Source organism: Anopheles moucheti, chromosome 2 (genome assembly GCF_943734755.1).
Source record: "Anopheles moucheti chromosome 2, idAnoMoucSN_F20_07, whole genome shotgun sequence".
NCBI classification, from domain to species: domain Eukaryota; kingdom Metazoa; phylum Arthropoda; class Insecta; order Diptera; family Culicidae; genus Anopheles; species Anopheles moucheti.
This window is the reverse complement of record NC_069140.1, coordinates 75,545,747-75,617,835: the sequence shown is the minus strand read 5'-3', so window position 1 is coordinate 75,617,835 and position 72,089 is coordinate 75,545,747. Positions and strand designations below refer to the sequence as shown.

At 40.7% G+C, this 72,089-nt stretch overlaps 1 non-coding gene across 1 annotated transcript; it reads left to right on the top strand.

Moving 5' to 3' along the window:
- The first annotated feature begins 50,677 nt into the window (after positions 1-50,677).
- Positions 50,678-50,750, top strand: Trnar-ucg (transfer RNA arginine (anticodon UCG)). Its single transcript has one exon. It is a non-coding gene; the product is annotated as a tRNA-Arg (tRNA).
- The last annotated feature ends 21,339 nt before the right edge of the window (positions 50,751-72,089 follow it).

Here is a 72,089-nt window from a genome sequence, read left to right as displayed (position 1 = left end):
GCGTCCGCTGGTAGGAGATTTCCAATCAGTGCGGTTCAGAACGATGTGTTTTTACGGCAAACTTTTACCATGCGATCGGAATTTTTGGGTGCTGCTGACTGCCTTTTTTTACATTCTTTTTATGGGGCCTTTAGGGGGCCATGCGGTGTGTTCCGCATACCTGGGCCCCGTGGGCCTGTTTGATGTTTCTTCGGCGCCAGCAGCAGTGCTACGAAATTTTAGGACACCAGTTTTACGCTGGACGCTTCTTCAGTCAGTGGCTTTGGAAAAAGAAACGGAAAAACCGAAAAAGCACTCATGCTTGCAGAAACTAAAATCAACAATACCTTTTTTCGGGGGGGGCATAAAACTGCAACACCATCGAGCACATAATATGCTCATCGACGAAAGTATTCAAAGGCAAAGAAAAAAAAGCACCACCCACCAAACACAACGCGTTACTGTTACCCGTACACGTTGCGCAGTAGTTTGGCCGGGATGAAATAATAAAATCAGACCCAAGTGGCTTTTATGCGTTTTATGGCGCATTATCGGGGTGCCACGCTGCTTGGGTGAAAGTATCGACATGCGCCACCCACACCCACACCATCCCCAAATCGAACGCATCCTCGACGCCGGAACCGAGAGATAGAACACTCAAACTTTCCCGCTGGGTTAAAATATCCTTTTCTTCTTTTTTTGGTTAGGGAGAGACGGGGAAGTAAAACAAACGATGAGCCGAAATTGTGCCATGAAACGTCAATGCAGTAAGTTCAACGGTAAAAAGCGCTATTCTATGATCCATTATGGTGCCCATTCGGTTTGGCGGGATAAGGCAGTCACAGGGAGTGAAAGAAGCATGACTTTGATTTACGGCCAGTTGTGAGGTGAAAAATGGGCTACAGTCAGCTGCAGGGCTGTCAGCAACGCTGAGGAACTGTTTCGAATCGATAATGTGCTCACTGCATGCTAAGATTCGTGCAAACTCACCTGTGCCGTAACGTACTTTTCGCAGTCAAGTGGAGTGGATGACGTGCCAGCTGGAAAAAGAAATAAGAAACAGAATATTGGTTAGCTGCAGCGAACTTTCTAATTATGTTGTTTTCTTAAACTAAGTATGTCAAATTTATTTAAACTGATGTGTTCAATGTCTTCGAAGATTGAAGAGGCTTTAGGTATATCCTTGTTAGAGATCTGTTAGGGATAATATTTTCAAGTTCTCGGAGCTCACTCACTATCTAAGAAAAGGCATCATGGAAAGAGCATTTACCCAAAAAAAAAGGTATCTTCATCATCGTTAGATCTATCTATAAGATAAGCTGCGACCTCATTAAAGTCTTGTCTGATCCATTCAAGAAAGATATCCTGATTGCTGTCAAATCTGTATGCTCTGGATACATCTGAATCTATAGAATAATAAAATGGCTACGTCCAAAGTGTTCTCAGGCTCACGTTGCGAGAAGATCGAGATCTCCAAGGATTCCATGTTGGATACATAGATAGTTGATCTTAAGTTGGATCGATCCACCTTGGACTACGCCGCCATTGTCTGGTCTCCCTCAGGCTCAACAGCAATGATCGGAATGGAGAGTGTTTCTCACTGCCCGAAAGGTTCACCCGAGAAGCTGTCCATTGTTTTATTACGGGTATCAACTGGCTCCCTCTTCCTATCCCGCTCGCTGTCGACTTCTTGCATTAGACTCCATTGAAGCTCGCCATTCCCATATTAGAGCGTTATCGGACTTCAACAGCTCATTACACCTGTTCGACTACAATGTTCCTAGTGTTGTCCTTTCGTTCAGGTAGACGCAGAAACCAAGTCCTTTCATCCTCATTAGCGTTCTGTTTCTTCACCACATCCTTTAGTTAATAAGTCATATTTGTAAAACCCTTGCGGCAAACAAATTAAATTGAAATAAATAAATACTTCAACTGCATACTTCAATATTTGACTTATGGGGAAATAGCGTCCAAAAGTACTTCCCAAAAAAAAAAGGAAATTCCCAACATTGTGTAAAGTAATGGTTGAAGTCCATTTAACAATATTAACAATTAATATTGAAGAGATGAATGATGTTATTCTTAATATGGCGTATCTCAAATTTATCTCAGTCAACGCTATTATGGGCTTTCCTATTCAAGAAAACTGGAAGATATCCTGACATCTTAATACTTCTAGATTTACAGCCTACTAATCTGACTACATAGAGAGGGTAAAGATCTTCGGGAGATCTTCGGGGATGGATCTCGTTCCATCTTGTTAGGTGCTCGAAATCTCCAAAACTTCCTCCTTGAAAACAGAGATACTGATTAGAAATCAACTGAGTGCTTCAATGTCCAACATATTGAGCCAAAATTCCTGGAACTTCTATGATATTCGCGTTCGTTTTCGACCTCTTGTCTAGTGGAAGTATAAATTCTATCACTCCTGTTCAACTTGACTGTCCTCTTGACTGTCCTGGATGACCTAATAAGACTTTAAGCCAACCAACTTGCACGATAGTAAGGTAATTCAACAAATCCTCATCAAAACTCGTTATTGTATTGATCACGTAAATATTTCTATCAAAATGTTTCAAAAATTAGTGCAAAACATATTAATGATAATGTTCCTGATATTATGAAAGTTATGTTTTGCTTTACTGGCGCGTTGATCTGTTTTGTGTCTCGCAGCAGTAGTGCTTTACCCATTAGGTGTACTTTACAACACGGCACTAATAATTCCTTCGCAATAGTTGGCCTCAGCGGACCCTGCACACAAAAAGCTCGTTAGGTCTAATGTCGGACCTTTGGACAATATCCCCGATTGGGCTTATTTACGAGACATTACACCACGATCGGATAACACTTTCCATCTAAGACCACCGAAACCATGGCAGGACCATAAAAGAGTGTTACGTTTTGCGGTACGCGTGCAGAGGAAGCAGAATAAAGAAACACACACCTACGAAGAAGCTCCGATACGGCCGAACGACCGCTGGTTCTACCGGTTATGCCGGCCGGCTACTTCACGAATCTGGGCCATAAAATTCATTGCAACACTCCACCGACTGCGTTTCCCCGTTGGCGCTCTGGGGGCCGATCCCCATCTCAGCGGATCGACGATTGGGTTGAATAATAAAAAAAACACAGCCACCAGATGACCGTTGAATATCTTCAACGTGATAACATTGCCGTTCGTTGGTGTGTGGGTTGGCGTTGCTGGATGGTTTAGTCATCCGCAGGCCACGCGGAATGCCCAGTGAGGCTTAACTTTAATCAGCATTACGTTCGCGTCTAATTGGAGGTCGTTTTATTTTGCGGTTAGGCTCAAGTGTTGCTGAGCTCGGGCAATAATCGCGGCAATAGCGACGTACGCAAACCAAACAACAGCCCGGCGCATCGTCGTTTACCAATTCGTACAAGCCAAAACAGGGGTTTGTGTGCGAATACGATCGAAAAGCTTCATTTCGCGAAGCGACGAAAGCTCCCAAAACGTCCCGTACCTCGTAGTACAGTATTCCGATGAGCGGGATGCCGATGGCTTCCGGGGGTTTTCCGTTCGAAACACACACGAAAAAAGCGAACGAACATCCTCGCCACAAATCAACAACACTTGCCAGCAACAGAAACAATCATCCGCGCGGAAAGTGTTAATTAAAAAGCCATGTGAACACGTATGTTTTTCGCGGCTGGCTCTAACTGGTTGAGTTTTCATAAAGTTTTACACAACCTCCACCCCACCTAGGGAGGGGGGGTCCAACACACGGTCGGAACGCCATCCCGGAGGCCGGTGTGGGAAATTGGCACATGTTTAGTTTTGTTAGCAATGAGTTTATTTTTGTTTTTTTCCACGAGTTTACTCGCACCACGCAATGCGCCGGGGCAGAGAGAAACTTATATCGTTTTATTGAAAATGCGAACCTATCATTCGCTTTCCAACCAAACACATCGGTTAGCACCAAACCACCGTTTCGTATATGTGTTGCTACAGTAGTGCCACGACATCGCCACTGCCCGAAAACGTGTGCACCCCAAATGGTGCCGGTGGAATTAATCCGTATAACTGATCATAAATTAATTTTCAAGCTTCCACCATAACAACCTCTCATTGTTAACGGACCACTGATTTTCCGGCGGGTGGTAGGTAAGTTTTCCTAAAACCAGAATGACCATAGCAGTTGTTTTTTTTTCTTCTCTTGTTTCGATATTTTGTTTTTCTGTGCGCTGCGAAGCGCAAGTCGTCCGTGACGTTTCGGTGGGCTTTATGGAAGTCCGCAACGCGAACCAAACCGCGTCCGTCCCCTCCCAGAATCAAATGAGCAACATTTTTGGGCGCGCACTCCTTCGGTTCAGGTGCCACCTCGGTGTGTTTGGGAGTGTGTGGCTAAGTTTTGTTTTATTCCATCTATTTTCCAATTCCGATCCGGGCCAGTCAATGATCGTCAAATTGGTTGTTGAACTTAATTGGCTCACATTTCGAACGCATTTTACGACCCTCGACAACCGGTCGCTAGTTTTGCTAAGCACCGCAGAAAGAGGGTGGAATGAGTTTATGGTATTATTTTTGGGTTTTTTTTTGGCATTATTTTTTCACTAAAAATTGCTAGAAGAACAGAACCTTTACATTGGGAGAGACTCTGCAACGGCTTTTAATCCAACCTAATAACTTTTTGGGAAATCTTCTGTAAAGTAGATCAGAATGTTCACTGCCCTGTAGATTTAATATTATTAACATGGTGGTCTCTGATACTGGATAAGTTACTTCATTGTCTAAAGTTAAACCTGATAGAAAGTAATAATTAGAACAGTCTCAATAACTGACAATTTTTCTAAGTGTCGCACCCACGATCACGTGCAATATTAAAGGGTTCTTACAAACAGATTCCTTACGACGCTAAAAAAATATATTCAATGTGATACAGCTGCACAGTCCAATTTCATTATGAGGACCTTTTCATATTTATTATATTACCTAATTAACATTTTCTATCTTACCCATATTTTGCTTAAGTCAAAACATTTAAGGGGGAGGGATTTATGAATTGGAATTTGAAAACTATTAATTTGAGAAATTTCGAAGGACATCGAAGAATTTGTGGAATTCCAGGATGGTGATGTTAAGGTAGTGGTTCTACGACTGAGTTGTTGTTTTCATGTAGATCGAGCTTAAGATACATCATGGAGTACTAGCGACTAAGCAAATTATAAACTTAGTGACGATGGACGATCATTAAAAGATCGATCTCGTGTTAAAATCTGTCTAAGGAAATCGAACAATTTGTGGAGTTCCAGGTTGATGATATCAAGGAACAGATGTCGACAGCAAAGGATACATTGGAATCTTTATCAATCATGATTACACTCTCTATATTCCATGATGATGATCAAGATGGGACCCAGCATTGCAAGTCAAGGAATCTCAGACATAATAGGCTAGGACTTCAGGCAACTTTTAGTGCCTATATGACAACTAATTTGTCAGCTTTTTCCTACACTTTAATATGTTGCCATCGAGAGACACGAACCACTAAGAGAAAGGAATGTAATCATTTAAGTTATACGACAGTTCTGAACTATGTGAACAAGGACCTCATGGTACCAAAGATCACAACTCCCAAATGAACCCAACTATATTTTGAAACTGACGGTTATAAGTTCAAACCAGTTTTTTATAATACAAGTTCTTATAATATCAGTTAACTTTTAATACAATTTTTTAATACTAATAAGTAAATTATTATTTCATACTACATAAAACTACATTAAACTGAACTTTCAATCCCCAAACAAAACATTCTGCATTAAATGATATTTTTATATTGTTTTGAGCAAACTGTAATGTTTTAATACAAAATGAAAATAATCACACGGATTTTTATCATACAAATTTGAATTTGTTTTATAAAAAAAACCATAAAAGAACACATTGTGGCTAGAATGTATTTACTCTCTCGCTTGATCTACTGCGACCATACCATGTTTCACATGTGCATGACTTTTCAGATTTCTCACGCTCAGCAAACACACAGGAACGTTTTGAGGGAAAGCTCACCATCATACTGTTATCATTGGGGAAGAAAAACACATAACAAAAAAATAAAATAACAACCCGTCCCCACCTAATGTGGCCGTGCTGCCACAGATAAATATTTTCTCTCCGGCTTTTAAGCGAATCCCCGCCGGCAGCCCATTCCCATTAGCGTACATGATTATTGCTCCTTTGCCGCACGGAAAATTCGTCATTTTGACATCAAAACCGTCCCCCCCACGCGCGGGCCGGAACCGATGCAGAAGGCTCATTCGTCGCCTATCATCACTCAATCAAATGGCATATTTTCCATTGCCCTCGAGACTGCAAACAATTTCCTTCCCACGGTTGCCGCGCTCCTTCGCTTTCGCTCCCACCTTTCCAATACGACAAATGGCGTTCGGTGTGGGTGTTCCTGCTGCTCGCCGCGAACGCTATCGCGTAGTCATTCACATCATCATCATCATCATCAGTCATACACGTTATTTGGCCGCTGGTTTTCTCGTCCCGCGTACGGTTAACGCAACCAGTTCCAATTCGCTCCTTGAGGGTGTTTCGTATATTTGGTAGATCCTTTTTATGTTTCGTAACATATTGCCATCCTCGCCCACAACTCGATTGTGTGGTTCTGTAGCGTTGAGGAAAATAGGACGACAAAACGAAGCACGCTTTCCTCTTGCTTTGACTTAATCCGGTACGTGCATCTGTGTACAAAAAATATATGAATACATTTATGACACACGTTCAAAGCAATCCACGCAGTATGAACATAAACAACAAATTGTACAATATTTTAGGTTGCGGCATCATTTTAAAAAGCCTTTTCTGCAGAAATTCGGGAACAGATAAACAGCTTTCATTAGGTACGTGGCGCAACATTTTGAATTTTCCAATGAAAAATATTTTAACTCCTAATTAACGTGTTGATACTAGAGTTGGGTAATTCAGATTCAGATTAATGAATCTGAATGAATCTTTGAACTAAATGAATTAATCTGAATCTCTATTCCAAAGATTCATGAAACCTCAGATATTCATGAATCCTAAGAGATTCACGAATCCTAAGAGATTCACGAATCCTCAGAGATTCATAAATCTCTTCGGAAACATAGTTTTGGTTGGGTTTTCTAAAATTCATCTAAAATAAGGCAAGAATAATCTAAATCTAAAATCTAAAATAAGATTTCCGCATCTAAAATAAGAAGTTTTATACAGATAAAGTTTTTATAAGCTACTGCTAGCATTCTTAAATCTAGATTGCCTGAATTGGACTGAATTTTATTTTAGTAATCGCAAATTTACGTTGCTCTTAGAGTAATCTCAAGGTGTTTTTTTAGAAACTATAAATATTTGGATAAATTAAAGTGTTGGGTTTGTGATCTCGAGGATTCATGAATCTTTTCAGAATCGACTCATGATTTGAATGCCTCCTCTTTAAAGATTCATATGAATGACTCTTCGGAAAAGATTCATTAAGCACAATACTAGTTGTGCTAGTACTGTGTCACTTTTCAAAATTAAATTATACTGTTTCTGCTTCAAATCTAACTCCAATTGATATTTTTAAAAGCATAAAATAGAATTGCACTATTATGCATGAGCACCAACTTCAAAATAGCTCCTCAAACTATGCCCCGAGCTACACGTGAAGTTACAAAGTTTATTCAATCATTTGCAGAATAATTTTCGCGTGCAACACCAGTATCGGGAATTGATTTACAGTTTGTAAATTCCCCATTCCTGTTGGAACCCATAACCCATAATGAAGTACTTGGCATTCGTGCTTTATCATTTAACACCCAAACGAGCTCCGACTGTGGGAAACAGGGAAAAACATTCAATTTCCCACCTCTGCCATCGATTTGCAACTAAAGCCGACGGAAGCATAACAAAAATAATACATCGCCCAGTGCAGAAATAAAACAACATTAATGCACCAATCCAACCCGGCACGGTTCGGGGCTTTTTTAAATAGCTACATTATTGCAGCAGAGATACACGCTGCAGCAAATGGTGGCAAATTCTGTGCCGGGGTAGCAGCAGTTGGTAAATGGTTTTCCAACTATTTCCAGCCAGGATTTTGCGTGTAAGAGAGTGGAGGGCCGCCTTTCGGGATGTTTCCATTGCTTCTGACATTACACGAAACGAAGCCAACGGCAGCAGCAGTAAGACATTCGCGTGTAACGAAGAATTTGATTACTTCCCAGGTGATGGGTACCGATTCCACTGGAAAAAAATAAACTTCCACACCTCACACAGCCCCCTCGGCGACCAATTGAAATCCATTGGCGTAGAAAATAGAGATATCCTAAGCAATACCTGCCCCCGATCGCTCCCCGGAAACCCAACAAAACAAAAGCTCGACACGCCATGACAGACGGGTGAGTTTTAAAGTTTGTAAAGCCGTATTACCGCACCGTTTGTTCGGGGTGCGTTATTTTTTCCTTTCCTTTCCTTCTTTTGTTTTCCCCAAAACCACAAAAGTTGTCCTAAACTTTCCTTCCACTCGGTTCCGTTCGTGAGCGACGTGAAGTTACGGCACCGGACAAGGTCGGAGATGCTTTGGCTGTGGCGTTTTATCGGCCGGTGGTAGCGGTTCGCGGCGGTATGGCGAATAGTATGGCTAATAATTTTCCAAAACTTTCCACCGAAACTGCAGCACACATTCCGTAAAGTAATTTTGAAAATGTCCACCCTGCCAAACCTTCCGCCTTCCGTACCTACAGCGACCAAACCAGGCGGGAAAGTTCTTACGATTGGCGTATATTTATATATATACTTTCCTGTACAGCGTTGGCTTCCCCTTCCCAGCTATGACATTAACTGCCATCCTCCACCTTCATTTCACCAGCGAACAAGGGTACAAAAGTTCATGTTCGTGCACGCCATCGTACAAAGGCACCTATTATAAACCTAAGAACCTGTAACCAAATATAGGAACAGGAACGTACCGAGCCTCGGAGCAAAATAATACGAAAAAAAAATACCGCGCCACTGCATCATGATTATGATGTTCATGTTCAGGCAAACTAACAAAAATGGCACTTTTACCGTTTATGGGTCCGGTCCTGAACGTCCGGGGGCCGTCTAAAACTATTATTTGTTTCTTCGCCTCTCTTCTCTCGGCTGTGGAAACTTTAGTTTTCTCGCCGGGGTTTTTGTCCACATCCACCGGGCCCACAACGGTGACTTAACAGTTCGCCCCCAACCCCCCTCCCACACACACACACAAAACAGAGCAGGTGCTGGTGAGAGTTTGTCTTCTAACGATTGGGTCGTTCACACAAGGTAATCGCACGTGGATAAAATCAACAGTAGGCAAAACGGAACCGTTCCGCGGAACCGTTGCGCAAAACACACAAACGCATAAAGCCCACATACACACACACACACGCAAAACAAAAGCCATTTTTAAATAACATGGCGGACCCGTGTTCCGAAAACGTCGAAGGTACTTTCCGATGGTTCGAGCATGCAAAACAACCCAAGAGAGACTCCTGTTTCAAGTTTTTGCTCACCGTTTTTGCTCACCGTACCGTGGCGAAATTACAAGGCGCAAGGCGGAAAAGGGCAGGCATGGGTGGGCTAAATTAATATTGTTATGCAGCCATACTGCCATACCGGAGGATTGTCCACCCACCTGCACGAGGTGCACGTTGAGAGTAGAATAAAAATATGTGTTGTTACGCCCAACGCCAAAAAAAAACAAGTTAAAGTTCCGACTGAGAAGCCAACTTGCTTACCATGAAGTGCTGGCAGTCGATGAAGATTGTGTGCTTTTCATTAAAGCACGTCAAAATGGAGGCCAGATAACGAGGAACGACAGACTACTAAGAGAGCGACGAGCAAAAAAACACAACTCTCGAGTGAAAGTATGATAGCGAAGCAGCAGAACCATGGCCGTAGTTCGGCGACTCTGTTATGAAGCTTTCAGTTTCATTTTCAAGCTCAACAACTCCCGGGAACGGGCGGCTCGTCTGCTTTTCACTGCCATCGTTCCATTACGATTATCATCGACATAAGCAGAACGAGCGTCCAGGGCCCAGGAAAGAGCCCGGGAAACGGCGTAAGTAAGTAAGAAGTTGCCGTAGAACGACGAGGCAATCTTGTAACATTTTCGCCCCTACCGTCCAAACCAAATCCACCACTCCTGCACGCGTCGACGATAGTCATCATCATCGTCGTGCCTTGCGATCTTCGTCAAGCCGCGATGAAGTTTTGTGCCTTCATCGTGTGTCATAATCGAGCGCAATCGTTAGATTTAATTTGTACGACTTTTTCTGCCCGTGTCTGGTGAGGTTTGCCATGGCCCGTCCATGCAACATGCAGAGCAGTTCCCCGTAGTTCCCTGTAGTCGAATAAAAAACTTTCTCCCTCTCGAGGGAAAAAAAACTTCTAACACATTGGGCCACCGGGCGAAAAAAAAAAACGGGCAGCATTCAAGGTTTTCAAAATTACTCTTTCCTTGAAATTTTAATAAGCGTTCTCAAGCATAGCGTTGGGTGGGTTCGTGTGTTAGCTTACATACGCAACGCATACCGTAATCATCAATGAGAGCCACTCCTGCCTTAACATTTCTCACCGTTATATTAGGAACACATTCAAATGAGATACCAACAGATCATCTTACGAAAGATGATGAACTTTCCGTTCATAATCTCCAGTGGAAGAAGGTGCCAAAAATAGACGAAAACACGCTACAGCTGAATGCCAATTTTCATCTCCATCCGGATATCAAAGCCAGCTTAATTTGGGTTTAGGGCGAAAGGTTTGTTGAAAGACACCCAGATTACGTGTGTCGTTGAGTTGCGATGCGATAAAGTAGCATGAATAAGTTTCGTATGAATTTATTTGCTTTTGATATCGCTTGCCGGATTTTCTAGGTCTGAGCAAATTGAGAGTTTATTTCACCTTGATTTCACCTTGATCTGTTAAATTTGATTCGTTCCAGTCAGTGTGTCAACGCGCGTCGGTGAGTGATGCTGGTAAGCACATTCAATATTCAAACTTTAAATATTCAGATAGTTAACATTCAAGATGTCTTTCGAATATATTGGAATTGAAATAACAAAGGGCTGGAGGATGTTCTTCGGGGAAGTGCATAAGCTGCTTTTTAGCTACTTAAACGTATGTTGTTTTGGTCATTGATCCTTGCTTGATTGATTAAAGAATTAATAATCTCGATTAGATAAACGATGTTTTTTTTGTCGTCTAACGGTTTAGATACGCCAGGACTCGATGGTCTGGACATGTTCCAACAGAATGGCACCGAACGATTCAACTCGCCGTGACCGTCGAGTGTAAGTAAAGAAAAGAATACTCAAATGCTATCGAATAAGTCACCAGTGCAAGGGAACAAATATAGGCCGAATTTAATAATATCTCTCACTTATTGTAACCGGATCTGGATATAACAAAACTAGGAGTATCCTTGTTGATCATCATTATGTTGTTGGTTGAATGTTAGTCAACAATTTAGTCAAGAATTGCTCGATTGAAGAGCAGTGCAAAATGTTGATAACCAGAAAATTTGCCTACTGGGTTTGGTTAAGGATTTGCATAATGGGTTACTTATTATAGATCTTCCTTAAAAAATATGTTTTTGCATATCTATACATATTATAAAAGGTGGGCTGATAATTGTTTGGTGTAAGACAATAAAACACTTTTTTTGCAAAATTATTTTTTTTATTCAACATACATCCCTTCAAGGGTGTTCACCTAACACCAATTATAGTCGGTTTTCAATTTTGGGTTAACATTTTTGTAGAATTTGTCATTTACCTCTAAAAAGGCCTTTATTTCGGCGATCACCTCTTCATCCGAGGATTTTTTTTCTCAGAGTACATCCTTTTGAGATCTGAGAAAAGGAATTAGTCACTGGGAGCCAGATCTACGACATACGGTGGGTGGTAAAGCAATTCATAGCCTAATTCATGCATTTTTGGCATTATTTCCACTGATTTGTAGCACGGTTGAAACAATTTTTTTTTCTTCAAATGTGGCCGTTTTTAGGCAATTTTGTCCTCCAAACGCTCCAATAACTTGATATAGTAGTCGCAATTAATGGTCTTTCCTTTCTCAAGATAATCGATGAAGATTATTCCTTGCAAATCCCAAAAAACTGACGCCATAACCTTGCCAGCTGATTGTTGCGTTTTCCCCGTTTTGGAGCAGGTTCATTGCGTCCTGTCCACTCGGATAACTGTCTATTGGACTTTGGAGTGAAGTGGAGAAGTCAAGACTCATCCATTCTACATACTGACGCAAAAACTCGGAATTATTTCGCTCAAACAGCTCCAAACACTGCTCCGAATCATCAAATCCTTATTGTTTTTGGTCAAATGTGAGCTCGTGCGGCAGCCATTTTGCACAGAGCTTTCAAATACTCGTGAACGATATGTCCAACACGTTCCTTAGACATCTTTAGGGTGTCAGCTATTTCGATCAACTTCACATTATGGTTGCTTTTGAAAATTTTGTGGATTTTTTAAATGTTTTTGTCTGTAACCACCTCTTCTGGGCTTCCACTGTGTTAACCGTCCTCAGGGCTCATTTTACCACATTTAAATTTAGCATACCAATATTTTATGGTTGATTTTAGTGGAACAGTGTCCAAAGACTCTTCATCAAGCCAATTTTTGGCTTTAACTATATGTTTCCCCTTCAAAAACTAATATTTTATCATCACGCGAAATTCCTTCTTTTCCATGATTACTCAAAACACAAAAGTTGTGTCACACAAAATGCTCTAGCTCATTAGGTTATGGCCCGAGTGCTGTGAAATTTGGAGAGAAAGATTGGAACAAACGAAATATGATATGGATATAATTCTTCTAGCGCAATATATGTGTTAGGCCGAACAATTATCAGCCGACCTGTTATATTAAATATATACTTATTATTTCCTCTATACAACATTAATATTTTCATCATTTCTACCACTAATCAGCAATATACTAAGCGTATGTAGACATAATTTGAAGCATATTCTAAGGTGACACAAAGTTCATTACCAAAAACCCTGTAAACCTCCAACATCTGCGAGAAATTCGCAAACACATGATCGTTGCGACACGATCGCTGATGGAGACGACACCACGCATACCCAGCGCGTGCGGGGTTCGTCGCTGCGGTGGGAGTTGGTGGCGGCGGGTGGCACGCGAAATTTAAACATACGCGCACCAGCGGCGGCAACACCAGCAGCCACCACTTATTCTTAAAACATGCGCAATATCTAGGCAAAGAACACGGAAAATAAGACACACGCAATATTAGCCATGACCAACCCACCATAATTTTTTTCCTCCCCCCTCTGTGGGGTGTGTGCGCGGTAAAGCTACATTGATGGAAGCTGAGAGTGGAAGGCATCCGTGGTATAGCAACAACACTCGAGCACCGAACGCCAGACCCCAATCTAACCCTTGAGATACTACCGGTTCCCAACTGAGGGGCTTGCAAGGTGCCGGGAGGGAAGAGCCAGGGACAGAGTGCTGCTGGGAAGAAGACGGGGAAAAAAAGTTAAATACGCGAGAGATAGTGAGTGGCGAAAAAAAAATTTGCCAAATTTCGTGTATGCGTATGTGTGCGCGTTCTGTTTCGTTTCTTCAATCGTTTTTTTTGCTGTTGGTTGCTGTGCCTTTTTTAAAGAGCACAATTCGCAAATGGAAGCTTCGTACGTATGTGTGTGTGTGTGTGCTTAGGGTAACAACCGTCCACCCAGAAGATGTTAAAGGAGGTGGTGCAACACGCAGACCCGGCAAAGAACTAGAAACTTCCTTCGTGCCAAGGTCACATTCGCTAAACTTTGCGCGAACTGGCCCCCGTCGAGCGTGCGCGCGCGCGCGCACTCGTTGCTCTCACTCGCTCATTCTTCCCCGTTGCGCGGCACCGCCAGTTCCAAGCTTCATCTGCTCCACCGTTCAATGAATGCGTAAAATTCGCATAAATACATACGCAAACCGCGAACCGGTGCGCGTATGTGTTTAGACCCTCCATTTTGCACCCGGCCACCCTGCCCAGGCCCACCCCCACGGTAACTAGAAGCAGCGTTTGGAGAGCGTGGAGCCGTGTGCGGAGGGCGACCACAACAATTCGGCTCTTTGTGGCCCGACGGGATGGAGGGCGCGCCCGGCTGGCTTTGTATGGGCGGTGGAGGCACGAAGGGCAACCTTTTGGTTTTGCCTTTTTCGCGATGCTCGTGTCCATGCGACCGGGGGCCTTAGATTAGGCGATATGCGTCGGAGCATACGCGAAATGACATCAGCCAGTTGTGCCAGTGGTTTTTTGGATGGTGAGTCTTTGTAAAAAAATTTTCTGTGTTGGCTGGCGAACAATTTACGCTGTTTGTCTTTCGATTTCTTTGATTGTTTGACAGCAAAGGAAACCTCTTTAAAGGTAAATAGTTTAAAGATTTTATTTAAACGTCTTTATAGAAAACTATAAAGCTTTAGTTTCAGAATTCAGAAGTTTCAGAATAAAAAAACAGCAAGAAAAAGCGATTAATAAAATTTAAAGATAATCAAATTAAAATTAAATTAAATTAAATAAATTAAAGAAAAATCCTCAAGAAATTCAAAGTGGAAACTTCAAGAAGACAAAAGTGGACAAAGTGGAAACTTCAAGAATCTAAGCAATATAAACCTCAATTTCAATTAATGAAGGAATTTAAATTCAATGTTTGTAAGTTTTTAATTACAAGATGTCTAATTTCGAATATATAACAAACCCGTACCTTCAAGAAATTAAATCGATGAGATGAGATGTTCCAATTCCATTTTTATAAGACACTTTTCTTCCATTTCGGCATGTACTCTGCGACAAGTTGTTGCAGTTGGAGGTTTGTTGGAGATCTCGTGAAGACTGCCTGCCACGCATGATCGATTTGATTATTCCAATTGCTTCACGAGGCCACCCAACACCACCACCCAGAACCATTTCGTACCCATATACACCAACAGTCGATCTCGAGTTTTCCCTTTTTGCCATTTTGGCACTGTGTGTGTGTGTGAGCGGATTTTCTTTTCCTCTGCGCTTTGGTAAGTCTAACACAAGTGCGATTTGCAACTGGAAACACACGAAAAGCAGCAACAAAAAAAAACACACACAAGAAGATGATGTATCAGCGGACACGGAACGGAAATACGAACCGGAAACAAACGGCACCCCGGCTGCGGAAGACCGAACCCCTTTAGCAAATGGGGTGGCACCGGTTAGACGATCACCAGGGGAACAGGAGCAATGTGGTTGAGCAGCGCAAATGTTTGCTCTCTTCCAATGCTGCGTTTTACCGAAACATCGCCGGTGGTCGGAGGATGGTGCCCACTTCCGGTAGGGCGTGCATATGTGTGTGTGAAGTGCGCGCAGCGCTATCTGTGAGGCTTGTGATTAACAGCTTCAAAATGCTAGCGTGAGTCGTTTGGTTTGGTTGTCCATTTAAGGAAACAAAAACTTTCTTCAGCAATAAAGTTCTAGTTCAATTAAATCATAATAAATAATAATGTAAAATACTTTATATAAGAAAAAAGGTTCTGATTTACTTCAATACATGCAATGCTATCAAAAGTTACTCACTGGTGTGAGTAATTTTTTTGTGGTTGGGATTTCAATAAAATGAAGTCATTCTTTGTACCGGGTGTCTTCTTCCAAGCTCAAACAAAATAATACATTTGAAGGATGTCTGCTTTGATCGGCATATCAAACATTGCGCACGTCCGATTGCTGTCAAAGGTATTGACATCACACTTATCTCTACTTGTTCAGAGAATTCCTCACGAATGTTGGAAATGATTCATTTTTGCAAATGATTTTTTTCTTCCTATTTTTGAGTTCTAATTTTGGCATAAGACTTGCTTTTCTAAGGGACTATTGTTAAAGTTATAAAAACAGATATTTTGTAGAACCTTATGAAGGAATTAAAAAATATGTATTTACATTATTTATTTTATGTATTTTTTTATATTTTCGCAAATGACGACTTTTGTCGTATTATCCAGGAATTAAAATTTTTTAGTGGACCAATAATTAAAATCTACCTACATGAAGTGGACGACAGACTTCAGTCAAGATTTGAACCCTAACCCGAGAGTGGTGTGTTGTTTTATTAAGCTTTACTTATTTAACGATTTGACCACTATTTTAAATGGTATTTTTGAAATTGGTAAAAAATTCGCAAAGTGTTTAAAAGTTATTAAAAACTTACCATTTTAGCCACAATAACTCTCTTCCGATGGTCCGCTTCAACATAATTTGAACAAAAAATATCATTGCTGGTGAGTTGACTGGCACGGGTTTCGATGAGCGCAGAAGATTAAAAACAAAAGCATCAAAGTTGACATGATGAAGTGTCATTTCACACAATCACAAGACAAGATTTTTTTCTACCGACATTTAGCAAACCATAGCAAAACGAACACAAATTGGCACAAAATAATGGAACTGGAGGAAAAAGAAAACCTTGGAACCTTAAAATGCACACCAATCGAAAAAGCACCAATTTTTGCACTGCAGAGTTTCCAGGAACAAAACAAAAACCGTTTCGCTAAATCACTCTTAAATCTTCTTTGCACAGCATTTAGTTCGCACAATGAAACAATAAAAAAACCAAAGTGATTGAAAAAAAAACCGTTTCGTAAAGCATCACACATCACACTTGAAAACGCGTAACTGCTGCTTCGGTTGCTACGAAAGGACATTGCACCGTCTCCAGTGTCCGACGAAGGACTCGCGAGGCTGGCAGCTTTGGAGCGCTGAACACCAGCTCGTTGAAGGGACGGAAACGCCTGGGCAGTGCTTTTTACCACGGCAAAGGCGACGGAAACATCCGGCGTACAGGATCCGATAACCCAACCACGGGAGGCTGTACCGATCCGAACGCTGCTTAAATTCAAACTTAAATAAAACGCCATCCGATTCGACCGAACTCTGCATCCCCCAAAATGCGCGGCTTGTCGTTCTCACGCTTACGCTTCACACTCTCGGAATTTTCGCGCTCGCGCGCTCTCTCTCTCTCTCGCGTTGGCGCTCGCTCTCACGATCTTTCCTCCTCGCTGGACTTGGACGTCGCATCGCATCGTGCGGGCATGGAAGGTTTTTCTTCTCCGCACCACTTTTTTGGCGTGTACTTCCGGGTTTTTTTTTCCTTTCATTCCTAAGAGCGGAGGGAGGGGGGGAGGGTAGTAAGTTGCCGCATCTCTTTCTCCCAGCTGCAAAGGTATCGGGGAGCTTCTCTCTTCCGTCGTGGTTTTATTTCGTTTAGATTCGACTGAATAAAAACGCACTCGCACGAATTTCTTCGCTCGCTCTCCCAAGCCACACACACACTCACACACATACACACGCACCGTTCGTGAGCGAATCCCACACGCACTCGTGAATTCACTAATTCCCCTTTGAAACGGGGAGTTTTGTTGTTTCTTTTTTTCTTTCTTCGGCCGCAGCAGATGAAACACACGCAAAGACCTCGCAGAAATTGCGTAGGGGAGCGCACCAACACAGTGTTTTGGGAGGGTAAAAGTGGGGACACTCTCGCCCAAAAGTTGGGGAGCGCGTTCATTTTGCGCTCCAGTTCGTTGTTGTTTGTGCGAATTTCTTCATTTTTGTTGCGGTGAAGTTTTTGCTTTGCCTAGCAAGGCGGCCCGAAGTGGCGAAGACGTTCATCGCGGACGCTCGTTTCCCGTTCCGCTTCCGATGAAATTCTGCAGAAGAAAGCAACAAACAAATGAAAAGAAAAGGGGTAAGAAAAAAGATCGTTAGATCGGGCGCGGAAATGAAACAGACAAATAAAAAAAGGCAACAACCGGCCCCGTCTTCCACTGCTGTGTGCAAGTTGCGAATCAATCCTGAAATGCGAATGTCTCGCATGTTTACGCAACCCCTCGTTTTGGAAAAAAAGGACGGCTCAACAAAGCGAACCGGCCCGCGGCCGGTTCGTGTAGCAAGTAAATTTAATTTTCAAATTTAATGCTCGCACACACGCACATGGCACAAGGAACAAACGAAACGGAGCAACGACAGCAAAAAGAAAGACAACACAAACCCGTACGAAGGGCACGCATTCGGGACAGGATTAAACGTGTTCCTAATGCGAGGCACGCGCGCCAGACAGGGTGACAAAACGGCAATGAAGAGAAAAATACGCAGAACCGGTGGATGTAAATTCTGATGCCAGGAGACGACGAAGAACCGTACCGTAGTATAATCGAACTATTACTAACCTTTTTAGTCTGGCTGCAAATTACATTCTGAGGATGGAGAGATGCTGTCACAACACTCGATCAAACCCCAAAATTTTAGGGCAAATGACAGCTGATAGTTTTCCTTTCCAAAACGTGACAAGATCGTAGCAACCATTGGACAAAAAAGGATTTACACACTGAAGGCCACCACTCGCTACACTGCAGAAAAGGGATATTTTCGATCACTTAATCCGGGCTCGCAACTTAGAACTCGAACCACTGGCCACCTTTGGGAAAACTGGGTTGGAAAACTGTGCAGAAAACAGTCCGTTACCCATCCGAGACGCCTGTTCGGGAACCTGCGCGAGCGTGCGACTTTACCGTTTCACCGATGGAATGCGATTGTGAAAGATATCGCCATTGTCGTCCGTTGGTAGAGAAGCGGCAATCCCGTAGGCTCGGCCCAACAACACGTGGCGCGACTGCGTGTGTTTAGCGGGCTGGCGAATGATTTTTGTTGCAGCGTGCCGGAAAAGAACAGCGCTACTGTGTGTGAAAGAGCGCGAGCCGAACGTCCGAAGAGCAAGAGAGTGAAATCAAACGCAGGCGAGAAACGCGCTACCGGAAAGCCATAAATCAAGCCGATAAATAAGTCGCTCACCCTGTGTGTGTGTGTGTATCCTTGCCTAGCGGTGCGTTTCGTCGGACTGCCCGAGGAACAAAAAAGGTGCCAGGACGACGACGTTCAAGCATTTCAAAAACGTGCATTTATGTACAGCACACCGGACCGTCCGGCCAGACGGTACAGACGAAAACGGGTGAAAAAAATGTTCGATCGGCAAAACGGCTTCTGGGTTTTTTTTTTTTGGTTTGCAAAACACGAACCTCCAACGAAAGGGATCCTGTCTGAGCGATTCTTAGCGGTGAGAGCAGGATTCTTTAGCACACGGGAATCGTGTTTTTGGAGGGGAACATTTTTAGACAGGGGAAAAGCAACATAATTCCCCTTCTATTTGGGCTGTAAAGCGAACAGCGTTGGGTTGATCCAAAAGACGTGAGTATTTTGGGCTATTCATTAATTTATCTTATTTCATTCTTTGGTTTTCATTTCTTTATCTCTTCTTTTGTTATGTATGTTGAGTTTTTATTCGTTTTTCCTAGATTACAAAATGTTTCTTTGTATCTAAGGGATGCGCTTTACTTTAAAACAAGTTTTCGATTATTATCCTTTCAATTCAATAGTTTAATCTGACTGTTTCAATACCATCTCTCAATTTCTCCCCTTTTGGTCAATCGATTGCATTATCACCGTACCGCAACTGACGTTGACGTTTGTTGAAGGAAATGTTCCAGATAGAAGTTGCTGTGTTTAATGTTATCTCTGTTGCAGAAAATAGCTGTATGGGCGATTAGATAACAACTGTAAACGACCTTGACCGATATTAGGGGATGTTTTCAGCAAGTTGAAGGTGTAACTACATACCATGATAACAAGATAACAAGCAGCGAGATGTTTAATGGCGAAATTGTACGATTTTTTATCCAAAGTAGCAATATTAATTTTCTCTCTAAACATTCTCGAAACTCTACATTTTTTATAGCTGTTATAAGTTTTTTTCTTTTCATTAGAAGTTATATTCTTAATTGGTAGAATTTTGCGTCTAAAATTATTCGTTGTATTTTGTTCAATTCAGTATGTTTAAAAAATTTGTAACACGACCTGGCCGTTCCAATTATATTAAAAAAGCAGAAAAATGTTAAAAATTAAAAGTATAACTTTATAATGTAATATATTACGTTATTTCATGTTATAATATAACGGTTTTCATAAAATGTAAAAAAAACAAAATTTAAGCAATTGAACAACAAAGCACAAATGTTATTAGTTTTTATGAATGAAATAAGTTTATTAAAGCCATGAAGTAAGTAAACAGTAAGTAAGCATAGTAAACAACTAAGTTGTAAATTTTTCAAATTAATTAGAAATAATACAAGTATAGAACAAAATATATAGAATTACAACTTGAAACAAAATTACTAAAAAATCGAACAAACCAAAACAGTTACTCCTCAAGGTGGTAAAAACTTTACAAAATGAAAAGCTTTTATCTTTTGGTTAGTTTATCATGTGGAAATTAAATTCACTCACAATTTTCCCCTCATTTGAGTATCCCTGGATGAACCGACTGAATTCGCCAGTGAATCGCCAGGAATGTGCGAACATGTTTTCGTTGACTTCGGTGTCTGAGACTGGACAGCCCGCCGTATCATAAATATTGTGTGTGTGTGTGTCCAAAAACGGAACCCAAATCGGACCCGGTCGGTGGGCACGGCCCCGTTGAGGCCCACACATTGGCGATTTGCGTGTGTTGCGAGTTCCAAAGCTCCAAACACGAGGGATGCAGCGGAGGGTAAAACGGAAGGTAACCAAAAACTGGAATCGAAAGGATAGAACACGAGAGGGATGAAATCATGCTAACGGGATTTTTGGCCTCCCTTCATCTCCGCCCGGTGGAATGTGACATTCACGAGGCAGCCCGGTTCGGTCTCGCTCGCTCCTGCATTGTTCGCTGATGCTGCGTGGATGGACTTCTTCTAGCCATGCTCGCCTTGACCGGGGGAAAATCAAAGCTGGACATTCGAGAAGCTTTGAAGCTTCGACACCTCGATCCTCATCTCCTGGAGCTGTTGTCAATGCTCTTTCCCATCCGACAAGATCTCTCTTTTTCTCGTTCTCTTGCTGCGACTTTATCAATGAACGATCACTTTGAAAGTTTCGTGCGGAATTTCAAGAATTCGCTCAACTTTCTTTCATTTCGTGCACACAATCCTTTCTTTTTGCTACCGAACGCAAATATGGAACGAGTTTTCGGTGGTTGGATTTGCCAATCGGTCAGTGATCGGTGTGAAATGATTTCCATTTTCGTACTCCCTTCTGTGTGGTTGAAATGATTTGCTTTAGTTTTATCTTTCATTTTGAAGATAATGCGTTTGCAAGCTTATTAACGTAATGAATTTGATGTTACATCAATAATTTTGTGAGAATTATTCCAACGTTTACCTATATGGAGGGATACACTTAGAATCTGGGGTTGCGGTATTCAAAAACTTTTGAAATTCTAATTGAAATAAAAAAGTTTAAAATATTTTTAAGTATTTTACTACACGTTCCTTGTAACATCACCAATATATGGGCAATGTGAAAAGTTCCCGAGGTTCCGCGTCACCCAAAAAATGGGTGACACATGTGTGCACTTGTTTTTACGAGATTAAAAGAACTGGCTCCTATGTGTAAGTTAGAAATAAGCAACAAAACAATTTTAAACAGGTATTGCATTACATAAAAAAAATGCTTAACAATTATTATAACTTCATTTTTTTTTTCATTTCATTTAGGTTTATTTTTTTAGGTTTTTGATGCACTATGTTAAAATTATTTATAAATAAGTCTATTTGTAAATAATAAAAAAAAATTATTGAAATGAAATATAAATTATAAATAAATAACAATAAATACATTTATATGTAACTATACTTATCATTTATATCAGAATTTATTAAAATAGTATTGTCTAAAAAAATGCTTTGTTATTTAAATTATATTTTTTGGTAATTAAAGCTAATCTCGAAAGCAATGCGATAGATAAACAATTTTTCGTTAAAAAAAATCGTTATATTTTCATGAAACCTTAAAATTTGCAAAGAATTAAAAAACAGGCTGACTATATCGCCGCGAATGAATAAAGATTGTGAATTTAGAAATGAAACGTTCAATATTATAGCTAGAGGGTTAAATTATGTAAACAAACAATCATATATAATATTTAAAGTATGAATTGTTTAGAATGTTTACTCATTATTTGCAATTTAATCATGTAAAATTTAATTCTAACATTAAAAACAGTTCAATGTTTCATCTCATGTAATGCTGTTCGTTTCAACACTTCATGCTACACGCCCGATATCGATCTGTTCGCACTTTAAAGCTAGCAAACTAAGTTAGTTACATTACATTTCATCAAATGCACGTAACAATATGATGTCCTGCTTTCAGAAACGTTTTTCTTCCCATTTTTGCAGCACTCGCAAACACCTGCCCCTGTGCGCGCTGGGTGAGTCACGAACAAAACGCAAACGAATGATAAATGATAATTAATGTTGCAATAGTTTATGTTTCTTATACCCAATACCCATGCTGAATGGGCCAGTGTTGCACTTCTTTTCTGTTTGACCTCTTTCTGCTTGCTTCTTATAGTTGCTGTTTTTATGTTGGTGAATGGCTCCTGGAATGATTGGCGTGAGCATGCCAATGATAAACTCACCCAATGGGTCATATTTTGTAGTGGCTAGATATAATTTAACATTGCCCCTTTCATTGCCACGCCAAATACTGCACATTTTATTCGAAAAGGTAGATGTAATTTGTGACGAGCAAAAACAAGTGCTCAAATTTAGAGCATTTATTTCGATTTGTTGTGCTGTAAATGAAAAACACGTAATTAGCACTGCACCTTTGCCTTCCAAACGCTTAATCTGATCGAGAAACTCCACTTCTCCGCCGATGTAAAGTAAAACAGATCGATACGAAACATTCCGCGCTAATTGAACAAATTTAAACCAGCGAATAAATTCCATACATAATCACCCTAAACATAAGCGAAATTTACTGCATATTGCTTTGGAACTGCATTAAGCAGCTTTAGCTTCCTTTCGTTATTTAAGCAAAAAACTTCAATTTTAATGAACTCAGTTGCACGTTTATGTTCGGTTGTGTGTTACTTTTTTTTAAATAAAGTACCCGTCCTGCCGTTCCTACCTCTGGTTTGGTTGTACGTTCGGGTTCGTTGTTTCAGTGAAGAGTGTTTTTTGTTTTGTTCATAACTCACAACACAAAAAACTGCACTGAAATCGCGTGCATCCCGGTGCATGATGCAGCTTATTGTGTTGCTCTTGTTGTTGTTTTTTTGTTTACTTTCTTCCACTCCCCAATCAAACCATCAGGAAAAGCGGGAAAGAAATCATAACGTTCATTTATGTCGCCCCATCGTCCCACCGAACGCTGCACATTCACAATGCGAAAACGTGTCTAAACGTCCAAACACAAATTAATGAACCATGAAACGTCAAACAGGTCCGTCCGTCCGGCCACCCGCTTCTGTTCCGACACGGTGCATCGGGATGCACTTCCCAAAGAAATAAATGGAGCTCCGCACTCGGAAGCAGGAATGACTCGCGCCCTGAGTCATCCAGACACCCAGAAAAGACAGTTTCCTTACCTATCATATGGCAGTTCGAAATGCTTTATTTGCATCTGTTTTTTTACTCTCCTTTTCTCCAACCCACTATCCACAATCGTTTACCTTCCCATTGTGCAATGGGCGCGCGGTCTGGAACCACGCGACGCGAATAGAATCGTCGCTGTGCGGTGCAGTGCGACCGCAACTTTGTGTGTTAAAGTTAGACTTTTATGAATGATTTATGCTGCGGTATGCGATAAAGTTTTTTTTCTCCCTCTTTTTCACTGCTCGCCACCTCGCGTCCCATCCGCACGCGGTGGAAATTATCTCCTTTTACTGCTCCGCCAGGCTAATCAACGGTGGACGGAAGCTCCCTGATGCAAAAACGGCTTCACAGCATAATGGAGCAGTGTCAGCATGTCAGGCGTGCTTTCCGTGTTTGGGCGATGACAAGCGGTATCGGGGTTGACCGACCCGGGCTACCTATTCGTGCTGGAGTGAAACATCTTCCCGCTTGCCCTCCGCATCGCAACACCTGTTCCATCTGTGTCACGGATCGTTTATCTTTCTACGTTTTTTTTTGCACGACCCAAAACTTGTTGACAGAAAAGTGACAGCTTTCGTTGTGATGATGTGCGAGAGTTTTGATAAGACCGCGGGAACGATGCAGATCGAATGCAGATAATTAGCTGAATGGAAGACGGCATGGATGGGTATGGCCGGGAGCTGTGCGCAAAACGAACCAACCACGCCCGTGCGAAATGCAATTCGAACCAGCCAACGAGTAATTTGGTTAACAATTAGCGCAATGAGTCACGTTTCGGTTGCTGAAGTTTGGTTAGTGCTTTCGGAGCTTTCGTTGAATATTTGGAGGCATTAGTGGGTAAAATGACGTTATTTGATATTACAAGGTGCCATGAAACTACTGTTAATGGAGTTCTACAGATTTAGACCAAATAAGTTTTTAACGTTCTCCAAGTTAAGGCCACCAAACGATTGTTATATCTCATAAGTTGTCGGGTAAAATAGTATTTAAGTAAAGTTAGACATCTGAGAGGACTAAGCATCATAACTATCGGTTCAAAAAACGTAAGATGTTTTTGTTAAATATAACCTATTTTGATCTAACGGCTGCATCGACTTAGTCGTCCGAAGATATTCTAAAGTCAAAATTGCGTTAAGCTCTCTAGGCAATCGCATGGCCTCGTTGTTTGGTCTAGGTCGCTAAATACCACAGATCGAAGAGACCTAGAACTGTTGTCTATGACTGAACTGACTCAAAAAATTAATTTTATTACCAATTAATCAAGAGCTTAGTAGTTCATTTCTTAAGACTTGCCCTGAAACGTGTTCGACTCGTACTGAGTGTTGAACTTCAAACGTTTTTTTTTCTTTTAATAACTGGTTTAAACAACCGTAGGGAGTGATGACCACTTGGTAAGTTATTTTCTTAGTTAGTTCAATTTTATTAACAATAAATCAGGAGCTTAGTAGCTCATATTTTAAAACTTTTGCTAACTTATCTTCGATTCGTACTAATTGTTGAACTTCAAACGTTTTTTTTTACTTTGAATAACTGCTACAACGCTAGGGACTGATGACCTCTTGGTAATTTATTTTCTTTTGACTTCAGGCATGGGAGACCTTCGTAAGGTTTAAAATTATGGTTATTTAACACATTTTCTTGATGAACGAATACATGCACTTTGTCTAAAACTGATGAAACCCTCTTAGCACTTCTGGAGAGGAAGATGTCCAGAAGGATTTATACTAACTGCACGATAAATTCACTGTCGTACTATCGACGAAGCGACGTGACACTTTCCCATATCCATATATCCCATAAAAATTCCACAGAATATATTCATAGATATTACAACAAATTCTGATGATTGATAAGAGCAAGCATATTTTCTAATAATGCTTGAAGATCGCCTTTTTTATATTTCACCTAAAATTCCAGAGACTAGCAAAATTTTACCCACTTCTCACATTCTACTTCCCATTATTTATTTTAAAAAGGTTTTTTTTCATCAACAATAGAAAATGCATAGAAAATTATCAGCAATTTTATTGAGGTCATTTCCCGAAACATTCTTCAACAAATAGAGCAAAAACAACAATGTAAAAGCGAGTATAAATAAAGATGGCTCAGTTTAGACGAGACAGAACCTTCTGGACTGTTTGAGCTAACACTCAACCAAACCTTACGTCTTCCCATTACAAGAGCTTTGAGTGTTCCCCTACTCTAGGTAAGGCCTCAAAGTATCCTACGAGTATGAAGAATCTCCTCGAGGTTCTTATGATCGCCTGGACGATGTGAAATAGAAGTGGTACGTAAATGTAGAAGATGTCCGCGAAGCATTATTGCATGACGACCGAGATTATTACAACGTCATGAGAATGATACCGGACGACCCAGTCCGTAAAGTACTTTTAGGTCGTCCGCATGAGGTCCTTTTAGGTTGTCGGTAGAGGAAGCGTAATAGATCCAATTTGAGATGATGATGATGATGATGATGATGATGAAGAAATGATTCCATCAGACAGACAAAAACCTGACAAATAAGTAAGTCGGACTGAGGCTAGAGTTCTGTAAATGCATCTTCTCCTGATATCAAGCATTCGAAGGAATATATCATTTTCCATAAAAAATAGATCCAGTTCAAAATAAAATATCCACAAGAACGTTGGAATATACTACATTTCCTACACAACAACTTCCAATATAATTCTTGCCTGATTTGAATGGGAATACTAGCGGAGTTGAGTGGGATACCAGCATAATCTTGCTTTTAAAACAAATGTTCTTTTACGGAGTTTTATCATGACAAAATCTGACCACGCATTGGTAGTGACAGCATACATTTTCTGTACTTGAGCACATTAATGCGAGTTCAAGCAACTGTTCCATTATTTCATCAATCCAACAATTTTATATCAAATTACAGCTCAACAAACCAAAGATAAAGTTTCCCTGCCGGTGGGAAGCATCGCATCCACCCGGAGGAGTTAATTACAAGCAAAGAACCGTGTGGGTTTGGTGCCGTGCCCGGCATTAACTGGGTCACTGCACGCTACAGCCTTGAACCGGGAAATTCGTACCACCTGTTGAAAATGATTACATTTCTCCCACGTGGCCAGGGAAGCTACTAGTGGCAGATTAGATCAGCAAGCAAGTTAGCCAAAAGTTTGACCGAACTACCCGCATCTACCCGCACCTCAGTACCCCTCGTAGGGGGTTGGGAAAATAGGAAGAATTTGCCCATTTTTCGTAGCCAGGCTTTCCCTCCCCCCCCCCTCCCTCAACGCAATAAACGATTAAATTACAACCTTCGTAAGGCACGTCGTTACCTTTACCGCTCCAGTTGCTGCGGAGTTGGGAAAGCTCTCGCACCGGATCTCGACTCGACCGGATCGAAATTGTTCGTTTTACGCGTATTGCGAATTTGTGCAAAGGTGGCGCATAATGTGGGGCGTAATCGACAAACATCGTCATCATGCTCGTGGGTTAACCGTTTTTATATGTTTCTACTTTTCTCATCAACCTCTGATGCTAATGCTGCGTTGGGTTTTCCCAAGAAACAAAATTACGAAAATAAATTATTTTCAATTTTAAAGGAAAAAACGTAATACGTGGTAATATTTTAACCAAATTTCTGATACACTGCTGAAAAACAAAGCGACTAAAAATATGAATCTTTCAAATAATCTAGCTTCAGATACAACAAGGCACAAGGAAACGATCCGCAGTGAAACCAAACGCAATTGTCACCGTGTTATTTTTCTGTCGAAAACTTTTCTCCCAAATCGCACCAGTTCCCTCCCATCCGTTGCCTTTCTCTGTACCGTCAAACCCTAATCATGCTCTCCATATATCAATTCGATCGCGAAATTTGCAACCCGACACGCCCGCTGTCCATCTTACCATCTCCATACCCGTACCCATTTGCGATCGAACCCGTGGCAACCGGGCTAGGGGTGGATTCTGCGACTGCGGGTTTCGCGAAATTGGACGCTCCTAAACATCAAATCACCACCAAGAGCAACGACAACAAACGGCACAACAGAAAAAGGGAAATAAAAACATGAACGATTTGCGAAATCTTTCCATTTCGGCGCCCCACAAATTGAGGCCATCTGGTTTTTGTGGCATTGTGGCAGAAGCGAAACCCCGTTTGTCTCCCGTGTTGATCTCGTTCGTTTCCACTAGCCTGACACGTTCGCAATGCTGCGCGGTCCTAAATCACCGTTTTTACTTTTGCCCGTAGTCCCGGGAATGGGCTGTTGCCGCTGTTCCGCTAGGCTGGCGGCACGAACGAACCACGGAGGGTTGGATTGCAGATTTGGTTCTTTTTTTTTGTTGCGGTCGGTCGCCAGTTTACCTTGCAACCTGGCTGTCTAGAAACAAATCATCGGAAAGATTTCTAGCTGCGTAAAGAGAGAGTGCCAGTGAGAGAAGCAGCAGTATGTAAAGCAATATGAGTAGTAGATCGGCCTAGCGAAAGAGTAAAGAATAGAAAGGTGAAATTGATTTCAGTTTTGGAATTTATATACTTATTAAACTTTGTTGATTATGTTTTACACATTACATCAATTTTGGTGACAGTTGACACAATTTAAAAGATTATTTTAAAATATGTCATAATTTTCAACATATGTCAACATAAAATCTATTACATTGCAGTTCAAAGTATTTGGTTTAATTATAGTAAATTATAGTAAAACCACCCATTGCTACAACCCAATAACTTATTTATAGCTTTTTGAGCATTTAAAAACCCCAACACTAATTTAACACAATTTGGTTAAAAACTCCACATCGATTACGAAATCATCGTCTTGATTAACATGGTGGACAAGAGATCGTTTTAAACTGTTATGAGCATAGATTTTTCAAGAGATTTGCTGTTAATAAAAAAAATAATGGTATTCCCGTTTAGACAATATATAAATTTAAACAATTTTCTAAACAACATTTTGAACATACTTCAGCAAAACTTCAACATGAAACGAATCCCAGGGCGGAAACTTTTCGTGCTGCCACCGGTCGAACATATGCATCACTCGCCCAGAGGCAATGTCAACTAAAGACAATCAAAACATGAAATTCAATCAATCGTAGCGAATCGGACCGAGCGCGACCTGCACCGGCCCAGTCAGGCTGGCGAAGCTAGAAGAAGGTGAATCCTGACCTTGCGCCCGTCCTGCGCTGGAGCTGGAACTTGAAGTGGGTAAGTGAATTCCGGTGCGAGTAGATTTGTTTTGCATTTCCAATCGGATTCGAGACACCAGGGCGCAAAAAAAAGAAACTAGTGCAGACCCAGTAGTAGCTGGGATAATCAAATGGCGAGCGGTACGGTGCACAATCCGCACGTACGGACGGATACCTGTGGCGGGTTTCGGTTCCCAGCTTGATGTTGATTTCTCCCTTGACCATTGTCAACATCAAGGGCAACGGTGATTTGATTGAACTTCAAAGCGCGTCCGAGCTTCCGCAAACGACGGAGAGCACTCATTAATTGTCGGGTGTAAGCCGTGAATGGGCACTGCATAAGTGAGGAGACAAACGGGGGTTTGGAAATAAAATTCCTAAGGTACTGGTATAATTTTTAAACTATGACAAAAATACAGCTAGTTGGGAAATGTTTTCGATTTTTATTTGCGACTAGGATCCCTCCCAGTACATCTCAGATACATTGCGTTGCAAATTGAAAATTGGAAGCTAAAGTTCGACGACAGCTAGTGGAAAATTAATTTACCACCGAAAGCTACAACATCAAAAACAAATAATACGTAACGGGCATTGTGAGCCAAACATAAAAACCCCCCGAAAATGTACATCAACCGAAAGCCAACAGACCAAAAACAACAATCAGTACCAAGGAAAGAAACAGAACTCATATCTCCAAACTTGAACAACAGCAAAGGAAAGCCAAGAATGCCAAGAAACAAGAACTACTACCAGAAAAAGGCAAAGCCCCAGAAACCACGCGCTCAACCTCAGTTCTGGTTCGCCAGCTACGTACCGACACCGGGTTACCGGTCACGACCCGCAGTGCCAAAAAGGGCCACGTCCCCCGGGGCAATTCCCGGTGCACGCTCTGCGCCACTGTAAGATGGATGGAGCGGAATGGTTAGGCAGTTGGCGCTCGTTCAAACGCTATGAATGTACCTGGGGTATACTTCCTGGGAGGATAAGATTTACATCGCACCGTGGAGGATGGTAGAATACTGATAGAGTTCTCGCTGGTGTGGTGGACAAAATTGTAACTTCATGGAAGATATTCTCAGAATTGCAGGGTAATATGTGGTAATCTTAGAATTATTACAACTAAAACTACGAGAATTACTTCTGGATTGATCTTAAGAAGCGATCCTTTCCCCAAACCAACAAGTAGATACTTAAAGATCCATAAATATTCTTAGAATGCTCAAGAATGTCTTGTCCCACAATGCGCTATAGACACCGCTTTTCCAAACCCCTCAGATAAGCTCCTGACTTGCAAGCGATCCAACCGTGCGCACCCGGTCTCACTTTAAGTCTTAATTCTTTTCTAACCTGATTTGGTTCTTGTCCGCCGTTGACGTGTAGGAAAAAGAAAACCAGATCCCAAAAAAAAACGGCATCGCTCCACTATGCGCGAGTGCACAACCGTTCTTAAACGCACCCAACGAATGTTTCGAAGGTCCTCCCGGGGATCACGTGTCGCGGGATGGGGAGCAGCAGTTGGATGGAACTGCGCCTCCACCAAACTGGGTGGGGGGGGGGGGATTGGAGCATTGAGAAAGCTGCTACAAAAAGCACCCATAAATCATGCTTCTTTTGGCCATTCGACCACTCTCCTTTGGGGCGTTTGGTTGTTTTGTAGGTTTTGTGCGCCTTTCGGCTCATGAACGTTTAATGGCTTTCTGCTTCGTTTGGTGGGTCGTTCGAAGTTTTCTGGCTCTGGCCACGCTCACGTTCCCCAAACCACCACTGGATCGAAGTTGAAAAGTCGTGAAGGCGAGCTCTGCTGCCGAGTTCTTGCGGCAAAACACGCACGGAGGACACTAGCGGTAGTCACCGTGTGACAACTGATAGCACGAGATGACGCTGCTTTCACATGGTTCGGTTCATTAATTGTTACCATTTCACCCGGTAAAGATTGAATGCGTCGGTAGAGCTTCCAGTTGAGGTGCTTTTATTTTTTGGTTATTGTGCCATCCTACCTTGACAGGTGCTGCATTCAGTATGTCGATTGTCACGTTTGTCAATCGCACCTCGACCGAGAAAAACAATTCCATCAAAAAGTGGTTTATCATCGGACTAGATTCACCTGTCTAAAATTGTATTGTTTGTATCTTGTTTTCCACTGAATATCGGTCGTGTTGGTTGTTATGTTTATGGTTTATGAAAAGAAACTAGAACAATCTAAGAGAAGTCCATGTAATGTCTAAGTGTCCTCATAACAGTAACGAAAAATCTCGATTAAATCTGAGATTTTGAAGAATTCCGAAATTTCAGATCAACCCCTGATAAGATATTCGCGATCCCGTGAATTCCGTACCTTCATTTGATGTTAAATTCGCATCCAGAGAGTTAGCACGAGTTCTACAACTCTGAGTGATCTCTTGGTGAACCAATTTCACATGCCAGGAAAGGATTCATGAATAGCTCTTCAAAACTTTTGCTTACTTTGGTTTATGTTCGCTTCAAAGTTACCAGAGTTCTACGCCAGTAGTGCAGAATGAAGGATGAAGAAACGAGGAATCATCTTGTATTGCAAGTCGATCAACATCCTGACAAAATTTCAGACTTTAAAAACTATATATTACAGGCTATACCCATTATTAATAGCGTCAGTATTCTGAGTATTCTATCACCCATGTACGTATGGACATGTTTGCAAGGTGGATCTCATACACGAAGAATAATGTATAAAGAATGACAAGTCTAAAAGAGTCCTTGAAGTTAAGTCTCGTCGTTAGAATAACTTCAGCCAACCAGTGAAGTCTTTATAGGCGTTCCATATGGGCATATGAGATGGAGTTATGTCATGAATCACTATTCGTGGTAGTAAATTAATTCTTAACTAACAGAACTAGGTCTTACTAACGAAATAACTGAAAAAAGACTTTTATTGCCGGACACGGTTATTACGTATTCCAAAAAAAAATTGGTCTTTATTCTTCACTTGTCGTTTAAAAAAGAGGTCGCAGGTGCCTCCTGCGATCAGTTTTATCCTTATTTTCTTCCTCTTGTACGTCGCTTTTCATTTTCCTAGCTCTATCTGACAGGTTGAACAAGAACATTGAAGGATTGTGCTGCATTGAAGAACTACGAATACTTTTATTTTTGTAATTTAAGGAACAACAACTTGACAACCCTCCTCTGGTCCTTTTTCTAGACATCGTGAATCGTGCAAAGTTGGATTAGTGTCGTTGAGGTTTGATGGACACCAAACAAGTGTCGATTGAATTTTTACGAGAATATTACTCTCAAGTACTGCAGGTTCGATTACCGCAGGGGTTTAAAAAAAACAACCACACAACCTTAATTTCAGTTGCAAAAGATACCACAACGGGTGACTGAAATCGCGAACGACCGAACCGATCGTGAAACTAATTTGGCCTTGAATGGCAATGCTTTTTAAATTTCCTCCCATCTACTCGCACGTACCGCCACGGTTGGACGATGTGGGTGCTTCTGGCACATCTAGCTTAGGATAGGTCTAGGATAGGTGAGGAAGCAAAGCCGCCGCCTGAAGCTAGGAAGCAGCAGTCCGATCGAAATGATTATAAGGGTACCGTTGTGCTGTGGTGTTGGTGGCACCGGTCGCTCTAGTCGTCGCCGCTAGGAAGCAGGCGTTCGTGGTGCGGGACGGTTTCTTAATTTGCAAAGAACGACCGCTGTGGAGGCCATGCGTAGAAAAAATAGCGAACCATCCGCGAACTTCCCTAGCCGTGGCCCGCCACCATCGCGCCACCCGTGTGTCGTGTGTTCAACGATCACGTTGGAAATTGCAAAAAGCGGAGATTGGGAACGATGCTAAGCAGTGCCGAACTTCGACGCGGCCTAGCGCGAATGTTTTATTTGGTCAGATGTTTCCGATCAGCCCAAGCCGGATTTCGCGTTTGACCTTATGGGATCGAACAAAAAAGGTACGCACGCGGGATAGGAGAGAAAAATGATCCGATCGCGATTCGATCATCCGGGTATGTACGCCGATGAGCGCTCTGATTTTAATCATTCCCGTTCCTTTACGAAACAGCATCTAAAAAAGATTTTTTTAAATAATCCATACTTTTGGTAAATATTTAGTACTGAATATTGCGCACGGGTTGGGGTTTGTGATTTGTAGCACCTGTGCATAATAATTCAACATCCATCGTTTTCCAAAATATTTTACCCCACATATGCCCAATGCGAAAGAGGAACACAAGTTTCTGAAGAAATATTTTGACATACATTATTACACCATTCTAAATTCGCAATTTATTAGGTGTACAACGATGATTTTACTCGTCACCCGCTCTGATGACGCAATTTTCTTTATAAGCAAACCCACGAGATATTATCCAAATGACTTACCCAAAACGATAACTGACATGATTAAAGCACTATTCAGTGGTTTGCTTAATTGTTGTAAAGCGTTTTGTTGATTAATTTTTAGTTTTGGATTAAGTGACAGCGTCATGAATCTCAATAAGTCTTTAAGCGGAATCAGTTATCGCACACACCGTCTCATGACAAGTTTAGGTAAGCTTTTGCAATAAATGTCCACTTTAAATGTCCACAAATCTGACCAAAACTCTAATTATACGAATAAATATACATTAATACAGACTTTATGAACTATATGTTTTAGTAGAGTCTGCAAAACATTCGCTGGAACACTTACTAAACAAAAGAAATATTTAAGGTAAATCGGTCTTTGCACACCAAGCCTAATAGTACATCGGGATATTGCTGACGGGATTTATTTATATTCATGTAACAAATTTTGGATTCTATGAAATTCAATCTATGAGAGCTCTTGAGAGATTCATGAATCTTTTGGGAGTGGACTCATGATTCCAATGCCTCTTGGAAGAGTCATATGATTGATTCTTGGCGGTAGAACGTATTTCCAATAACGTTTATTTTTCATCATTTATGATTTATGTATCCTGAGTCAATGAATCTTTTGGGAGTCTCCTCAATCGAAGATTCATATGAATGATTCGTGTAAAAAAATTACTAATCTCTCATTTTTGTGTATCCTTGAAACGTACAGCGATCATCATGATCGATCCCGAAAAATAAAATATCATTATTTAACAACGCAATTTGGTGCTCATTATACACATTAGCTTGAGTATAACGTTTATATGATAATAGAGAAAGTAGAATCCTTGCATACCCGGTAAGTTATATAGCAGATACTTTTGAAACTCTGGTACTAAGCATTTTTCGAAATAAACGTAATATATTTTCAATATCTTAATTAACGCATTCAACTTAGAATACAATAAATTACATAAACTTATGGTAAAATTGATGGACGAAAAATGGAACACTACTGCTGATCCAGAAAATAAGCTAGTTGATAACCTTTCCGGAAATAAAACCGAAAACAAAATTTCGCATTTCGTTCTGATTAGAAGTTTGAAGGATAGAGACAAAAAAAGAGACGAAAAATGACCCAATAAAATCCACATAAAATACCGTGCTACCTTGCGCTGGACGACCCCGGGAGGTGTGCGTACGTACGCGTACGTGCGTATACGCACCACCGTACGCATGCTGGACCCGGGAGGGTGACGCTGCAGAGCGCGTCAAAATGCGGTCAAACGCACCTTCTGTGTGCGAAAACGTGTTCGAAACGGTAGAACGATCGTGCGCGGCAGGAAGCGAGGTCGGTTCTTTGGAGCAGAAGCAGTCCGCGCAGGCCACGCCATCATTCCACTTGGCCGCAGGGGTAGGTAACGTCTAATGCTAGCCTAACACCATCGGCCCCCACACACAGTTAGGTGCGACGCACGCAGTTCAATGGCCGTCCTTGAACGAATCTACGCGTCGGTGTGCTAGATGTTTGTTGATTTTTTTTTTCGCGTGGACGTTCTTTTTGTGTGAATTTTTTGTTCTGTCGTGGTTTTTTTCTGTGCGGGCACACCCGAACAGAAGGAAGCTTCTCACATCCACATGCCAAATGCCACTTCGCACTATGATGTAGAGCGCGCGTGTTAGCGGTGCGTCGTAATTTGTGTACCGAGCGTACCCGTGGTGCCGGCTCGCTCTGGCACGGCGCGTCAAACTGGTTGCCAAAATTAAAAATCGCGCTCGCACACACATTCTTACGCACCGAACATCTGTGGAACCTTGAAAAATTTTGCACTGACTGCCGAAATCGAGCAAAACACGCTCGCGGCGGGAAGAACAAGAAAATTATCGGATTAGGGCCGCACCGTTCCGTTCCACTTCTTGCCCTGGGGTTCGTTCGCGATCGTCCCTACGCGTCCGGTACATGGGCGAACAACGCCGAAGGCAAACAAGCACGCAACTTCTGCGTGTCGTTTTGGTTTTTTTTTGTAGGTCATCTGACAGTGCGTGTCTTTTTCGATTGTTTAGGCAAAAGTTCGCCACGAACGTGAAGTAGTTTAATTTCCCTTTTTTTCGAGAGTGACCTTAGTTGCGTTCATTCGATCGTACGGCGGTAACTCATCGCGATCTTCCGATCGTAATCCGCACTCACGCATTCGCGCTCATTCGCGAGAGAGAGAGAGAGGGTGCGTGAATAACAAAATGAAAGATGAGTGCGTGGGGACAGCTGGTAAGAAATTCAACCATCGATGGTGTTTGGCAGGAATGTGCCGAGAAGCCACGACGACGATGCGCGGGATGGTTCCCAAAAATTTAGATCATTGCCAACTAACTAAACACAAACCACCCCGTAGTAGAGCAACCTCCGCAACGTATCAACCAAACAACAACAACAACAACAAAAACAACAACAACAACAGCTACAAAAACATAGCGCGGAAAAGGTCATTGACCGAGCAAATGTGAATTGACGTTCGTTTCGTTACACGCGTTAGCCAACCGCGGGAATGCGTTGGAAGAGGAACGAAACAGTGTGCCAGCACGGGAGGAAAGTATTCTTATCGGGGCACTGTGGGCGAAAAACGAAGTGGACAGCATGAACATAAAGGCATTAGTTTAGTTTTGTTTATGTACAGATTATACCGACCGAGTTATTTGAAGTTTTTGTAGTACGACTTTTGTACAATTTACCTTCAAATTTGTTTAATTTTGGGAAGGATAGTTCTGAATGTTTCATACAGTTTCTGGCGCATAAAGATACTTAGCTACTTAATTAAACTGTACTTCTAATAGAGGACACTGAATAGGTTTCAACTGGACACAGTACAAAACACTAAAATTAAAATGTTGTACGATACTACGTACAATAATTTCTAACATAATACAGTTAGAATTAATTTGTACAACAAATAACGTATACTTAACTATACAATAAATATATCACACGAATACCATAAATCTTCTACATCTCCTGTATGATCTTTATTTTTATTCTCAAATAAACCATTCTGTTTCAGTATAAGTTTAATAAATTTTGTAAAATTATCATTTTTTACATCTTTTAATTATTTTTGTATTATTTTATCAATTATTTTCCATCGACCATCTAGATGGTGAAAGATGTTATGTTAAGATATGACGAATACTTACTATCCGAGTCCATTTAATTTATTTGTATGGGCTTAAGATGTTTCTTACTTAATTAATACTTAATACATTGAAATAAAAATTGGTGGAGTTTAAATATGTACTAAAATTAATTATTAATTATTAATTATATTAATTAAATCGACCTTATGTGAAAGTGACCGACAAATAACGACTTAGCTCGAAAGATGTAGCGATTATCATCTCCTAATCATAAAGGATACGTGATAGGGTCACAAAAGCAAATTTGTTTTATATTATATAATTTGGTTTTTTTTTAATTCGATGTAGTTTAGGAGGATTTTATAAATTCCCATGGAAAGCTAGGATAAGTGTTATGTATTTAAATATAGTAATTAGTTATTTGTGCTATCCTTAATAGGCTAAGAATTAGTGATTCATAAACAGCACCATCCACATTGTATTATAAAATGTGCTGCATTATCTGAACAAAGTAAGATCTCTAGAACACCCGAATTTTAACCAATACGCCATTTTCCATTAAATCGAAAACGAGCTTCAAGGAACGTATGCTTCTAAAGCTTTATGCATCTAAAATAACATTGTAACGTATTTTTGAATAAAATGCCGTATCGTTTACAATTATTGCTATATCCTTCATAAAAGGTTAAGGATTTTGAAGAAGAATTATTGATAAGGTCCCATAGTGCAACAGTGGGACAATTTTTGTGTGCTCCATTTTTTTATGATCCTCTTACCCCATCTTACTTTGCGAACCACAACTCTAGCTCCATCCAAAATAACTATCATACCTCCTGACGAAGTGGCCTACCTTGCGCACCACCTAAGCTCTTCCATGGATTGAAACACAGCTGTAGAACCGACCAATAATCCGTCGCTGATGTGTTTATTTCAATTACGCTTATATTCGTGGCATTTTCAATACCACTTCAATACCACTAACCGTTCAAAGCTTCTAGTTTCGCTTTGGTGGCCCGCAGTCAAAGTTTTCTAACCTCTCTATTGGACCATTCTTTTTTCTTTTGCTGTCCCCTTTAGCGGCATACCAAACTTCCACGCGCATTGGTGCGCAGGTGGCATTCCAAGGTTTCAGGTGTATGAAAACGAGTGAAATTAAAATTGGAAACTTTTTTTTATTGACGTTAATCAGCGGTGGCACGGTTTTCGAGGAAACCGCTACACACACGAATTGGACTGGTTGCGGTGCAAAACCGGACATTCTTATCAATACCACTTACCCGTATGCTCGCCATAACGAAATGTGCGAAAGGGTGGTCGGGTCAATAGGGAAAAAAAATTAACAAAACGCGTCATTTGCTAAAAAAGCAAATTAGATTTAAATTTTATTGATAGAAGGATGTGAAACAACACGTGCTGATGTGCGTGAGTTTAAAGTATAAAAGAGCGCAGTAAAAACAGCTTGCTCAACATAGAAATGATTACTCGCAAAACCCTCCAATTATAAGTATTGCTTTGTATCGTTTTGCTGCCGTCTGTCCTACGGTCCACTTCATGTTCCAGGACATTTTCGACACAAAAACTACTTGTTACAAATTGAATTAAATGATTTGCTACCTCATTTCAGGAGGAAAGCATAAATTAAGTATAATAAACAAGAGATCCATCCCATAAGGTACGAATGCGTTGAAGAAAAAACAAACGACAAACAAGGTGTTATGAAAACAATTTCGCCTGATGGTTTTCAGTTAAGGCATTCGGTTGAACGGTATTGCATTTTATTTATTTGCCAGAATTGTTATTATTTAAGGACTTTTCATGATCATAGAATTTAGATTATCTTTTTGTGTTTAAATAGAAAATTTAAAAAAATAAATCTTTCGTTAATCGTGATCTAATCTATCTATCCTGATTTTCATGTTTAATAATCAATGCTGTTTCCAATTCCTTAAGTATACGTGATATGTAATTGAGTACTGAGTAATTGAATCCATACCGTGATCTATTTTTCATCAATTTTTGATCGACAATTTTCTCAGGGATATTGTATTAATTCAACTAAAAAGAAATTATCTGTAATGTTGCGTTTTTGCGGGGGAAGCCATTTCCAGTTCGATTGTTGGATTTCATTTGAATATTTTGTTCTGGATAAATCTTTAAACCTCTGTAAACATGTGGTAGCTTCATACTGCGTTCGTATTAATTTTGTTTTGGATTTGAACATTAAATAATCCATATCCACCTTTAATGTATCGGTGATGTTTTCGCTTCGCTATGGTACAGCACCATCAGTTCACATCAGCTCATAAACAGTATTGTTTTTTTATTATTATAGCAACGGAAACAAAAATTTAAACAAATCCTCTACATTTTTTTTTAATTTTTCCCATTCATGAGCAATTTATGCCCATAGAGCAACAAATCTGTCCAGGATAGTTTCAAACCCTACGGGGGGGAGGCGGGGAACTACAAAAATCTTTAACCAAGTATTTTGTTATAATACAGATAACATTTTAACAGATTATAACAAACAAACCAGATAAAAAAGTAGATAAAGAAGTCAGAAAATTTTATAAAAGATGTTAAAAAGTACTACTTATCTTCTGTAAATTGTTATACCTTTCAACGTTGTTCCGTAAAACACGTGTATAACAGAAAGTACAGCCATTTATCAGGTGGTACGACAATTCCACCACATTCAAAATTGTCACCTACTAGTGTGGAATGCAACAAATCTCTACAGAAGACAAACGGCACAAAAGTGATAATACTTTAATACACTTCATCTCCTCGTAAATCCGGCTAAATCCGACCGCATCCACATCCTCACCAAGAGAACATTTTTTATGCTTGTGATATATATTTTTTTCTAGCAAAGCATGAAAACCAGGAGTGGAGTAGTCACATAGAGACAAAACTAAGCGTCAAAGCCAGAGAAAGGTCACTCGCCAAGAGAGGCCATCCAGCTCCTCTCAAAACCCACACCCCAACCAGCCAACGACGTTCACCACGTTGATGATGAATGTGTACTGGAATGCAGTTTGCACACATTTTCCCAATTATGGTCACACTCCACCGGTGCACTGTTGCAGTGGACTTTGAAGCTCTCGCCATTATAAGCCGCCAGGCATCAACCCTCTCCCTGTACTCCTGGCCGGCTTTTTTGGGGTTGCATTTTTACCGAACTGCATTCGATGCAAAATTGTCATTTTTCATCGTCGAAACCCTTGGTACACTCCATCACCGCTCCCGCTCGTTCCTCTCTGGGTTCCTCTCTTTCTAAACCTGTTCTTTTATTTTGTTGGTAAATCTTCTTCATTGCAGTGGCGTTGCAGTGCGGGCCTTGCAGCTACAACGATGCCGTCCTCAAATCACCTTTGGGACCACGGCTTTTGCGCTGCGAGCGGTACGAAATGAACCTGCTTTCGCATGGTAAGAGCACATGATGGTCGCATTTACAGCATCAATAAATATGCATGAACCAAGCGACTGACAGCGACTCGATGACAGCAGGGCGCGATGGTACGCGAACCCGATGACTAAACGCACCCCGTCCACGGATTCAATACTGACCGAGCACTGTACCCGATGAATCATCATCAGACGGTCAGAAGCCTCACTTTCATTATCAAGATCGCCCAGAGTGTCCCGAGGAATGGAAAGCTGTCAGTTACTTTTACACCCATTCTCATTAGAACCTTGCTGAAGCTGAAGGCTGGCCATTCAACGATCATCACCGCACCCTGTGTGTTTTCAAAGGGTCATAATAGCGCACGGATCCTTTTGATTCCTGTCCCTGTGGGGCATGAAATGCCAAGCGGAGGAGCTTTCGTAGAAATAAGTAAATCATGCTGCCTTATGGTGCAAGCGAAATGAAGCTCAGATATCATCGCCCGGACATGCCCGGTTAGCTAATGGACGAAGGATACGCAGCAATAAAGGATTTCAAAGTCACTACCGTACCGGGATTCCCTAGCGGACGACTGATTACCGCAAAATTACTGACCGACAAATGAGATCTCGTGTACATTAATAGTGGAATTAAATTATAAAAAAGACACGGTATGTTTTTCTTTCAGTGGATATTGTTGTAAAACCACTTAAACGAATAATAAATTGAACAAATAATATATGCTTGAAAGAGTATAGTTACGTTTCGGTTTCAATGCTAATGAGAGATTATTTTATAAATAATTAACTTAAGTTAATTATGTATCATAATCCAATTTAAATGATAAAATGTAGTACAAAGCGATAAAACATTAACAATCATGAGGATGACAAGAAATTGAAAAGAAAAACAGAAAAATAAAAATGCAAGAAAAGATAAAACATGGAATTTCTCAAAATTTATCAATAAATAGAACGCAATAACCAAAACAACGAAAAACATATTTCGGTAATGAAAAAAAATCATAAAAACATAAAACATATTTTGTGAAAGATATACAGATATAAATGAAAGATGTACAAGAGGATGAATACTTTAAAGAGAGCAATGAATAATGGAAAACAAATAATAGAAACAATATAAAAGTCAAAACATAACAAAAAACAATCCAAAACAACACTTTCCAACAGTCAACCAAAAGACAAAGTATATGACAAAGTGCAAGTAATAGCACACGCAAATAATCTTTCCTCTCAGATCCCAAACACGAACAAAACGTCATGCGAAAGTATTCCACCTAATGAGCGTAGAACGCAACACCAATGGCAAAAAGCCGTATAAAACGTGCAGCAAGATGGAAATTAAGATAAAATAAAGATAACAATAGACGACACCCTGTCCCCGCGCTTCCAGCTGTACAGCTTTATCGCACAAAAACAGGCAGCTAAAAGTGTATAAAATAAAACACAACAACCACCAAAAAAAAGGGATGATAAGTGCCGCGATGACTGTGAAAACCGCTTACCGAAGTTGCCTCTAGCTGCAGCTGGAATAGGGAGATGAATTGTTTGTGTGGTGAAATGTTTGCGTCACACATACACGTCGTTAAAATTGTGGCATGCAAGTAATGGCGGATCGCTGAAACGCGGTAAAGAAAGCCGGTAGAAAGAGTTGTGGCGGAAAGGCAATAAAAAGTGAAAATGATGTGCGAAGCTGCGATCAACTTCTTGATGGATGTTGACGAAGCAGGAACGGAATGAACTGACATGTGTGGGTTTTGGGTAAATCCGAAAAGTATAGTTGATTTTGTAACTAAGTTGGTACAGGATTGCTATGTGAAGTACAATATTTATTGAAATTAAAAAAAATACTTATATCCTAGATTGCAGTTGAAAAAAGAAAAGGAGTAATGCTTGAATAAAAACCGAATTAATCATATTCATTCGCTCCATTGCACAGTCAAGGGTCTAATTAAAATTGTAGTAAGGTACACTACGGCATGACATGTCTGGTACCGAGATACGCATAGGAAGGAAAAGGACTAGTACAGAAAAAAAGGAGAAATATGGAAAATGAATACAAGAAAAAAAAATGAATAGGAATCAGTAGAAAGAGAAGAAGAAGAATAAATAGGAAAAGATAAAAAAATAGGATAGGGGAGGTGAATGAAAATAAAACGAAGAAAAGTGAAAGAAAGAAAAAGAAGTAAAATAAAAAGGTAAGAAAAAGGAAGAAGAATCGGTTAATAAAAAAATTGAAATGAATTTTTTGATAAGAGCAGTGTTGTATAAAAATTTTAAATCAAGATAAACAAATAAAATTACATTATAAAGCATCAATTATAATACAAATTTCAGTAAGAATTGAAACCTTAATTATGGAATGCCCCAAAATAAAAATATAACTTAGCAACTTATTAAAAAACCATTTTGAATAAACATTCCGGAGAAATCTGCACTACTTGAACAGTTAGTCGTCTATAATTTTTAATATTCGATTTTAAAGAAAATGTATTTAGTTCAATGATCAGAATGATAGTTTATCCTAATAAAATTACAAACAACCCGACATTTTGAAAATAATGTTATAAAATGAAAAGAGTACTGCAAAACACAGAAATTACTTTGGCAATGAAATAATAAATAAAAAAATAAATAGAAAATCAATTAAAAATTTTTCTAATTTCATAAAATGGATATTACTTTATGAGCAACATAATGCGTTGAATTTTACAGGAAACTTTCAACAATTGTAAATAAAACTCGATCATGAGACATAACTGTACTATTCAAAAACATCTAAAATATGAACCAACATCTTCTGCAAAACATATCATATTGCAATAAAATCACAGCACGTAACAAAAATTAGCAATACCTACCCCAGTATCCACACTTGCACTTGCTGTCTGTCGCGTTGGGCATCATCTTTGGCAAGCAAAGTGAAACGCAATCGCTCCCCGGATGCCGTTGCGGACGAAATAAAGCATTTTTTTTAAGCAGCACCGGCACCGGCGATCAAACGCAAACCGGTTGTGGCCAATTCGCACGCACTGTGCACGGTTACGCATCCGAGGCTGGTGAATTTTTCATGTGACGCCAACTGTGGCTCCCGGCCGGTAGAAGTTAAGCCGGTAAGGCATTAAGAAAGGAGGAAGCGGATATAAAAAGAAACAGTCCGCAGAACCAAGCGAAAAAAGGCGCATTTTTGAGAGGAAAGCAGCGCAGTCACGTACCATCCTTAAAGGGTTGCTCCGTGGGTTTCCCCGTGGAACAGAAAGGGCCGGAACGGGGGCTTTACTTTTCGACATTAGCAGCGTCGCTTTAGGATGCGGGTTGATTATAGCGATCATGCAAATCACGATAAGGCGTGTTAAAAGTTGTACAGAGAGAAATAAAATTTTACTACTCATTCGTGCCGTGCAGGGGAAGATGTGTTCTGTGTGTGTGAGTGCGTTGTGACGATGGGAGGTGAGAAATAGGGAAAATTGCCCAGAGCGCCATCTTGTGGATATGCTCGTACATTCACACGCCTTTGCTGGAGGGTTGCAGTTCGATTGAATCCTTTCTAGAGTGGGTATGATTATCAACTTCCCTTTTTCCGATAAACACTAGCGTTTGTGGGATTTTCATTCACAGAAAAACGAACACACTAATGAAAGGAAGATAAAGCTGTAGGGAAAAATGAGTGCCAGGTGGTTGAGAAGAAAGCTCACCCCCTTTTATGCCATGATCCTCAGCGCACTTCGTGACGCAATCGAGTAATGAACGCTCGAAACGCACCCGAGCGTAGCGAAGGCTTTTACTGGTGTGGAACCCCATTTTGCCCCCTTTACTTGCCTTTATTCTCCCCCGTTTTGCCACCCCACTGGCCACCCTCCCCCCTTTCACGCTTCCTGCGAACTAATTCGACAACTATTTTCGAACGATGCGGTAAAACGATTTTATTATACGATTATGATTCTTGTGTCTGCATTTGGAAGTCGATATTCCTTCGGTGCTTTCCCGGTAAGCGCACGACAGTGTCCTCCCAATCCCTGCGTTCGTTCCCAGCGCTTGGCCTTTGCACGTACAAATTTTCCACAGCCGACAGCCGGCATCAATTCCGCTCTCAATAAATTCCCAATCTGCCAGTGGGCTAAGCTTTGCTAATGTTGCTGCTGTTGCAAAGCCAACAGTGGTTCTCACTTTCCACCATTTCCCACCATTGTGTCTTGGACAATTCGGCATCGACGCAACGTAACGTTTTTGCAGCAAACTTCCTCCTCCAATTGCCGCCATCGTGCGATGTGTTGCTGAGGGACATAAATTCATAAACGATTTTCCAACCCGCAAGCTCGTGGTTGGATTGGTTTTTCTGTTATTTTTTCTCCCCTCCCATCGTAATCGATACGCCAAAGACATTGCCCGACCGAGGAAAGGGTGTGAAAACTGCAACGATCTAACCCGCCGGCAACGCATCTCTGCTCGAGAATGGCTTAGCAGTAGCAGTATGTCTGCAGGAGGTCTGCGAACTCCCAAGCACATCGGTGTTGGAGTGTAAGAAAAATAGCTAATCAAGCCGGGACACTGGACGATGCTCGATGGTGACCTTCAGTCCTAGTTGGCTGCGCTTCTTGTTGATCCTTTCCGAGGCAGACAAATCTGCCAAATGGTCAGTCCGAGAGAGAAAGGGTCAATGGAAGGTTAGAGAGAATTATATTTATTGCCTACCGTTGCATCTTCATCGATATGACGATCGATATAAATTTCGTTAGCCGGCACAAGGATGTCTTCATGAAATATAACACCTTATGTTGTTTATTTTTTTGTTACGTGTTAAAAATGCGTAAAAACATAACTCACAATAATTTGTCTGCGGTTTGACAAATGTGCTTGTGACCCAGGTGCTTTCAATAGGTTGGCCAAAAAAAGATTATAAATCAATCGAATGCATGATAGATTTATTGGTTTTGAAACATTTAATGAAACCTTTTAATTGCTTATTGTTTATTCTATTCTCATTTTTTATTAGTTTTAAGAACTGTTTACTAAACAATTTGCTTAGTTTGAATTGGAGAGAATTTACAGAATCAACTTATGATTAAGAAAGCTAGCATTAAATGATGGTAAAAACGTGAAAATCATAAAATTTTGGGCAAAGATTTATTTAATTGTCAAACACTTAACTGTGATAACGTCTTACTGTTTATGAAATCGATCATATTTGAAATTGGAAAGCTTCAAGACGGCTTCTGTCGAGCAATCCATTTGGAAGAAAATAAATCATTTGGAAGAGATAGCATTTTGACATTAAGAATGACATGAGTAATCATTTTTGTGAAATTATTGGAAATATTGATGTAATGGTAAAAAATCAAAATAAATCAAAGCAGTACATCCTTTCTTATCCACTGAAATACTATCATGAAAGTAAACAACGCAAAACCTAATAAATGTCGAAGCTTATTTAAAGATTGATTGCCATCGCACAAATAAAAACGTTATTTTTTAGTTTAAATAAAATGTTTAATTTTCAGTAAAATTAAATGTTTTACTTATTACTTGATTACTTAAATTGGTTCCCAAACATAGCATTCTGTGATGCTAGTAGTGAAATATCAAACCATATCCTCACAGGAACATTCGTGAACAATTTGTGTGAAAAATGGCTGTAAAACGAATATTTCAAATTTTAAATTATTTTACAAAAACACCAAAAACATATAAAAAATAAGAAAAACTCATGTAACACGAATAACTTTGCGTTTTCAAAAGAAAATTTAACATTTTAGCTATTTTCTCTCTCATTATTCAAAAGAACTTGCCATGTTAACATCAAATTAGAAAACGCAGTAAATTTATGCAACTATGCAGAATTCTCCATTTTATTTCTCTACAAAGCCTCCTCGATGTGGATGTCATTATTTGCACATTTGCTGCTGCAGAGCACTGCTATAACTGGCATTTGTAAATTAAAGAAACTACCCAACATGCAACCACAAATTTGATAACAAGCTGCTAATGGATGTGGCGCGCAGGAAAAAAAAATCCTCAACGTTTTTCCAAGCTCCCAGTTACATTTTTTTTATCGTGATATGAAGTAAAGTGTTTGGGTTTTCCGAGCAGTAAATATTACCATCATAATGATGGTCATCGTGCAGGCATGATATTAGTCGTACTGTGTGCAGCAGGACGAGCAAGCAACCGGGAAGGAATTTATTAACAGCGCAATAATAGTCCCAAGGATGGATGGGACCAAAAAACGTCATTTTATAGATGAAGAAAACGGACCTAAAACTATCGTTTTAGCCAGACCCAATTTGGTGCAAATAAAGAAAGGTTTAAGTAACTCTCGTCCACCTCATTGCATTGCAACACTACCACATCGCATATGATAATAACCACCCTTGGTGGTTATTTAGTTTGCCCCGAGTTACACTGCTGCCTCCATCGACTACTTGGTTGCTTTCGCCACCGGTTGTGGTAAATTATTTTTCCTTCCTTTTGAGCACCTTCAAACCGTATCCAGAAAAAGATAGATACGGAAAAAAGGAAAAACTACTTTCATCGGTACGGCTTTTTTGCGTGATCACATAAATTATGAATTATTACTTTGCGCTATCGGGTAACTTCGGGATGCGGTAGCAAATGGGACAAAACACGTCCAAAAATGGGTATATGATGTGAAAAAAAATACCAAAAAAAAAAGTAAAACGTTCATTGAATCGTGAACATTACAATCGTTCCGTGTGGTGCAGTGTTAGAACAAAAAAAAAAACACGAAACAAAATGACTCCACTTTACCATTCCGAGCGGGCAAATGGCACCAAAGTTTGACCGGAGCAAATGTTGGTTGGGTAGCAATCGGTCATTTGGTACAGTAAAACAATTCGCGGTGTGGCACCGAAAGTTTGGTGGCAACTGACCAACAGAGAGTTCATCCCCAAATGAGCTTCAATTTGCTTTCCAGCGACAATCGTTTGTTTCACGATTTCGGTTTTTTTTTCTCCAACATTCTGTTGAAATTTGCGGAACTTTTGTGGTGTACTTTATTGCTGTGATTTATTTACGCCGTACTGTACTCATCGGTGTTTCGGAGCAGCTTTTCATCCCCAAACATTCCATCAGCTTAAATAAGCAATGGACATCCCGAGGGAAATATTGGGAGTATAGCTAAAAATAGCTCTGGTGAACTTCTCAGAATTACCTGGACGATGAACTTCAAGTAGATAACACAGCACAACACAACCACAACCACCAATGGGACGATCAAAATCACATTTCAGTGTATTTGTATGTCTCTTTTGCTGATGTTTTTCGGATCCTATTTGCTTCTGTGGTCGCTGCAGCTCCTGGATGCATAAATTGAACATCGGTGGTGCATCGGTCGATCGGTATCTCATCTGATTTACATTACACGCTTATGACGACACATCATCGAACCGCAATTTTGTGTCGCAATCGGGCATCCCATATGTTGGTCGCAGAGGTTAGAGACACGGAGGGACAACGTCTTACAACAAACCGATAGCAAACCGCGATTTGGCGCATGCAGTAATTTGCCATCCTCGAACGGCAGGTTTGGGGGGATGAAGACTTCGACATGATGCGTCCCTGCTTGGACAAGCGTGGTTACAAACGCGCGTCAACATATGGCTCTCGCTCGCACGCTCGTATACGTGGTGCCAGCGTTATCCGCAGTACCCGCAAGGTTCAAAGTACTGCCCGTGAACGCTCGGGAGATTTGCCCCGGTGAAGACCTCCACGGATAAGCAGGGGTAAGCGGTCGCGTTCGGCAGGACTTCGGGAGGACATCAATTGCACAGCCACTGCAAGGAAATGCGACCATCCGGTGCGGTGTCCGGCAGGTTCGACGTAATGTTGCAACACAGTCACAGGCCAGTATCGCAGTAAGAGCTTGTTGACTTCGCGACATACCAGCCAGCACTACGGTTCCGGGGAGGGGAGCTTGTTTGGCTGATAAAATATTTATCCACTTGGGCATTTTATTATTCTGCACATATGTGTCAAAACCTCCACGAGCTCTTCGGCCAAGGCTTCCCGGATATTGCGTCCCCGATCCGGAACGGTTGCGATGGGTGGTGTGATACGGAATCTGTTGAATCTCGGTGCTCTCACACTCACCGGGGTACCCGAACTCCAGGAGGTTGGAGTTTGGAGCTTCCCCGAGAGCTAAACAGACTGCGGCATATTACTGCCGCGTGATGCAGTATCTCAACCGGTGCGGAACAGAAGAAGTAGTCGACCCGGTGCCGTATATTTCTGTAACCTCAGCGTCCCCCCTTAACACTCCAGTGTCGCTGGAAGGGGGTGCGATCGCGTTCACCGGGCTAACCCCGTTGGGAGTGGGGTAAAAGTACAGGATTTATGAAGATGTCGCCCAAAAACAAAAAAAAACAGCACCCAGGAACTGATACTGATACAAGCCTCTTCAGGTCTTTTGCAAACTTCGCCCCGGTACACTGTGTGGTGGCCACGAGAAGCTAAATGGAAACAAATGGCCCAAAGTGCACTCGCGTGACGACGGATGCATTCCGATGCATCTACTTTCCGGAATTACTTTCGGTTTGGGCGGGGTAGGAAAGGGAAAGGTTCGTGGCGACAAGAGACGGTTCGTGGCATACCAAACTTTGCCTGCTGCCACCGGTACTGCAACGAGCTTCCGCTGATTTATGGGCAGCAGGCAGCGACGGACACAAACAGGCAAAGGAAACGGTTATTTCCGGAGTTTTGTTTTTTTTTGGGGTAAGCCCAATGAGAAGAAGCAATGAGTCGTTTTGGTTTGTTTCTTTCTCGTTTGTTATTTTGTATGCGAAAGTTCTTTGCCGGATTGCGCGTTCGTGATGGCGTAAACGCGTATCGTTTCGATCGTTTCGCAAATGTCCCGCTTGTGATGGTAAATAACGATTCGGAGGCAATGCGTCTTGAATTTTTGCTTGCAAAATTGATATTACACTATTTATGGATCTTATGTGTGGTTTTACAGTGCAGGGAACGAGATTCTATTTAATCCTCATGTAAATAAGTTCCTTGTTTCCAACATTCTTGCGTAAATGTTGATGGTTTTTAATTTATGTATTCATTCAATTGTTAATTTTTAAATTATTATTTATTGTAATATTAATTAATTTTACTAATTAGTTCTCTTTCCCTCTTCTTGACATAACGACCTATTAGGAGGTCATGCCTGCCAAATCTAGCTTACTAGATTTAATTTACCAAGTAGCCGGATAGTCAGTCTTTGCTAGGGGGGATTTGAGAGCTTTTAAAGCGAATTATAGTGTATTTTTATTATTAGTGCTATTTTTCCATATTTTTTCATACATTCCTAGTAGTAAGTAGTAGCAGTAAGTTGTTTGGGGTGACTCGGTTTTGTATTGGTAGGGGCGACACAACAGGCTCGGTTCAAAATCCCATCCGGACCAATCTCCCGTACACAGGACAGACTATCTAGCAAGGGATAAACCCTTGCACCTTAGAGGGATAAACACCTCTTGAGGTTGTTGTATAGGTTAGAAGGAAATCAAACAATAAATGATTACTTACCAGAAAATTTCAAGTATGTATAATGGGGCCGCTCGGTGGTGTATTTTTAGCGACGCCAGGTCTACACGACAGGACCACAGGTCTGACTATCCAGCGGCGAGGGTAATTAAAGCCAAATATAGACAGAATTAGCGAGCCTTACACCTCATGAGGTTGTTGTTGTGTCACTAAGGACGACAATTCTGAAGTTTTGGATAAGAATTCGAAAACAATCACGTTAGTAACAAACGTCATACAGTGCGTAACATAACTCTAGTTTTTGAGAAATTTTGAGAAAAAGTTCAGAAGATTGATAAAAAACAAGTTTTGTCGAGTTGATTTTTCTATAGGATGTGCGTATTTTTACGCAAACTATTGCCAAATTTACAAACACATTACAAACAATCATAGTTAAGGGTACGTACGTTTAAAGGCGTACGTTTAAAATTAGTGCCAAAACATTTTTGACAATTTTTTATAACTATTTGGTAGCTTCTTATATACAATTCTAGGGCTTTGTTAGACGAAATATTGTTAATTTTAAGAGTTTTTTATGTGCTTATTGATTAGTTTTATATTTTTTATACATTGCTGTAGCACTAACCTTTCAAAAAAACTTCAACATTTACTGATCTAACGCCTACCTGATTTTTAATTTTTTTATGCTACTCACTTAAAAAACGTTAATAACATTGGAAAATCCAACGTACAAAGTAAAATAACATATCAAGTAACGTAAATAAGGTATAAAACAGACAGAATCTAAAATTTTTCAAATACCCCTCGGAAATATCTATTAAACCAATAAATATTATAAACAATTTTCAATATAAGAATACGCACAATGTTTTGAAAAGTCTTGACAAAAAAAATGTTTACGTAAAAATATGTGCAACTTTCAGAAAAACGTTTTCTTTTTTTCTGTACGATTAATACTGAACAACATTTTTAACTGTCTCACCAACTGTTTCTAATATTCTGAAATATCTAGGTATGTTACGGTCTGTTAAACACGGTGGGACTGGGTTCAAACCTTTATTTGACCGTTATTGTGTAGCCGCAAATACGGAATTTTACTATCAGAAAGCAAGACAATAAACGTTGATAGGTTGAGGGAAACAAGAGTTGAAGAAGCCAATAATAATAATAATTTAATTTGTATTAATGTTAAGCTGAAGCTAAAATTGGGCTAAGCTAAAATACTTAAGAACGGACATTTTAATTCGCTAACAAAGAGATGAATGTTTCTAAAAAAATAAGTAAAAAATAAAATAAATTTGATCCAATACCATTAAATCCAGTCAAAACAATCCACCTGGCTTTAGTTGAGAAAAGATGTTATTCCTTTCCTAATATCAACGCATTGTACTCACCCACCTAATTCTTCGCTAATATTCGAATTTGAAAATTAAATAAAATTCAATACTATCATCAGTTAGTAAAACGTTAATTTAAAAAATGTTACTTTTTAAAGTTTCCATAACCATAACGACTCATTATCATTTTTGTAACCGATTTGCAACCCCCTTTGGTTTCCAGCAAGCAAACCCGTACACACACGCGACAGCGGTGAAATGTTCGGTCGCCTATCGAAGGGTGCACAACCGCGCGCCTGCGCCGTGTGCGCCTGGGTCGGGAAAATCGTCTGGAAAACCGTACATTTCCACCGACAGCAAAAAGGACATTGTGTATCCTTCGTATCAACGGCCGTGTGGCCTAATGGAGAAGGCGTCGGACTTCGAATCCGAAGATTGCAGGTTCGAGTCCTGTCACGGTCGAGGGCGCGCCGCGCTCTGGAGCTTGAATTTTTTTTCCTCCCTTTGGGGAGGGTATGGAAAACTTGTAAAAACTGTGTAGTAGTGTTTTCGTGATTAGAATTCTTTTTGCCACGTACAACAACGATGAAGATTGGTCGAGAGCAGATTTGTGGATGAAATTATTCTATCAAAAGAAACAACAACAAATCCTTCAACGGAACGGCAGAGCAGCAATTCATCTTCTCTGATTTAATAAAGCAAATTAATATTCATTGAATTTTGTTGATCGTCAGCATAAGATAGTCACACGGTCGAATGATACCAACCGGGCGAAATGGTTATCACTCGGGTTGTGCGGACGACTTTGGCAAAAGAAAATTTATGAAACACTTCCAGTGAGGAACAAAAAATAAAGGATTCTCATTTCAGAAGACTTATTAACACAAATGGCATTCGCACACTCCGTCCGGCACCAATCAGTCTGACGAATTGACCATTTGCTAATGGGACCCAGACTCTGTCTGCATTTCCCGCATTTCCATCCCAACCCAGCCTAACCTCACGGGAAAGGCATTTCAATTAGCTGACTGGTTTGCGAATTAAACGTGTAAGTTCCCCAACCCCACACCAAGGACATATTCGACCGTTCAAAGTACGTTATAATTACCGTGTGGGGTTTACCTCACAACAATTGCTTCCACTTGAGGCGGCCACCGGAAAACGTTGCAGGCAACAGTCATTACAATGCGCATTAACCCGGGGCAATGTTGCCGATGTAAGCACCGGGGTTTTTGTTTCGCGCGCGCACTGCGAGAAAGTTTACGATTTTGGCGCACCATTTTTTACGATTACCGGCCCTGCCCTGCCCTGCGGACTTGGTGGTCACTTCGGCATAGCCTTCCAACATTCAATCATTCGATCCCGGGGAGGGGAGGAGAAAAAAAAAACAACCGACCGACCGCATGTTTATCGACGAGTTAAAACATCAATGGCGGGCGGATGGAAGGTAGGTGTAGAGCTGGGTAGATCGAAAAGCGATGATTCCCCCTCGCTTGCCAAAGGACATTCAGTTATGCGTGACCATGGCGATCAGTGTGTTTTTGGGGGCTCGATTGGTCGACACTGGTCGAGGCCAGAAGCGTGCCGATGAAGAGGAAATTATCGGATCGCTTTCCACATGCCATTTTGGAGGCATGCAAGGTACCGCTTGGATAAACACACACACATATGCAAAACGCAACCACACACGCACACATACGGTTATGTACAATAGGCGCTGTAGGCCCCACGGTGCGGATTACAGTGGTTATGGTTTTGATCGTAAATTCCCCACCCAATTCCAACTGCCTCTTGCCAAACCCGCTTTTTGGGGGGAGGAGGGACAAGTTCTTTGCACGTAAAGGTAGTTCTGGTTGCTTTCACACACACAGCTGAAACAGCTTTCCCCCATGCTCCACGAAAACGACCATGCGCCTCCATGTCGTGTTAGGAAATCGAGTAAAACTCGAGCACGGCGTAAATAACCGGGGATTATTATTCATTGATCCTCATCCTCTACACACATACAACCGGAACTGATGGAGCTTTGCAGTTACCGCTAGCGAACATTCAAATTACGACCGGTTTGGGCATAAAATTGTTCTTGTAGACATAGGTTCGAAATGGGAAATTATGTTGCGGTCCTCAACTAACCGCTTAGCCTGTTTCCCCCTTTGCCGACACCGCCCCCACCCCGTGGCCAATTTGTTACTGCGTACCTGAGTTCTTATCCGCCAAACCCACGCACACACACACAAGCACGGCTCGTATATTCTAATGGACTGCGACATGGCGCTTCACGTCAAAAGTGCGTCGTTTCGGTCACAGTGTCGTCAGCATCGTTAGTCAAAAAGTAGCTGATGTTTGCACCGAACGCACCCCCAGCTACTGGATGTGTGTTTTACGACCTTCCCACACCGCAGCAAAAGGGGTTTGACTGTCGAAATGGGGATTAATCAGTCATAATCTTAACCGGTACACCGCCGGTTAACCGCCGGAATGCGGGAAATGCATCGGAGGAATGCGGGAGCTGGCGTGGCAGTATTAAATTGATTAGCCATTTTATAGGATGTACCGATTTTTAATGCAGCTCCATAGAGATATTATGCTTATCGATACACTGCCACGATCGGTTGCCCCTGTTTACACACAAAAAATCGTAATAATATCCCAAGTGTGATAGATTTATGGTCGATATTGTATTGAAAAAAAAATAGCTATACTGTACAGTCTCTTCGACTGGAGTACCATGGTTCTTGGTTTACACGGAATTGGAAAAATATCTGCTATATAAATTAATTAATTTTGAATTTACAACATTACTGCAGCAAACACTATTACTGCAGTAAAGATAAAAAATTATCATGGTATCTCAAATAAAAATGTAACACTTTCGATTCGTTTTCCGATCATTCGCAGGACATACAAAATAGAACTTAAATAATAGTAAAAGCTTAATAATTAAAACAAACAGTAAAATAATAAATAAATGATTAAATAACAAATAAATAGATAATGAATAATAATTAATAATAATGTAATGTAAAATAATGTTGAAGAAGTACAAATAAAATGCAGTGCAAGAAACGAATGTAGGCATTTCTCTTCCATTGCAAATTGATAACAGACAAGGTACAGCAAGAAAAATGCGAAAACGGTTGTACTATATTACAGTGCTCCAAGTGTCTATTTCCGCACTCTAAATGTCCTTGTTTTAGTTAATTATTCCAAAGATGCGGTATTCGGCAGCGGTGGATCAAACGGTAGGCAGAATAGGCGGCCGCCTAGGGGCTCGCTGTCTGCGGGGCCTCGAAAAATACTCTTTAGTAGTAAAAGGTGTGTAAAGGTAGATCATACGGCCCTCGGCCGTCATAATGGAATAAAATAAAAAATAGTAAAAGGTGTGTAGATTATGCCATGAAAAGACTCGAAAAGCGAAACTTAAACCCCCTCCTTATGCCGGAAGGGCCCCGGAAAAAATTGTTCCTCCCCCCCCCCTCCCACCCTGCCTCTCACAATTTTCAAAAGTCAAGAGCCCTTTCTTACTATACTTTTCGCTTTGTTTTATTTGAAGGGCCTCGATGCTACCCTCACCTCTCACACTTTTAGGAATTAGAGGTGTCAACTATCATTCCGCCCAGGGCCTCCGAGGGGATTGATCCGCCACTGGGTAATGGTAAGTAGAAAAAAGACAGAATTTGCCACATTTTTGACTAAAATGATCATAATTGAAAATCAAAATATTTTAAATAAAAAAAATAAAAAAAATATATAAAATATGTAAATCAATATATTTAATATCAAAACAATTATAATTAGTCGAACTGGAATTATTCCTGGAACAAATATCTGGAACTGGAAAACCCTCGTTTAACGCAGCTGCAGGGAATAACAAATAATTTTATATGGTTAAGCCTATTCCTACTTAACAGGCCCTAGGAGGTATACTCAAAAATAAAATAAATGTATTTTATAAGAAAAATTATCCTTTTCTTTTTTTACACAATTTTCAAAAGTGGTTAAAAATTACGCGTGTTATTACTTATATTCTTTTTGAAAATACCAATCAAATGATGAGTATATGTCGTGCGAAAACATGTTCAAATGAGTAAAGAAGCCTCATAAACTGCAAAACTAGCAGTGTAAATACGCTTCAAACAGATTACAACGATTTTTTAGAAGATCCAAGATGTTTTATTCAGCTTTAGGATTAATGAAGTGATGGAATCATCACCTGGTAATACTTTTACTACCACCATACACGCCATTATTTTTGACCGTTCTTTGGAAGCATATGATGGTTCGTAAGACAATTAAGCCAATTTTTGTTAAATTTTAAACTAAATAAATGACTCACAGAGTCACAATGAATCGTTTGTGAACTTTTAACAATTTTGAAAACTCCACAGTAACTCATTGAGTACCAGCATTCATTTATTAAATATGGAAGTGTACATCGGTATTTTGCAGAATGATGGAGATGGGGATGAATGTTTAAGCACTAGCCTTTGAAGTGAAGAGTGTGACGAACATGGGATTTTGCCTCGGTTCTGTCCTGTCCATCTCCAATCCAATCCCATCTTATTGAGGATGTTGAAAAATTTATCATAATTTACAGTATGATCCATACCTCAAAATATGTGAAAAAAAATGCATTACAATAAACAAACATTTTTTTTTAAAGAACAATTATTGTTGAATTTATTCTTGATAAACCATATTTACATAAAGGGGGTGTACAGTCGCAGGTGCTTTGTACTGAATAGGTTTGCTATTACTAAATATTTACGCTATGGATAGAAATTTATTCTGTGGAGATTGGAAAATATAGGTTGGAATAGACTAACGATTCGGGAATTGTAAGGACAATTATACAGTGGAAAGTGAAGAGGATCAACTTTCATATTGGACCTGTGTCATGAAACTAAACCTTAAACATTAGTACTAGAGCTAGCCTACATCTACTTAATAATATATCATTAACCTAACTAACCTACCCTATTACCGAAGAAAATAATAAAAATATTTTCAAGAAAAGATCTCTTATGAGCTCGGAGTTGGATCGTGAGCTGGTATTTTTAAGGCGATCCAAATCAGTACGCATCCTCTCTTGTATTAGCGGTATTTGTGTTAATTTGTGGAGGTCGTGGGTGCTGTATCTAAGAGGTAAGTTCAGGATCATTTTTAGGATCTTATTTTGTATTCGTTGTAGAATAAGCATATTGGCAGGGGAGCATGTTCCCCATGCATTTGATCCATACAGTATTGCAGGCAATATTACTTGAAATAAACAAACAAAAGTATTCCATTACCTCCAAAAACCCGTTAAACTTCATCAATTATGTAGTGTTTAAAAAATGTAGTACTATATTAGAAGAATTGTTCAAACTTCCTCACTATATATCCTCTACTACAAGAATATTTAAGTCTTTCGTAGGAACTGGTTTTAGTGCTACGGAGAAGGAATAATATTGATGCTATCACATAACTTTTTTAAATTATCGCACTGAACCATTTTCGCAGAATTTAAATAAATTCTAGCTCTACAAATTGCCGCTTCGTTGATTTGAAAATAATGACTTAATTTGCACCGCAAATCAACGCTCGCGGCGGGCGAAATAACAATTATTTGCATTTGCGACGTTCCAATTAATCAAAGTTCAGCACAATCCACACAGTGCATCCGGTACCGAGGCAAGGCACTCATTATACAAACATATTACGTACGGCCACCGTGAAACACGGGCACCAACAAACGAAGGAAGTTGAACTCTCATTAATTTGTCCCCGTTTGCGATGATTAAAACTTTTACATCGATCCACCGATGGCGGCACCACACACACGCACACACAGTTGGGGTTCCACCGCGGTTCCGGGACTCCTTTAACCTGCCATTAGAAGAGGTTGTTTCTTCATTATATCGAGGGTTCCTAGGTGGGTTCCACCGTACAGCAGTACAGTTGACGTAAAACTTTCTCCACAACCTTCCCTATTTGTCACATCCAGCTGGGTAGGCATGATTTCGATCGGTGTGCGTGGCCCACAGCGGAAACTATCACTGTGGTGCACGTCGTGACGTGGTGTGCGAACGCTTGCGAGGACATTATTTATGAACTGCAGTCATTTGTTTGCCTTCGTGCAATTGCCGGACCACGGATGCAACGGGGTTAGTTTTAGACTCGGGCGTACGGTTCTTACCGTTGTCTAGCTTTCTTTCGTACGCAAAAAGGTCAAACTACAACATCCATCTTGGACGCGAAATGGCGTGAGCTTTGTAATTTTCACAACTTTACAACTGCCGGTCGCTCCGACTGTCGGGTTAAGGAACGAGAACTTGGCCGTCGTCGTTTAATGCGCCAAACCAAACGAAACCAAAACAACAAGGAATGGTATTTAGAAATTTTAAAATGCTCAGAACAATAAAAGAAAGCCAACCAGCAACGCGATGGACGTGAAATTATAAAATCGGAAGACTAATGGTTCATCAACATTACTTCGGTTTGCATGGTCAATAGTTGTATTCATGAAGAGTTTTATGGAAATAGCATCTAAATAGGATTTATTTTATTAACAAACCCAACTAGGTATTAAATTGTTGAAGAACACTCCGAGTACGAAATGAAACATATGATCGTTAAGCGGCGATAAGCAATCATGTTGAAAGTCACGTTTTTGTTCACTTGGGCTGATCTTGTTTCCGGCTCTCTCCAAACTCCCTATCATTCTATTTACTGGAAATTTCGACCAAGTCGTACAGATCACACGACAGCAAATCTTCTCTTTTGCTTGGGTTCATATTTCAGCCACTCCCGGATGTGTGGTGAAGAGTTCTACGCTGTATATGCTCAGCGGATCAGCGGATGCGATCGTCTTAAAAACTTCCGCCTAAGAATGTTGGGGTGCGCTGAACCGTTTTTGCTGACATGCTCGAATCACAATACTCGCGCTGGTCGTTTAGAGTTAGGGCGCAAAGGTATCAGTCAGTATGGTTGTTGTGCTATTGCCGGTTGGACGTGATTAGTGTTGATGTTGTTAAGTGAAGAATTTAAATCAGTGTTGTATTTTACTCTCTAAAAGTCTTACAAAATAGTGTTGAAATCCAATAGACTTGTGGAATCAGTGTCCCAATCTTGCACAATTGCTTATTTCAAATATGATTTGTTCAGAAAGTTTGGTACTAGAATCCTTATCAATGATCCAAGTCTATGTCTACAGTAGTTTGATTATAATTTAAAGATTATTGTATGAGTTCTACAGACGCTATTTTAGCCTATTACATATTGTTTCTCTACCTCAAAACCTCAAACTTCAGATTTTAGTATGGGTAATCAAAATTACAATCCTACTTTTGTAGGTTTGCTTTAAAGTTTAGAAACCCTTGTTTTTTTATTAGTATTCAGTTCATAAAACAAGTGTCTTATAATCATACATTAATTATGCTTTGCATAACTTCACCAGCTTCACAAATTGCTCGAGTCAGATACAAGTGACACCTATAGGAGAAGTTCGCTCCAGGTTTAAAGTATTGATACTTAAAGTAAAAGTATATGATCAAAATCATATACTACTAAACAAAATGTCGATGGGATTCATATCCGGGAAGCTGCTACAAATCGTTGTCCAGAAATTCGGTTAAATCGTTCAGAAACAGATTCAGAGTCAAGCATGACTCTGTCCTATATTCCTAGGAGTCTATATTTGGGCATGTTTCACACTACGCGAATGCTGCAGCATAAGCAGTTGTGCAACAGAAACAAATGTGCTAGACGAAAAATTAGACAGGTCAACCCAGCCACCTATGGTTTAGCCCTCCGAAACGATAACATCTAACACAAAAATCAACATTTTGGCACATTTTGAAGTAAATATGTGTGGTTAAAACTGACATCAACATCAGAATGTACATGGTGCATACCTTATGACGCACACTTGACGACGTAAAAGGTGTTTTCGAACTTGTTGCGCATCATGTATCTCAATTTCAGATATACAGTTGTTTCGTTGTTTCGTTTGGTTTCTCAAATTCATTATTTCATTAGTTCAGGAAATGAATCTGAATTATTATCGCTTAAATCAAATGGACGTAAGATTAACAATTACATAGTTTGGTTTCAACTTGTATAGAATGTTGGATACTTTTAACTCGTGTTTTAGATTTTCAATAACTCGTTTACTGCAAGGTAGAGATGACAATTGAAATGAACAGTCCATTTAGTTTTGAATTGAATTCTTCTAATCTTTCTTTGCCTTTTCCTCGGTAAGGACTACTTCTTGACACATTAAAAGGTCTATTTGTTGCATGCGCCTATCATCACAAGCAGAGCATATGACAATTCAACGGCTTTACTAGAAACCACAACCCCAGCAGGCATACTTTAATGCAAGCATATGATATCATAATTGCAGCGCAGCTTATCACAAAACTCGTACGACGGTATCAGCAGTATAAACGCACCCTGAGAAGGATTTGGACAATCAATCGATGTTTGTTTTGATACGAAGAAATATTTACTGCATTTATCGAATTAAATATGCTTTATTTCATAAAGAATACAGTAAATATAACTAACAATCATCGGTCCCTATCGCGAAACAAGTTGTTAAAATTTATCCACCTGCTTGGTTTTATCCACCATTATATATATCTACTAGAAATGGTATCGCGAACGTTTTTCCCCTACCAGTCTATAAAATCATACCAACCATTATAAATACAGATCTAGTAGTTTTGCCATTTGTCAAAATCTATGGTTTTTCTTCATATCGTCGGCTAACGAAGAAGTGTTTTGCGTGATGCAGCAACTTGCAGCACATTCCTTTCACCTTTCCTATTTCACGACTAGGCTAGTTCTTCTATTTTATTTCTTCTAAAGTGACTTTTCCCGTACGCAGGCGGTCCGGTTCTAATCGTCATTTATTCTAGAGAAATAAGTTGTTCGTGAATGTTAGTGTAATATGTTTTTCATTTGGACGTGGTTAAATTAAGGTAATTCCGATTCCACATGGACGGCGGTCGCGGCAGTACCGCGAAAAACGCGGCTTTGTTTAAGATGGACAACTCTGCGGAACAGCAGCCACGGAAGATTTGAGAACCGCCACGGACCGTGATGAGCCGGGCCGAGCAGATGTGCTGTATTGGCAACGAAAGTTATACGCGTTTTCCGCGGTACCGCTCATGTGGAGACAGCCTAACAGAATACGGTTAGTTTTGAAAAGGAAAGAGATTAGCAAAGAAAAGCAGACAAAAAATGAGAAGAAAAAAAGAGGAAGTCCGTTTTACCAGAATAAAAAAATTTAATAAATGAAAATTTTTAATTTTGTTATAAGTTTGTACTTTTCTTTTTCAATAATACATTTCCCATTACATTACATTACATTTCCCGTGAAGTAAGCTCTTAAATCTTCACATAAAACGGACTTGGTACCGTATAACTACTGCATCGAGGCAGTAGGTAAATATATGGGTTGATATAATTAGTTTAGCTCGTTCGCGATACAAATTAAAGACTTTTTTAACGACTACTCGATTTTTTCCCCACGATTTGTATGGTAGTCATGGCAATTGCCTTCACCGTTTTAAGGGTTGACAAATTTGTTGCGTTGCGATACCAATCCGCCATAACTGTCATTATAAGGGTTGATATTTTTATAGACTAGTAGTTAATTTCGTTCGCGATAGGGACCATCGTCTGGCTGTGAAAAACTCTCCTAGAAAACGTTTATACTGCTCGGATCGTACTTCACTTCTTCAGTCGTAATGGTGTTGTGATAAGCTGCGCTGCCATTGCGATGTCATGTGCTTGCATTGCACTATGCCTGCTAGGATTGTAATGTCAAGTAAAGCCGTTGAAATGTCATGTGCTGAGCTTGTGGTTGCGTTGTTCTAATCATCTAAAAAACCCTGCAACAATTTAAGTTACTTTATTTCACACTTAATACACCTAAAACACTGGTTGATTATTGAGTAAATTGTTATACAATTTGGTATCTTGACCATTTATAATCTTTCCACAACACAATAACTGTTATAAAAGAATTTTCTTAGACGCATTTTACTAATTCACATATAATTTGTAACAGTATGAAGAACCCGTCCCATTCTTTTTTTCTGTTGTCAACATCCGCAAGTACTTTATTTTCCATGGCACTGCACAAATGCACACACACACAAGGTGGTGTGTACCGAACGTAACGAAAATTGCTGCATTTCACGACTGTGTCATCCTCAAACCGGAAGAGAAAGAAAAAAGGAACACCGACACGCCATTTAAACCACTCCACAACCAAAACCGCCAAAGAATTCCACTTGTTTGGTTTGACACTCCGCACAAAAAACACATGTGTGTGCGGCCCAATTCTGGCCCAACGCTTTCTTTTCGAAAGTTCTCTGCAAAACCGTAAACAGCACCCCGTCCAAAAGGGGCACGTGGAACAAAGCGGGAAAACAAACAGCTCTCCACTGATCTGGCGAGAGTTTTTCTCCCGGCCAGTAGCAGTCAGACAGGCAGGCGAAGCAGCGGTACAACAACCGCAGAGAATTCTTCCCCCATTTTTACAGCATTACCATAAATGCAATCATAAATTTTGGGCTCACTTCTGGTTTCAATTCCCGCCTGTCCGTTCGCTTCTTTTCCGTCCTCGTTTCGTGTTGCACATCGCTCCCAAAAAAAAAACAACGTTTCAAAGCACCAGCGAAATGTGAGCCGGGAGTCACTTACCCGAGAAAATGTCGCACAAGGAAGGAGGAAAGCAAAAATAGCAAAAAAAAAAATCCAAAACCACAAACCGGCACACACTTGGCCAAATCTGTGATGTTTAAGCTGTGTGACAAATTATGACAAGGACGTGATTTTTATTCCTTCTAATAAATTTCAAACAATCTGTGCCCGGCGGTGGTGGTGGTGTGCCGGTATTACCGACGGTCTGTGTGCCATCCTCTTCCTTGTGTGTGTTGGGCGCTCGCTGCTGGTGGTGGTGGTGGTTGCACAATGTTTGCTGCGAGCGCGCGCTCGCCCAATCTATGTAAAGCCCTTCCAGCTACCATTTTTCGCCACCGTACGACGGTTTCTTTTTTCGGTTGTTGTTCGTGCTGGTATTGTTTTAAATGTTACTTAGCCAAAATGTCGAAAGTAAATACGCTCGCAGCACACCCTCGCGCTCGCATGACGGTGAAGGGAACCAACAAACGCAACAAAACGTCGGCCAACACACGGGTGGTAGCGCGAGTTTTCCACCAAAATTTTCCAACCATTCCAACCATTCCTGCACACGGATGGTTCCTTTCCCACTTTTGTCCCACCGTTGTTGGTAAGTGAGACGATTTTTATTGAATCGTTGAATCGCTACGAACGAAAAACTGTTGCACATGTGTGCACACAGCAGGCCATGAGATGGAAAAAGGAGGGAGGCGACGGTGAATTGTCACGCGTTCGTGCAGGTCCTTTCGCCGTGCATATGATTGTGGGATTTTAATTCCGTTGCACAACTTTTTCCCATCGCAAACTGCGGTTACCACCCTTTTTTGTTTCTTTATTAAAGCAGTTACCCTATCAATCCATTTTTTTTTTGGTCTCGTCTACAATTGTTCGATTCCTTTTTGCTGCCTCGATCAATACCCCTGACCGAAAATTGCATTACGCCAAAACAAAAAGGAGCAGCCTCCCCCCGTAAAAAGGGCGGTGGATGGGAGCGGTTTTGTTTTCGACATACATTATTTAACGCCGGGTCGGTCGGGTGAGTGTTTTTATGGTTTTGCGACGATGCGACAATGATGCTGCAAGTAATTCAATATGTTGTGCGCTGCGCTGATTTGTGGTTTCGCGAGGACTGCCACCGATTTTTTTTCTCGTTTTTGTTGTTGTGTGACTTTGCCTTTACGCAACGAAATAAGCACCATCAATTCCTATCTGCGCTTCGCGTCTGATTGATATTGTGGTGATTTTTATTGGATTAACGATTTCAGCAAGATGAATGCATGGTTTTTATATGCTTTGTGGGCATTATAAATACCGAAAAAAAAACACTCGTTGTTGTTAAAAATATCCAATAATTCAAAGTGCAATAATGGCGCCACCTGTTATTGGTGCATTAATAGTGTTTAAAGCCACAAATAAAAATTATATATCTATTGGTAGGAAAAACTTTTCCCATAAACTTATCCTGGAAATGTATTACGAACTTTTCTTTGGTACTAACTACATCCTGGTTCTTGACCCATTCACAGTTGAATAACCAGTCCAGAATAAGAGTAAGAATAACCCAGCAGTCCACCTTGAAGCAAATTCAGTTTAATAAGCTCTACAGACTACAACACAGTTGGCCACTATAGACTTTTTGGCTGTTTCATGATCTTAACTAGATGAACTCCGTAATTTTCTGATTTTTCGCACGGATGTCAAAAGTTATAATACTCTCTTTCTTTGTTATTGAAGTTAAATATTTAACTTTGTTTAGAAAAAAGTAGAAAAGCACATCATGCTCACCTAGCATCACAGTGTACAGTGTGACTCCAACAAGGCAAGAATAACGTTACAACTCTTATCTTTTAATTAATATATTATAGATAAACATCATTTTTGGTCTAAAAAGTATTCTCTCATGGCGCCAAAGATGGTCCGGAATAATGCATCGCTCAGATTCGCCCAGAGCGTTTGCATCCTCCGGTCAGTTGGTTCAAGACTCGTGTAGGACTCATAGAGGACCACTGGACAAACCAATGAGCGATATATATCTATATTCTGGATCTCAGCAAATGGCGAAGCCCGTAGTAAGCCCCCGTACGATTCCCCTGCACAATGCGTCTTCGCAGGTGATGTCCTTAGCCGAAGTAACGACTGTTCTAAGATAGCGGAATTCCCTAAAACCCCGAGGTTGTCGCCGTCGACTGATACGCTGATTCCCAATTGGGCCCTATCGCGGGCGGAACCTCCAGCAAGCAAGTATGTCGTCTTCGTAACCTGAATTACGAAAGTAACGCCACACACACCTCCTCTGTCGTCTTGCCAATGATGTCAATGCCATTCGCGAAGCCAAGAAATTGGAGAGATCGGTAGAATATCGAGCTACGGATGTCATTGTAAGTCGATATTGAAGAGTCTACTTCTCTACTTCTTGGACGCTGACGAGTATCTGATGCTAAGAAAAAGGTACTCCCTTACTCCTTAGTCGCTGAGGAGTAGCTTCTTGAGTAGATACATGCGTCGGAGACATTCTCATTGTGTGTCCCAAACCATCGAATTCTTCCGGTTTTCGTTACAGTCTGAACATATCCTCCATCATACATCTCAGATTGCGCGTGTTTCACACCTTGCTTTGAAAAAAAGTCGTAACAATAGTCCATAGCTCCCGCTGCTCTAAGATGGCGAGAGCGTTGGCATCTTATTCACCTAAGATGTAAAGACCTGGACGAATTTCTGGACGTATCAGGACGGGTGGTATATGCTTGATTATGATGAAGTCTTTCTGAATCACAAGCGATTGAGCTCAAAGTTCAAAATTCTGCTGTTCTGGTTGTTATCCGAAGTCACGATATTAGCACGGTATCAGTGCTCCCAAACTACAAAGGTCGGACCACACAGAACTCTCAAAGGTTATCGCTGTGAACTGACACTCTCTTCGGGCAGATCCTATTACGATTAGAGTCTCCTGTCGCTAATGATTGAGTGATCCTCAATCCAATTCTTAAGGTTTTGCGTGTTATAGTCGGATGAAGGCTACACGCCCAACTCCGTTGATGCTGTTTGTGTCATTTGAGATGCCTTTTTTGCCAGTCAGGTCTTGTATAAGAACAAGTGGAGTACAAATGTTCTGAGGTTGTAATTTTCCGTACACCAATTAATAATAATAATATTTTTTTCGTTAGAACTTTTGAACCCTTTTGAAGAATATTGAATTCTTCATTTATGTGACTTTCGTGATCAAAACAATTTATTTTGGTTGTTCCTCCGAATAGTACAATTTGAGTAAAATTATACGTATTAATTTATGCAAACACAAAGAACTTCTGTCAGATAAGCAATAACGTTAAGCGATACGTATTCGAATTAATGAATTTCATTCGCCGGACCAGTGCAACTACTCTGCACCAAAACTCATCCAATTGGTTTAAATTAAACGGCAAGGGGCAGCATCCAGTGCTACCGGAATCAATTTCCACCCGTAGGCCTGGTCAGTCTGTCCCCCTCTCTCGGGAACAGTCGTAAAGTAATGTCAAATGACTGGCCAAACCAACCAAACACACACACAGAGCGGTGATTAACTTCAAAGCGTTCGCCCCGTAGCCTTACGGAGTTGGCCCATGGCACGCAGCAGCAAAATCGTAAAATAAGAAAGGCTAAATTGTGGAAATAGTTTTCCACGCCGCTATTGTATCTGTGTGTGTGTGTGTGTGTTTAGCGCAAACAACTTTACGCCAACGGGCCAGCGGGTAGTTGGTTGGTGTGTGTGTGTACGGGAAAGGTCGGTAAAGTTGGTCGTAAATTTGTGAAGCGAGAGCCGTCGAGTGTTGAAAACTAATTTCGACCAAATTGTCATAAAAATCTGCTGATCCGTTGCAGCGTTCCCGCTCTCGAAGCACACTGAGGGCAGAACGCAGAAAATGCCACCGCGCTCTCTAGCAGCACACCGAAAGATTGCAACGCTGATGGTGGTGCGTAGCTTCTTCTATCGAGTATGCTGTTCGCATGTCAAAACTTGCGCTTCTATCGAATGGCGTACGCCGTACACGTTGGTCAGTCATCGGAACGAAATCAACACACACACACACAAAAAAACAACTCCACAAAACTTATTCTAACACGAAAAAAAAGCCGACCGATCGTTCAATCGAAAGAAGCCATAAAAAAATTTTGCGAGCAAAAACCGAAAATCGCGAACCCATAAATTATTTCGTCCCCATTTTCGCGTAAAGAAGCAACAACATCAACACTAAAACACAAAAAAAAACACAAGTTCATTTTATGTCGATAGCGCGTCGATCGTATAAGTGTCCTTTTTTCGTGCCCTCCAAGGCAATACGGGGCCCATTGGGGCCACACTCCATTGTATGGCTACACAACAATTCATACCGAAAGCGCATTGCGTACGCACTGAACGGGTATTGAACGGGGAGCGAAAAGGAGCGCGAAAGAGCGAAGGTTCAGTAGGTTTTTGGGGATATTAAAAATTCGTTCGAACTCGTTGGGCAACAGCGGTAGCATAAACGGAACGCGGTGTTAACCTCACCACCCCGAGGGTGTGCTTTGTCTTATTCGAGTGCAAAAGAAAATCCCGCCGACAGTAAGTCTGCTCCGGCTCGAATCGAACTGCCGCCGATACCGAGAAGGACGAGCGTAGAAGCCGGCGCGCGTAGAACTTTACAACAATCAATTTATCTCTTCAGGCACCCGCTGATGCACCACCATGGCATCTGCATGGCCGGCCAATCGAGGCCGGCTCGTCCAAGGGAAAAAGAAAATTGATGCAAAATCCCTTGTCTCGCCACGTTCCACACGGGTTTCGAAAATTGCCGAGGAGGAAGATTTGCTGCAAGACTGTCGAGATAGGCACGGCAAGGCTAAAAACTGTCGCCAACGGGCCGGCTACGTGCCTTGTTTCCGGTTTAGCGTACAGGCCACCAGCCCTCTGTGTTCGTAACCTTCGTGGATGTTCCTTTTTTTTTGTTGCGTGTGTTGCTCCTACCGCCATTTCCTTCCGAGCCATTTTTCAAGCGGAAAATTTGCTATTTCCTTCTAACAACTCCAAAGACAAACGGCCTACGGAGAATCTCACAGGAACAGCCACTGTGCCCCGCTGTGTGGCTCTGGTGCTGAGTAAGTTGTGAAGATGATAAAAATTCCAATCATCGGAAGCAGAGACGGTAACTTGAGGAGATCCTTCGGAAGGCAACACTGCTGGCGTGGTTCCTTTGCAGGAATGCGGACACTGTGGATGGGCAAAGGGTCACATATCAGATTTTATGTTGTTGTTACATGCCAGAAATGAAAGTTGGAAAGGGCTCGTCAACGCCGCACTCGCCACATTCCGACGTTGAAGTACATTTGCTTATCACCATTCAGCTCCGGTTCTTACGTCAAACATAACTTACCATCCCGTTTCGCCACACACATTTCGTTGCGAAGATGCGCGTCGAATTTGGAATCCGGATTGTTGAAGTTGTTGTAGAAGTAGTGCAGCATTTCTACGCTAATCGCGTAGCTCTCGTTTCGCCGTACACAGCACGTCTATAATTATGTCAAACTACCACAAACTATCGTGATAGTTGCGAGACTTTCGGATCAATCTGTTCCCCCCTTTCCGGGGCCGTGAAGATGCGGACAGTCGACGATACGGGTCAGGACACGTTTAGAATCCCTAATTTCAGCCCCCTTTTTAATCCACTCAGTCCAATGCGGATCTACTAAAATCAGTAAAAACGGATATAAGAAACAAAAGCGGAAAAAACGCCGGAAAACGGCTTTTGAGTAATAATACACAAATACTACAAATGAGGGGCAGTCTTGTGCCTCGTAAATTATATCATTTCAGTTGGTGCGGCTATTCAACGCATCCTTCAGATTGTTATGCTTCCCGTGCTGTTGTGGCTTATTTTTGCGCGATCAAACACTGATAGTAAAATGCAACGCGTGCTGGGGAATTAAAATTGTGTGGCCGTTGATTTATTCCGGCAAATAAATTATTGTGATCGTGTTAAGTACACCGATTCCACTGTAGTCGCACTGTTATGAAGCATTTTTTTTTAAATACTGGGTTTGTACATAAGTTTGTTGCGGATTAAAACACAGCAGTTGGGATATTTAGTAACACAATAAGAAAATAACATGGATTGATGCTAGAACAGAATTACCAATAATAATTCTGATACTATGCTTTAATTTAACTTAACTAATTTAACTATGTTTGGGTTTTAACTTCCTGGCAAATGGTCTACCTAGGTATATGTCGATTTTAATATTGAATAACTTTAATTAAAATAGATTTGCATTAAATATTTAAGAGAAAATTAGGTGGACTATTTTTAAGGTTCCTTCTTTGCGTATTAAATTTCATATAGCTGTATTTATTAAACTAAATGATCCAGCTTGTTTGTAATGATATCAGATGAGGTAATTCAAGAGTGTTTTTAGTACCAAAAAACGCTTCCGGGATCATTTTTCTCCCATTTTCTCCGGTCGCTGGTCGTTTCGAAGAGTGCAAAGTTCGAGTACAAAAACCAACCAAAAAACAAAGCATCACAAATGTTAAAACTTAGCATTATAAAGGATTCGATATTGTTTAAATTCGAGATAAATTAGTAAAACAAATCATTAGAATACATATATGAACAAAATTCGAAACGAAAAAAGATAAGGTCAAACTCTTGGATGGAAAAATGGATTTTAGGTTTTTTCTAATAGATTTTTCTTCTTTATATATCTCCAGTTGTGAAGATTGTCAAAAGAAAATAATGTCCTGGGCCCCCTCATTTTGGGTGATTTCTAAATGGACTACAAGGTTTCCGGCCTTTTTATTATGTTAAGATGGATGTTAATATGTGAAGATCTACTTATTTGAATGTAATGGCTTAAGATCACCTTTACTTTTGTTTCAATGTTAACTATATTTATAATTTTTAGTTTACCCAACTTTTATTTAATAACTTTTTACATATACTTGATGACGGTATTTACCAGCTCAACATTAATTCTTTCAGATACATTAATAATTTATTTTTTTAGAGGAAGCATTCCAAGTAGGAAGATTATTTATCATAAAGTTGGAGTATGCGAAACGTACATTAACGATTCTGAAGGAATCTCAACGTCTAGAGCAATATCTCTATCTATCTGAGGACTTGGACACCGAAATTGTTACGGTACTATGGTGTGACGAGACTGTTCTGAACCAACAATTGTAACCTAGGGCAGGCATGTTGTGATGTCATGCATTACTGGCTTTACAGTACAGCCGATCCATACATAACTTAATTATTAAGGTATTAAGGTAAGAACGACTTTGAAGCCTAACAATCGGAGTCGATTGCCAAAAACATTCGAAGTTAACATAGAAGTCAACCCAGAAGTAGGCTTAAGATTACTCCGGAGATGATCACGAATTACTGCCGGAATTGAAACCTGAATTAACACTAAAAGCGACTTCACTTATAACCTTAATCAGTTATTAGAGAGTTTGATTAGTTTTCTATATTTTGAGATAGCTTTTTTAGGATTTTTTCAACATATTCATATAACATAGGAAATATTCAACAATTTTCCACGCATAAGCTCTTCTACAGTACTACGTTGGAATAATTCAAGTATTCCAACGCTTTCCGTTCGTTTGTTTCAAATTTTTACATGTTTGAAAAGTTTTAAACGAATGGTTTTGCATATCTCAAAGTTTTATTTGTAAATTTTGCAGTGTGTAGCTTGACCTATCAGCTGCGAGCTCGCTAAATGTCCCGGAATCGATCCGGAGTCGATCCGTAAAGAGGCAGAGTTTAATTAATCCGACTTTGGAGAAAAAATTACTAATAATACTAATAATACTTGTGTTTTATTTTATGAATACCAGACGAAAAAGCATTAGCGATTTAGCCCAGACAACTAACATTTATTAATTAAGTATTTTAGTTTAACTAAGTTTGTCTAAGTCTATGATGTGCAGGACAATCACTGTAGTACAAAAAAAAAATTAATCATCATCATTAATGAGACAGGAGGGGAAAAAGTATTATTTTAAATAGTGCTACAAATGCGATAAACCATCCATTCAAGACCTCGCCAGGTGCCTATTTACTTTATGTAACCATAATACCCTCAAAATCATCAGAATTTATTTTTATTAATGAAGAACTGGACTGGCAGTGCTTCTTGGAAGTTGTAAAAATTATCAGTAAGAATTCCCATGCAAGTTTGATAAATTGTTCCACAACTCTTTAGTTAACCTAACATTTTTTTATCGATTGCAACTGTTTCTCGTTTGATTGAACCGATCTTAACGTACCACATTACATCGCGAGCCTGCACACGAGTGGGACAATACCCGGCGCCCTGTACCGCCCCATTTCAACGATCCCATAAATAATATTATCTGCCGGTACATCGTGCAAACCAAAAACCCATCACCGATAAGCTCCACCCCTGGCACATATCAAACACCCATGGGCAAGCAAGCGGGAAGGACCAAAGGCAGCATAATCTAAATGGTCATTTATCAAACTGTTACCAGCCGTTAAGAATCGTTCCCAATCAAACGGGATGTCACGCTTTTTTTTGCTGTAGTATCACCGCAGTACCGCGAAATTCTGCATGTACTTTTTGACACACCGTTGAGCCGCACGTTAAACAGTAACCACAAAATGTGCCACAATCCAATGACGGTGGAGAGTATTTTTTATTTGTTTTATTGAAAACTTTTATCCTACAAATGGAGGGATTACAAAAATGTAAGTGTATCCTTTCAAAAAAAAAAAAAATGAATTGAACTGGAGTATAAACCCGGACAACGTTTATCTAAAACTGCTGCCGTATCCTTTGGGATGGTATAAAAGTCATAAAAATAAAACAACTTTTCATGAGCAAAAAAAAACATACCCAGGAGTGTGTGAAAAAAAAACCCATATCAATTGGGGTGAGACCTACATCCCTCTTCCCGACAAACCCCACCAATAGTCCTGTTGCATCGTTTTATAATTTATTTGCCTACGCAGCCCGAAATCTCGCCGACAGCATGGACACGCACGCAACCGATAGAGCGATTGAAATGCGGCATTACACTATGTTGCGCCAAACACCAAACCACGTTGGATGCTGGACAGCCCAACAACAACAGCAAAAAAAACTGTGCCCCCCGTTTGCACAAACAGGTGTCATTGTAGGTGGGTGAGACACGGAACATGCTCCATATAGCTCACTGTCACCATACGCACGCACCACCACCAACAGAGTGTGGTGGTTATCATTTTTTCCCTCAATATTTCATGATGCTGTCCCCCCCATGCACCAACGCCATGTGTGCGATGGTCTAACCAAACATCTGCCTGATGTGCGATCACGAACCGCTTCAGTGGCGCAGAATATTTTTACCGAAAGCAGCACGCAACAGCAAACACCAACATTTCACGCTTCAACAGTAAGGTTCGCGATCCTGAATGACCCTTACACAGGGGTGTGGTGGCCTATGATTGGGACGATAGAAAGGATATGCGATTTTTTCCCACCCTCCAGTAGGTACTGGAACTAGAAACGAGGCCTAACGGTGTGAAAATAGAAATTACTCTTCGAGGCTCACAACAAAAAACAATGAAACCTTTACTAAAAGCGCATAACCACCGATATCTGGAGGTCCCTCTGCCACTATTCCTCTACCCAGCGTGCATGGTAGATTTACAAACATCAAGCAGATAAATTTATAGCTGCATCGCGTATAGTGCATAAAAACGGCAGTAAAAAAACACGAATCCAGTCTCCAAACAGTCGACGAGTGGCGAATAAAATAATCCGCTAACACGCTCCTCTCTACCGGTCCGGAGCGCGGTATTGATGGTGGGCCCGGCATTGACACACAGAAAGGATCGCAGGATTTTGGTCTCACGCGGAGGACATAAAATTTTGGAAGCAATCAACGAGAGCGGCAAAAAAAATCCACAGATTGTGGTCAATCTGGTCTGAACAGTGGAGGGTAAGACACGGTGAGGTACCGTTGCCGGACGATATAGGTCAATATTTACTCCAGATTTGGTCGCGCTGGAACGAAGCATCCTCACGTTTTGGTTTAGTGTGTGGTTCCCTTTCAAACTGTTGTCCTACCGCCCAAACCATACACTCCATATGCTTCCGTGCTGGTTGTGTTTGGTACCAGTGATGCAGAAATATTAAGCAGCTCCCTAAATTTAACAGCAACAAACAAACAAAACAAAACAAAGCAAAAAAGAACACCCCAAGGGGAAGAGGTGTTCGCGCTTATCTGCATTGGGAAAATTGAAAATCTGCAGTGGCAAACAACAGAAAAAAAGAAGACCTTCACGCAATGAAGGATAATTGGAAGGACCCCGTTGGCGCTCTCGAAGTGGTTTTTTTTCAGTTGGTTTTTGAACTCGGGGGACGGGAACACAAAACGCTGCAGTAAGTCGTAAACAGGGTCGCGCCCCCCCCTTGTCGCCCGTATGTACGGATAGGTGTACTTCCGGTGTGTCTCAGTTCGTTTTGTTTTTTTTTATCTTTTCTTTGCAAAAGGGGGCATGAGGTAGTAGTAGGCTTGGAGTAGTTATTCTCACGGCATTGTACCGGCCGTCTTCAGTCAACAAACATCCCGGTCACCCGGTGGGGCACTTTTCCGTGATCGGCTACCTCCCCCCGTCCTGGATGTAGATTGCAATTTTCAATTTTGGGTCATCCAAAATAACACAAGAAGAGCTAAAATAAAAAAGCACAAGAAAAAGGGATAAACATTAGTGTTCGTGATGCAAACTGCGTTTGTGCACGCTGCAATGTCTACTTACACACGCTTCGGCTTTGGCGGGCCGGTGGAGCTTCTTGTGATGCGTCATTTCTTCACGGCTAACCAATTCCACTAACGATGGGATCCGTTCCTTCCTTGCGTGGCCGGCCATGGTCCGTTGTTGCCGCAAAACCCAATCCCTGGGGTGGGGAATTCTTCTGCCCTGTGATAATACACGATAAATCTCCTTTGCAAACATTCTTTTCTCGTGGCTCCCGGTCTGACCATGGGGAGATGGAAAACGGGACTCTACCCCCGTGGAACGATGCCAACTGCGTGCAGGGTGGAGTTCAACCAACAAGCCTTAACCGAATGGGCCACACCACAGGCAAACATGTCCCTCC